Source organism: Eurosta solidaginis, chromosome 2 (genome assembly GCF_040869045.1).
Source record: "Eurosta solidaginis isolate ZX-2024a chromosome 2, ASM4086904v1, whole genome shotgun sequence".
Classification (NCBI taxonomy): Eukaryota; Metazoa; Arthropoda; class Insecta; order Diptera; family Tephritidae; genus Eurosta; species Eurosta solidaginis.
The window spans coordinates 282724768-282796491 of NC_090320.1; the positions used below are offsets into that span (position 1 = coordinate 282724768).

A 71724-nucleotide genomic window follows, 5' to 3' on the forward strand; every position below is an offset into this window, starting at 1 on the left:
GATGCGTTCAATATGTAATTTAAAGCTACAAACTGGTGATGATATTGAAAAACATATCGCTCAAATGAAGCTACTTTTCCCCCGGTTTCCAACCTTTAGGAGAAAACATTGCCGAAACTTGGATAATTTCAATGCTTTCGAGGTGTTTACCGAGCACATATGATTCATTGATCACGGCGCTAGAAGCGCGAGATGAAAAGGATTTCACAATGACTCTTGTCGAGAATAAGTTATTGGAAGAATCTGAATAACAAAATCAACGTTTTAAATATGAAGAATCAATATATTTATATTTATTTTTCCGGCTATATGTCAATTAAAATAAAAGAAAACATCAGTTTTCTTGAAAAAATCCGATATATTTCGGTAACTCAGCGGTAACCGTTCTGGGATATAAACTGCAAAATTTATATAAATAAATAACACTCTATAAACAATATATTGATAAAAACAAAATAATAAATAACATACTTTAATCTCGCGAGAAGTCGAGTTCTCGATTGCTCGGGTCTCCAAAATCTCGCTTGTGTTCGAGAAGAAATCGTAAGTTCTAACTACAAGTAAGGAGCATAAGCAGTCTTGAATATTTTCTGAAACGAATTAACCACTGTTTTCGTAATATTTTTAAAATTTTTACTTGGAGACGTCAGTTCGGAAAAAGTAGCGAAATGCTCGCTGGAAACCGACGAGACGTCAAACGTAATGTTTTTCGTCGGTGTATCGCTGATTCCTTTTCTCCCAAATTCTGACATTTTGCTACTCATTTTTATGGTAAATTCGCTCCGCGCCATGTTGGTTGAGCTCATAATTTAAGCTGCAAATATTTTCTTATTTCTGTGAATAAATTCAACGCTTTCTTCCTTCAATATATATTTTCTTTTATTCGCCCTCCACTTGTTGCCTTATTCCGGTGCTCGCTTATAGCCGCTGCTCTGATAATTTTATTTAAAATAACCTATCACTTCATATTTAGTTTCCCAGTAACAAAAGGTAATAGATAGGTAATAGCCAAAGTGAGGGCCTACTCCTGATTTCATCGCTGAATTTTAACACTGCAATGTCCTACGAAACTCGTACCTGCACAACTCGCTTACGCGTGGATATTAACTTGTAAATTATATGAATTACCAACTTACATACTTGGGTAAATGAATTGATCAGCTTTTCACCTTACCGACTCACATACATGGCAGTGAGTTGTTCAGTTGTGCGAATAACTTTTATATAAATACTTTTGTTGAAAATAACAACAACAATTTTAAAACGCAATTTGTTTCGTCTCTCACCCCGCAACCTATTACCAACTCGTTTACCTTTTTCAGTTCTGAATTCTTTTGGTACTGGGTTATATTAACATATCCACATTTGAACTTAGTGAATGCTTTGCATTGCAGTTTTCAAATGTATGAGGGTGTGTGTGTGTGCATCTTTAGCTACTTGGCTTGCATGTTAAAATGTTAGGCTAACTTTTTGATCGAGCGTAACCGCATCGCGCGACGCGACGAGAAACGCTCCATCGCTTGTTACATTTTCGCTAGCGTTATCGCTGAGACAGCAACAAGCATAGCAAGTGCATCCAATCGCGATTGTGGTAATCTGCATGACACAAATTCCACAAACACTGCTTGTCACGTACCTCTTCAATAAAAACATCCATATTGTTTCGCTAATTTCGCTCAACTGAATCAAAATATTTTGGTTGCAAATTTTCGTCGCTTTTGTCGCTTGTAATCGCTCAATTCGCTTTACGCTAAATCGCTTTGTCATAAACATCTCCATATGCATTAATATAATTTATCGCTACCAGCGATTCTCGTCGCATCGCGCGATGCGATTACGCTCGATCATAAACTTAGCCTTATTCTTTATTTATGTGGCGTACATGTCGTATGAGTAATATTCAATTCATTAAGGCAAATAATTATTGTTGGTGATGACGATATTTTAACACTTCGCAGTCTATATACTGTATAAAAGAAAGTGGTGTTAGTTAAACTACCCATAACTCAAGAAGGGATGAACCGATTTGGCTGGAAATTTGTGGGAGGTAGCTTAGAACCAGGGAACTGACGTTCTGGCTAGGGTCTTGAGATCAAAACGTGGACCTCGGTAATCCTGGGATGTGTTTGTACAATATGGGTATCAAATGGAAGCTGTTTATGAGTACTTTGATACTGGGTATTTTTAGTACCGCTGGCTGACTAGGGTCTCGAGATATAGGCCAAAACGTGGACCCGGGCATCCCTAGAATGTGTTTATACAATATGGATATCAAATGAAAGCTGTTGATGAGTACTTTAGTAGAGGGTAATTTTCATACCTCTGGGTGACCAGGGTCTCGAGATATAGGCCAAAACTTGGGCCCGGGCACCCCTAGAATGTGTTTATACAATATGGCTATTAAATGAATGCTGTTGATGAGTGCTTTAGTACAGGATAGTTTTCACACCTATTGGTGACTAGGGTCTCCAGATGTAGGCCAAAACGTGGACCCGGGCATCCCTAGAATGTGTTTATACAATATGGATATCAAATGAAAGCTGTTGATGAGTACTTTAGTAGAGGGTAATTTTCATACCTCTGGGTGACCAGGGTCTCGAGATATAGGCCAAAACTTGGGCCCGGGCACCCCTAGAATGTGTTTATACAATATGGATATCAAATGAAAGCTATGGATGAGTGCTTTAGTACAGGGTAGTTTTCATACCTATTGGTGACTAGGGTCGCGAGATATAAGCAAACACGTGGCTCAGGGTAACAATAGGGTGTGTTTTTACATTATGGGTATCAAATTGAAGCTGTTGATGTGTGCTTTACTACAGATTATTTTTTATACCGCTGGGTGACTTGGGTCTCGAGATATAGGCCAAAACGTGGACCTGGGTACCCCTAGAATATGTTTATAGAATATGGATAGCAAATGAAAGCTGTTGTTGAGTACTTTAGTAGAGGGTAATTTTCATACCTCTGGGTGACCAGGGTCTCGAGATATAGGCCAAAACATGGGCCCGTGAACGCCTAGATAGTGTTTTTACATTATGGATATCAAACTAAAGCTGTTGATGAGTGCTTTAGTACAGAGTAAGTTTTATGCCGCTGCGAGACTAGGATCTCGAGATATAGGCCAAAACGTGGACCCGAATACACCTAGAATGTGTTTTTACATTATGGATATCAAACTAAAGCTGTTGATGTGTGCTTTAGTACAGAGTAAGTTTTACACCACTGGGTGACTAGGGTCTCGAGATATAGGCCAAAACATGGACCCGGATGCCCCTAGAATGTGTGTGTATTATGGATATCAAATGAAAGCTGTTTTTGAGAGCTTCAAAGTTAGTTTCATTGTGATATTCGATTTAGTCGCATCAACCTGGCAAAACTGATAAATATGCATGCGAACCCGAAATAAAAAATAAAAAAATAAATGTAAGGCGCGATAACCTCCGAAGAGATCTAAGGCCGAGCTTCTCTTCCAATTTGCGTCGTGCTCCTCTTGATTTTTCCCTACAAATTGGCCGGACGGGACCTACATGTTTTATGCCGACCCCGAACGGCATCTGCAAGGCAGATGAGTTTTCACTGAGAGCTTTTCATGGCAGAAATACAATCGGAGCGCTTGCCAGACACTGCCGAGGGGCGACCCCGCTTAGAAAAATTTTCTTCTAATTGAAAAATCTTATTTCTAAAATTTTGATGTTGCTTTTCCCGGGAGTTGAACCCAGGGCATACGGTGTGATAGGCGGAGCACGCTACCATCACACCACGGTGGAAGCCGAAATAGAGACATGAATTAATAATACCCACATACCTATTTACATATTCGATTTGCCTGAAATTTGGTATGTAAATTTGCCTATATTAGTATTTACAATGCTTTTTTCCGGGAGGTAGACCAGAGACGGACTGGGACTGTGATTAGGACTAGGACTGGGACTGATACTGAGACTGAGACTCGGAGTGGGACTGGGACTGAGACTCGGAATGGGACTGGAACAAAACACATACCACCCTCTGGCACTGGCAATGAGATATGAAGAAGAATGAGAAAAACTTGAGAGAAGAGAAAAGAGAGAATGAGACGAAGATGGAGATAGATGAAGCGAAAAATACGGAGGGAGGAGTGAATACAAAGATTAGGAAAAAGTGTAGAGGAGCGAGAGCAGAGTTAGACGGAAAAAGCTTATTAAAATGTATGCAAGACCAAATTTGGGGCAGAACAACGTCTGCCAGGTCTGCTAGTTTATTAATAAATAAACAGTTACAAATATGCTTGCATGCAAATGAACTATTTTGCTTAAGTGTTTGAAGTATAAAGAAAAGTGAATAAACAGGCGCACTAAATTTAAACTTACGTAAGATCAAATATAACAAGTAAAGGTGTCTAACTTCGGGTGTAACCGAACATTATATACTCAGCGTGAGCTTCAATTGTACATTTCATTTCAGATAAATTACTTTACTACATAACACGTGGCACCGCCCGTTAAAAAAAAGGTGTCTCCCCATTTCCTCTTGCAATAAAACTTCATAAGTGAAATATCATTGATTCAAAACTATTTTTGCTAAGTTATAGCTTATTATTCTAGTCTACGACTAAACTTGTTTTATATCTAAGTTGCCGTGGTCTTTAACCGATCTCGTCCATTTTTACTAGCCATATTTTCTGCTATAAGGAAAATATGTGTACACAATTTGATTACGATATGTTAATTTTTCTTCGTGTTATGGCTCCCGAAAAATATAAAATTGCTTAGTCATAAAGGAGCGGTACCACTCCCATTTTTTTAAATTTGAAGCTTTTCCTATTTAATGTTATAAATCCACTTGGGAAATGAAATACTGTTACGAATATTAGCGACACTAAGGATACTGTCATCTCTAAGCCGATGCTAAGCAGTGACTTGTATGCACATAACCAAATTAATCATTATGTCTACACATATGTACGTACACGCAGCGGAGAAGCAACGTACAACAACATGCATATATCTGAGATACTCCTGAAAGTATGCAATAATTGTGCAAGTATTACTCACAAACACACGCGCATGAGCTATGAGAGAAGCTATACAAATTGTGCATCTGTAGTTATAGCTGAGAAATTTATAGCAGATAACCAACTAGTATATTCTGGAAATGGAAGCGCCTAGAAGATGCGAACGAGAAATCAAAGAGTATAATAGAGGGGCGACAACCAGTTTGATTTAAGCATTCCATCTGTCGAGCAGTAGCAGTGTTATTTTTGAAAGTACTTTAATAAAGGCCGTTTTGCATTATTGAATAGTGGTGTTATTTATTCAACAGTTTAGTGATTCGAACGTTAGCAGAAGATTGCAAATAAGGGGAATTGCAGGAAATTGGTTACCATAAATACCATTGATATAAAGCTCTTTTTTGCAAAGATATAGCACATTTTATTCGTCCACGACCCTTTTAAATAAATTTTATATAAAAGTGGGCGTGGTCCTTAACCGATTTCGTTAATTTTTCTTCAAAGCATTCCTTATAGTAAAACAACCTCACTGCTGAATTTTGTTATGATAGGTTTGACGATTTTTGATTTATGATTAATTATATTTGTAAAATTGATTTTATCACAAAGGGACCGTACCACACTCATTTTAAATAAATTTTTCATATTTTTATCATATAATAAATTGAAGTAAAGGAAATTAATTTTCCTGTCCCGTAAACTAATTCATAATTAACACTTGTCTACGTTACTACTTGAATCTGACCTAGCATGAACTTTTTTATGAATCAGCGTCATAGCTATAATGAACTCATCAAATCATAAAAATAAAAAATAAATGAATTCTATTAAAATATATAAACTAAAATGCGTTACAACCTTGAAAAAAACGGTTACAGGTACTAATAACTCAAACTTAAGATTTTGCTAAACAAAAAATATTTTTTTGTTAATTACTAAAGTTTACACGCAGAACACAGAACTTACAAATTGACCTCGGCATATTTGTTGCCAACTGGCGCATGGTATGTTCCGTTTACATTTCGTTTCTTTGTCCATTTCGAATATATACAAAATATTTGTTTAGTGACTTTGATTTGTCAAGCACAAAGGAAGGCAATGCGTAATTAGCCGCGTCCTTATTAATAGAATGCGCCATGCCATGAATTTATAAAACAAATTGTCATTGGGAAGCCGAACACTTGCCTTCGATATCAAAAAAAATTAGGTTCGAATATTAAATCGTTTCGAAGTTGAAAGCTAACCTTCGCAAATATTTAATTTTCAAAATATGTTAAGGGTTCGTAAGCGGAAGCACCTCCGGGAGTGAAATCGTAACAAAATCAAAAAGGAGCACAAACACACTAGAAGGAAAGTGAAACCGAAACTGTACAAACCTGAACGTGAAACTGAGATTGGAACAGGAACTGAAATTAAATCAGACATCTAATATAAATCAAAAGTGAAACGGCACTGAAGTCTAACGAAATTTGTACTTGAATCGGAACTAAAAATGGAACGATATGATGCATAAACTAAAACTTGAATAAAGACGAAACCGGAAAAGCAACCGAAACTTGAACGAATTTGGAAATTACCCATAAATCGATATTTGAATGAAATGTTAGCCGGAAATGAAACAAGAAGCAGAACATAATCAACTGAAATGGGCTCTGTAATTAAAGCTTAACAAAAATGGGGAATCAAACACAAAAAATACCTTTTCGAAGCTTAAAGCGGTAATTAGAAGCGGAACAAGAACGTAATCGTAAAACTAGTATGAAGGGGTACGAATTTGGAAAGGAAACAAAAATTTTAGCAAAAACGTAACTGAAACTGGCACTGTAACCAAAAAGCTACGTGAGAACATAATCAGAAAAGGGGCATAAATCAAAACTCGTACAAAGCTAAAACCGCACACGAATCTACAATTAAATTGAAAATATAACACAAACCATAACTGGAACTAAACTGCCGTTTACTGAAATTTAACGGAAATGTAACATACATAAATCCAAACTGGTTAGTAACTTGAAATGCCACAAAAACGGAGAACATATCTTCTGACCGAAACTGGAAAAAATCAGTAATCTTCCCTAATCCCGTACCGATTTTGGTTTGGGGAACTCCTAAATCAGCGGTATGCAATCTTCAGTGTCAATGATCATTCTCTATTTTGACACTGAAGATGGCACAGCGCTGAAAGCGTTTTGTTCAAAACCAAAATTTGAAGAGGCCTAAAAGTTAATCGATATGATTTGAAACAAGTGCAACAGAAGGCACAACGAAATCGAAAATGAAACCTTAAACTGAAGCGTGAATCGTGAGCTCAATCGAGCTCGAATCGAACCTTGAATCTATTTTCAATAGGCCGATAAAAACAAAAACAATTGTTAGTAAACCATGAGCACTTGGGAATGTCAAAACAAAGTAATTGACAATAAACAAATCCAGCATTATCAGTGATTTGCAACAGATGGCGCAACACTGAATAAATATAATTGGTAAGAAGGAATAGAAGTAGCGATTTGTCAGTCAAACAAACCACCGCTGTATAGCTAAATGGTTAGCGCAGCGTGCCTAAAGCGTACTGATGATGAAGGTTTAACACCCTTCGAAGTGGATCTATCTGCGCAGCTATTGCAGGTTGTCTGAAAAATTGTCTACTTACTATTCCAAAAACAAAATACAATTTTTCCAATTTAGAAAAATTAAAAAATAACAATAATTATCATTAGACAAAAATTATTGTTCTGGCCTTGAGCTCGAATCGAACCTTGAATCATTAATTGTTAAATAATAAATACAGACAGTGGTAGTTTAACATATTCTGCTGTAGTGAGTGGTGAATGTGACCTACTAGAGCTTTGTTTTGCTTGACACTACTTTTCGCGCATGCGAAAAATTTTTGTTCATACCCTCTGTGGCCTCGTTCTCATATTGCTTTATTGCTGTCTTCGCGAACAGCTGCTTATTTATCTCTCCTTTAGGTATCGGATATTCACGTTTGCCTTCTATTTATGTGCGTGTGTATGTGTGAAATATTCATCTATGTATGTGAAATATTCTCTTTGCTGTTAGCTTCGCTGTTTACATGTATTTGTGCTTGCTTGCTTCGATGTTTACATCAGACATCGGCAAAATAAAAATGCAGATGTGTTAGTGAGAGCGCTTTAATCGCGCACATCACTTGATGCATCGGTTTGCGTAGTTCATTCGCTTGTTAGGTAGCAGCAAGACAAGGTGGTTTGTTATTATATTTTTAATGCGCACAATGGAAAGAAATTATATATATTGTATTTGCGCAAAAGGGTTGGTCAACATTAACTATTTTTCGCTTGTGAGCATTGAGAAAACTAACAAACGATCTTTGCTTGTTGCTTGCTAATAATATTCGTCAGCATAGAGAGCGACGAACACAATCGATGTTACTGCGCCAAATGCTCAGCGACAACTAAACTAAAGAGAATAATGCGGCAGTTACCCACGAACGTACGTAGAAAAAACGTGTCAGCTGACACGACCTATCTTATGAGTGTGCAATGTAAACGAAAACTCACCGACGTGCAACGCCCGTACGTACGTAGCCCAGAACGTAGAAATCAAAACAATTTTGATTTTTTCCGTAAGAACGTGTCAGCTGATCGCTCTCTCACTAGACAGAGTTACCTAGTAAACTTTTGTGCGCTAATTTTTGACCGTTTCCAATTTTATGCAAAAACGCCTAATTAAAGTTTGAAAAATTGTGGAAATAATTCCAAATAATTATGTAAAAGTGCCGATTATAAATATTTAATCTATTTATACTTATTTAATATGTATTCCGGCCTTTTACAATATCAAAAATTAATTTGGAAAAAGTTGATGTTTCCATAAGCATACATGTAAAATGGTCAATGGCAACAGTGCTTATCTGTAAACAATACACACACAAATATGTTATGTACATGTACACAGACGCATACATTGATTCCTACGGGCTTGAAAGTTCGGTCAAACGTGCTTCGTACCACAAACGTCCTTACGTACGGCACACGTCGGTGGGTAACTGCCGCATAAGAATACGTGTGAATTGAGTTTGCACAATTGTGCCGTTGCCGATGTCTGGTTTACATGTACATATGTATGTATGGTTGCTTGATTTATTGTTGTTGTGCATTTATTAAGTAGCAGCATACTGAGGTATCGAAATGCTTATATTCACCACAATAGCATAGCGAAACAACGAGAACAAGTAAGGAAGGCTAAGTTCGGGTGTAACCGAACATTACATACTCAATTGAGAGCTATGGAGACAAAATAAGGGAAAATCACCATGTAGCAAAATGAACCTAGCGTAACCCTGGAATGTGTTTGTATGACATGTGTATCAAATGGAAGGTACAAAAGAGTATTTTAAGAGGGAGTGGGCCATAGTTCTATAGGTAGACGCCATTTAGGGACATCGCCATAAAGGGGGACCAGGGCTGACTATTTGTTTGTACGATATGGGTATCAAACGAAAGGTGTTAATGAGTATTTTAAAATGGAGTGGGCCTTAGTTCTGTAGGTGGACGCCTTTTCGAGATATCGCCGTAAAGTTGGACCAGAGGTGACTCTAGAATTTGTTTGTACGATATGGGTATCAAACGAAAGTTGTTAATGAGTATTTGAAAAGGGCGTGGGCCTTAGTTCTATAAGTGGACGCCCTTTCGAGATATGGCCATAAAGGTGGACCAGAGGGACTCTAGAACTTGTTTGTACGATATGGGTATCAAATGAAAGGTGTTAATGAGTATTTTAAAAGGGCGTGGGTCTTCGTTCTATAGGTGGACGCCTTTCGAGATATCGCCACAAAGGTGGACCAGAGGTGACTCTATAATATGTTTGTACGAGATGGGCATCAAATTAAAGGTATTAATGAGGGTTTTAAAATGCAGTGGTGGTAGTTGTATATGTGAAGGCGTTTTCGAAATATCGACCAAAATGTGGACCAGGGTGACCCAGACCATCATCTGTCGGGTACCGCTAATTTATTTATATATGTAATACCACGAACAGTATTCCTGCCAAGATTCCAAAGGCTTTTGATTCCGCCCTGCAGAACTTTTTCATTTTCTTCTACTTAATATGGTAGGTGGCACACCCATTTTACAAAGTTTTTTCTAAAGTTATATTTTGCATCAATAAACCAATCCAATTACCATGTTTCAGGCCTTTTTTCGTATTTGGTATAGAATTATGGCATTTTTTTAATTTTTCGTAATTTTCGATATCGAAAAAGTGGGCGCAGTCATAGTCGGATTTCGGCCATTTTTTATACCAATACAAAGTGAGTTCAGATAATTACGTGAACTGAGTTTAGTAAAGATATATCGATTTTTGCTCAAGTTATCGTGTTAACGGCCGAGCGGAAGGACAGACGGTCGACTGTGTATAAAAACTGGGTGTGGCTTTAACCGATTTCGCCATTTTTCACAGAAAACAGTTACCGTCCTAGAATCTAAGCACCTACAAAATTTCACAAGGATTAGTAAATTTTTGATCGCCCATTTTGAAATTTTCTTTTATTTTCGTATTTTGTTGCACCATATCATTACTGGAGTTGAATGTTGACATAATTTACTTATATACTGTAAAGATATTAACTTTTTTTTTTTTAATTTGACTTTAAAAAAAATTTTTTTAGTGGGCGTGGTCGGTCTCCGATTTTGCAAATTTTTATTAAGCATACATATAGTAACAGGAGTAACGTTCCTGCCAAATTTCATCATGATATCTTCAACGACTGCCAAATTACAGCTTGCAAGACTTCTAAATTACCTTCTTTTAAAAGTGGGCGTTGCCACGCCCATTGTCCAAAAATTTTACTAATTTTCTATTCTGCGTCACAAGGTTAACTCACCTACCAAATTTAATCGCTTTATCCGTCTTTAGTAATGAATTATCGCACTTTTTCGATTTTTCGAAATTTTCGATATCGAAAAAGTGGGCGTGGTTATAGTCCGATATCGTTCATTTTAAATAGCAATCTGAGATGAGAACCCAGGGACCTACATGCCAAATTTCATCGAGATACCTCAAAATTTACTCAAGTTATCGTGTTAACGGACGGACGGACGGACATGTCTCAATCAATTTTTTTTTTCGATACTGATGATTTTGATATATGGAAGTCTATATCTATCTCGATTCCTTTATACCTGTACAACCAACCGTTATCCAATCAAAGTTAATATACTCTGTGAGCTCTGCTCAACTGAGTATAGAAAGGAAATCAGCAAGCAGTCCAATTTCATCGGAGTTTGATTAAATTAAGTTATTGCTTTTAGTACATTACACTATTCATAAAAATAATATCATCAACAAGTGCAACACACTTTTAGTTTTTTCGTGCTCTTCTTGCAATTTCCCAAATAAAGCTGGCCGTATTGTTTTGATATATATGGGATATTCCATCCCATTTCGACCAATTTTGAACCCGACCCCTTTAGAATTGGCTGAAAGTTTTTCTTATTTTTCTAGCTTACGAAAGACGTTTTTCAGAAGTTTTTCAAATTTTTTCATCCAACTCAAAAAAAGTTATGAATTTTTAAAAAAAACATCGTTTTTGTTTTCAAAATGCTATAACTTTTTCAAAAATTGACCGTTTGGGATCTTTTTTTTTAAATTTGTTTTTAAATGTACTTTTCGGAAAAAATACAAAAAAAAATTTTTAAGTTTTTTTTTTCAATTAAATAAAAAAAAAAATTCTCGGCCCACTCCGGGATTAGTGGGGATGATTGCAGAATTGATTGAAGTTTTTTATGAGAAAAAAAGGGCGAAATTCGAAAAATTTCGAAAAACTGAAAAATTACAAAAAAAAAACTTTAAAAATTTTTTGAATTTTTTCCGAAAAGTACATTTAAAAACAAATTTAAAAAAAAAAAAGATCCCAAACGGTCAATTTTTGAAAAAGTCATAGCATTTTGAAAACAAAAACGGTGTTTTTTTTAAAATTCATAACTTTTTTTGAGTTGGATGAAAAAATTTGAAAAACTTCTGAAAAACGTCTTTCGTAAGCTAGAAAAATAAGAAAAACTTTCAGCCATTCTAAAGGGTTCGGGTTCAAAATTGGTCGAAATGGAATGGAATACCCCATATAAATAGTTTATATTATTCATTATTTATCTAACGATTGAGCAATTAAAAAATTTAACTTTTATATTATAGGATATAATATGTACGTATATAGTAGATATGTATGTATATATATTCAGAGATATTGAAGCTAAAATGTGTACATTTGCACTTACATTTTTATCTTATGTATTAACCTCTACTACCTTTAAGGCAGTGCCTCTCTAGCGTGCCAAAATGCACTCGTCATCATAAATTTCTATGAACATTTTTTGTAGGTACGGGGAACAATTGAGGTTTAATGTCACACACGACTAAATTGGCGCGCATACCACCATACGTTAAATATTTGCTTGCTTTAAAAACAAATTTTTTGATTTTTTTCAAAGGACACACACATATGTATGTATATGTATATGTGTAGTACAACTAACAATAGTATATGGGAAAAATTAACAAAGGATAATAAAAAGATAACACTGACATACATATGCACATACACTCATACAAACATATGTATGTTTATCCATATTGTGTGTATATGTATATTTGAATTGTATTGTAATATTATTTACGATGAAAACATGAAAGTCCTAAGCTCAATGAACCATTCGTGCCATTTGTTGAGTCAATATGCAGCCTTGAAAGTAAATGAATTTCATTCTGAAATCGACGGTCAAGCAAGCGATTCATTACAATTAACAAAACGTGTGCTGGTATTTCTGACAAAAAATTTAAATATATACTATATTTATAATTACAATAAGTGTGAAAAGATATAGCAAAAAGTGTAGAGAAGTACTAATACATATTTATGATATAAGTAAATACATACATACAACTATGCTATGTAAATATGCAGTGTGATAAAAACATAAGCTTGATTAAATAAACTATTTCAAAAAAGTATTCATTGCATACATCCACATACTACAAACTACAACAAACAAAGAACCTTAGAATAGTTTCAAAATTATTTTACCTGCTCCTAGTGTAACTGCAAATATTTTTCCAATATCGAGTTAAGCGTTATTGTCAAATATGAATATGTTCATTACATTTCTGTACAAATGATGGGATGTGGCGGTTCAACGATGGAAACGAATAGTGTAACTGATGAGCCCATACAGAGTTTGGAGCGTTGGCATCAGGGCGATATGGTAAATGAACCACAAAATTTAAAAAAAAAAAACAACAACAACAATATATTTCAGGTTAAAAAGACTTGCAGAAAGAAAAAACAGCAAACTGTAAAATAAAAATTAAAAACAAATAATACTAAACATAAACAAAACTACAAATATGGATATATATAAACATAAATATTAATTGAAAAAAAAAGAATATGAAATTGCAGAAAAATATTCCTTGAAAAATACAGACATTATAAAATAAGCGTAAAAATTTAAAAAAAATCAAAAAAGAGAAAACAAACTCGAAAAATGTAAAAAAATTATAAATCAAACAAAAAAATATTTTAGATTACATTACAAATTGATACGAACAAATTTTTTTTTTTTTAATTTGAATACATTTTTCGAACACTCTCCATTGAAACACGTAAACACACATATGGAGTTTAAGCAAAATGAGCTGATACCTTTGAATAAAATTTAAAAAATTTAACTAAAAATATGATGACAAATAATTTGTAACAAAATATGGAAAAAATTTAATAAAACATGTACGTTTTCAAGAAAACTAAATTTTAAAAATGTGATCACTTTTAAAGAAAAAATTATATATTTAATCACCAGACATCCAAAAATTAAAAAATGTCGAAAAAGTGAAAAACCAAAACACCAAAAATCCATAACTAAAGAAATTTAAAAAAGTGCAAGTGATTCCAAGTTCGAATTCGAGCTCAAGGCCTATAATAACAATTTCTATGATAAATATTGTTTCTTTTTTTTTTAATTTTTCTATAATTGAAAAATAATTATTTTATTTGTAATAGAAGATATCAATAGCCATAAAACAAAAACAATTATTAAAAAAGTGAAAGTCCAAAAAACATGTCTGAAAAAAGTGTTTGCATTTGGGTCATTATCTTTTTCGCTTAAACCCTTTGGCAACAACAAAAACATCAAAAAAGGTCGGAAATGCGTAAAAATGATTAGAAGTTACTTTAGATTGCATTAAAAATTATTAAAAAAATTATAATTTTTTAATTAAAACAAAAGCAATTTTTACAATAAATAATTCGTATAAACTTCAATCAAGTTAAAAAAAAAATTTAGTAAGTTCAAAAGTTGAGTATAATTTAAAAATTTTAACTAAAAATATGATAGTTTGTGACAAAATATGGAAACAATTAAAAAAAAACATGTACTTAAGAAAAAATTTGGATATTTCTAAAGAAAAATTAATATTTGAATCATACATTTTTCCCAATATTTCAGCAAAATAGCAAATAAAATAAGAAATCGAAATTACCAGTAATGCAAAAATAAAAAAATTTAAAAAATTTGGAAATTTAAAAAAATTTTGAATAAAACTTGTATGTTTAATTCATAGATTTTTTCAATTATTCCCGCTTTTGAGAACAATAAGTGGAACTAAAAAAAACAGAAACAAAAATCAAATTAATTTAAAAATATTTAAAATACGTCGAAATATAAAATTAAAATCAGAAAAACCCATAAATTTAATGTATTCACATTAAAAAATACAGAAAAAAAACATTCTAAATCAAAAAAAAATTCTAAAAACAAGTCAAATTATTAATCTATTATAAAAAAAATGTTAAATATTTTAAATAATATTTACTTTTTTGAAAAATTTCATTTTAAACGAAAAAAATTACTTATCTGTGAAATATTCGAAAAATAATGATTATAAATACCATTGTGAATACATACAAGTGAAAAATCTTTCTATTCCTCCATTGCCATACCTACCTGTCAAATAATAGCTGACAGGGAGAACGGCTGTCGCGAATGTTCAGAGAATGGAAGAAAGGTTTGTTTTTTGCTCCCGGTTATTAAATTTAAGTGCCGTGAATTGCACATTTGTGTTCCAAATCACCTTTTCTTCTAAATGTATATACAGAAAATCAGACTACATATTACTAATAATTTTGAAATCTAATTAATAGATTACAGCAGCCAGTTAAGCAAACATTTTAAAATATATAAATAATGTAATATACCAGTCGTCTACAAAAATGTTTGAAAAACACTATTGAGCAAATGATATAAGTAATCGAACAGCGATTGAACAGGTGATCGAGGCTGTTTACTATTGTGAACGTTTTTGTCAAACATTCGCCACTTGTATGAATTCACAATGATAAATACTTTCCGCAAGTTGTTTTAACAATTTTTTTTGAAATTAAAATTTAAAAAAGCTGGGTTTTGATCGTAAGCGGAAAAAGATTAAAACACTTTCAAGACAACTTAATATCTTCCGTCAAAAATGAAATAAAAAACAAATTAAAATTAAAATTGTTCAATACTTACTTACGTAATTAGCGATTAACCATTTAAACGGTTATATGGGCGCGTTCAAGAAGGTGCGCCAGTTGCTCTTTCGCTCTGCTAACGGCGCCAATTGATCACCACAAGGGAATCTGAATCGTTTTCCACCTGTCCTTCCAGCAGAGTGGTGGTCGCCCTCTTCTTCCTGCTGCTGTTCCGATAAAAAAATACTTTTTTAGCCGGAGTGTCATCTTTTATTCGCATAACATGGCCTAGCCAGCGTAGCCGATGCGTTTTCATTACTCTGGCCATCGGTTACAAGGTCGCCGTTTTCGTTCTTACAGGAGTTTGCCCCGGACTTAAATCCTTCCGTCTTACGCCGAATTTTTTGGCAAAATTTGCGGGCGTTATTCCTGGTGGCTATCAGCTCAAGCTCCTCGCATTCATGCCTTTCTGCCTTGGTTTTTTTTGTTCCTTTAAGAGCGTCTCGCCTCCCTTTTCAACTCTCGAAGTCGTGCACACACTCTTCTTGTTACGCTCGCTTTTAACATAGCTCTGTAGGTAGCGTCTTTTTTTCGGTTGCAACGCGTCATTTTTCATCGTATCAGTTGTGCCGCGTGCTGGATATGACCATGTTTCGAGCACCGGCGAAGTCGATCAGCTTCAGACCGTTAGGAGGGGTTTCATTGTGGAAGCTGGACTTTCCGGTCCAAAAACACTTTATTTGCTTTTATTCGAATAGCGGCGAGACGTTCGTCCACAACTGTGGACTTCAGTACTTGGCGACAAATTCTCTCTCCCACCACGAATCCAACTCTGAAACTGCGCTTATTTGCATGGGCTCCCCAGTAGAAACGAGTGTACTGAATTTTTCAGACGAAAAGGGGAAGTCTTAAAAACTAAGAAAAATTTAATACAACACTAATTTTAATTTGAAACGTAAAATTCTGAAAGCCAGTCAAATAATTGATTTTAATATATTTTCTTTCAAAAAATACTCAATCACCCTTGCAGGATCCCACCGCTGTCATAGGCGAATTTGTACGTTTGGATGAAGGCATTAGCAAATTGGAGGCCATGTGCCCGGGGCCCCGTATGGCTACAGCCGAAGCATGGGTTGAACATTTACAAACGCAACGCGATTCATTACTTGGCGTCGATGGTTTATCATTTAAACAGCATGAAATGTTGCAGCGTGAACAAGAACAACAAGCACAACAACAACAACCACAACAAATGAATAGTGAAGTATTAACGTTGAATGAGACCGATCCAGCTACTCCACCACCCATCCACCAACCACCATTACAACCATTAAGCCTTGCTGCAGCTACAGCTAGAATAACAACAAGAACAAAAACAATAACGCATAATAAATTAATGAATGGCGCATTGACTCGTATGAATGGTGCCACAACAAACGGAATAGGCGTGGCGGCACGACAAACTAATGTCAATAATCATAATAATGCTGTTGCAAATACACCCACACAGGATTTAGCAAATGTGAGTTGTTAGTGTTAAGTATAAGTAAGTATATGCATATAGGAAAAACGTTATGCTTAGGTAAATAACCTTTCAACCCTGGATGAGGTTTTACGAAAGAATTTTTGCGATATAACTCTTAATCGGAAAAGTTAGTATTTTCCGATTTTTACATCCCCATTGTCAATTTGTTCAGAAGTTTCATACCTGTTGTTGTTGTATTAATGATAAAGACACTCCCCGAAGGCTTTGGGGAGTGTTGTCGATGTTGATGGTCCTTTGCCGGATATAGATCCGGTACGTTCCCGTAACAAAGCGACTTAAGGTATGATTTATATGACCACATTACACTCTCTAGGCCATACCGCCCTTTCCACCCCCGTTCCATAAGGAACTTGGGGTCGCCAGAGCCTCGCCTGGTAAATATTCGTATGATACATTCATATTTATAAACGTATTCCCCTCGCGTAGGTGAGGTTGACAATTGGGTTGCGGAAGCTTTGAAGCTATAAAGCTTTGTATTGCGCTTATCAACCACTACAATCCCAAGCTTCATGGCTCAAAGAGATAAACGCATCTTTCTATATAAAACCTTCAGAGCCTTCAATATTTTATTGAGTTTAGGCTCACACTCAAAGGTGGTAGGGATAGAGAATGCTTCAGCGGGACCACTACAGCATACCCAGACGACTTAGACTTGCACCTGCTCTCCAAGAGGTCCAGTTGCAATCGACGTCATAAAATGCAATGCACGCACTCGACAGAGCCTTGGGAAGTCAAGGATATGGGTTTTGAAAAAAAATAGTGAATGTGAAAAATGTGTAATGGGATAGAGACTTTCAAACCACAACTATCGTTCACGCTTGTGATTATCTCCTCCCAGACACATCCGAAAAAGTCGGAAAAAAGGATAAAAATTGTCTCTTCATGGCATCTAAACGTAGCTCCAACTATGAAGAAGATCGTGCTTGGCGACTTCATGGCTAGAGAAAAATAGAAATACTTAACAAGAGGGAAAGTTGATTGACTTTCCGTGGCTTGACGTATAGCCAGCTGAACTTCCAGGTTTTAATGAAATCAATCACATTGTTGTTCACAAGTTTGACGGCCGTATCTCAATCTTACTGGTTGCGAAAATTGAAAAATCGACTTGAAAGCCAAAATACGCACTCACATCTGTGTGGAGAAGCAGGTGCGCAAAATATCTCCGACGCGAAACATGCAGCTATGAAAGTATGTGTGAACTCTGCGCTTCCACACTCACTATCAAAAGCAGCGATAGCCGACGTCTATTGGCAGCACTAGGGGAGATCAAGTCTTCCTCCACCTGTCTCTTTTAAGTCAGTGAAAGTTTTCTCCTTCCATCCAAATACAGGTGTCGATAATATTAATACTTTCTTGGCCCTGGGCCCTGGCCTCTTCGTCTATTCGCATAATATCCAGCCAGCAAAGCATTTAGACTATTATTCTTTGCACTTTCTTCTTATCTTCGTAAGTCTCATACAGCTCACCATTAAACCGTCTTCACTTAGGCGTTTAAGCGCCAATTAGCGATGATAGCTATCTAAAGCCTCTATGGACTTTATATGACTACCGAAAGAAAGGCGGCCTGGTAATTTTCATATAAAAAGTACTTAGACTATAAAGGGAACACTGATCTTAGTAGCTGAATGGCGAGAGGCATGATGAACAAAATACGGAATTTCCAAACGATGGAGCCCACGTGACCCAACGGGTATATGGACGTGGATGATTTGAGGTGTATAAATTGCCGTTTCCGTAGCAGTCGATCTAGTATCAGAAGAAGGTAGTACCAAAGCTTAACTGACTCACATCCGACAAAGGTTTTCCCATAATTTCACACTCCCCAAAACTTTCGGGGATTGCTTTTGCGTTCACAAGGACAATAAGATGGAATTTACTTACCATCACCCGACTAAGTCAAAATGGCTCCCAGCTCAAACAAATAAAGCACCGGTAAATGGCTGTTTAAACAAGCATTTAGAGAATAAGCTGGAGTGTAATTGCGGCTACAAGTGTAAGTTTGTCTAGCATCAAGCGGTACGCCATATAAATGTGTAAATATTTATTAATCCTGAGACCGGTTGTGTGCTGGGCTGGGATCCGCTACGTAAAAACTCCTTCCAATAAAAAATGTAGTATATACATATTTCATACTTCACTTATAAAATCTTAACCTTTGTTAATGTATGTAAGTATATAAAGATATACGTAGTACTTAATTTCGGGTTTGATTACTTTTGACCTATCACTTTATTGTAGGTCCGTGCTTTTGTATATAAGCCGATACCTGAGATCTAATTAGAGGTGGTTAGTCTTAAAAAGGCTGTCTAGTTTTTTATAAATGAAATTGTTTTTGTAAATAAGTACATACGTAACTAGCCAAAGCAATGTAGTTGTGCCGGCATTATTGCGTAAGACAAAGGCAGCAGTGTTTGAGTGACGATTCCTTTTTTTATCGTCCTCAAGACTACTTGCCGCGTAAGCGAAAGAGAACTGCGTACCTTCACATGCCTGTATGTAGCCTATAACTAAGTGGCTGGAGGAATCGTGCGCTACCTATTTGTATGTCCGTATGTCTCTGAGTGAATCTAAATCTATCATCAACTAGCTGCAACCTGTCTGTCGTTTCAGGGTTAGAGTGCAAATTGTTGTCGAAACACAAAACAACTTTTGGGAAGCTTTGGGTGGACCTTTGCACTTTCACATTTGTGGATTTGGACAGCTTCTTACAAAAGGAATGCTTAAGTCTCTTAACCCATTGGCTTGGAATGGTAAATTCAATCAGCGCGCAGAACGGAAACACTTTGGTACCATTTGACAATGGATGCCCTAGGTACCTTGGTAACGAGGCTTTTCTAGGGCGTTTCCTAACTAGCAATGTGGAGGGCACTTTAACGTCTCGTGGTTACATTCGCTAGATGTGGCATTGGTCTCATTAGATTAACTGTGTTGAAAAAAGGCTTGTAAAAGTATAAAATGAAGTTTGGTTTATATTTTTCTCAACACTGTACACTTTGCTTAAGTGCGTTAAATCCGTTTAGGTATCTCATTACTCACACGCCCCACAGTGATTGTTTACATGTTACAACACAATTATGGAGACCTTGCTATCGTGAGCCTATCAGCCAAGCAATTACTATGTTAACGATTTGATTTTGGATGGGTATAAAATGATTAATTAGAAGAAAAGAACGGGAAACCCTAAGTAAGTATATACAAAGATTTTACCCAACCAGGCAACTGGTGAAAGATAATGTGTTTTCCATTCCGGTAGCTCACATAATCAATCCGACAAATCAAATCCATGTCCGTGCGCTATAGCCAACAAAAGAATCTATACACAGGATGCACCCCCCCTCCCGCGTATAAGGGAGCTTAGAATATATGCGCGGCAGGTCTGCCTGCGACTAAAATACCAAATCGATTCAAGGGGTAGCCAACGAAATATATAGCTTCTCCAACCCAATTGTGAACTTCGACTACCCGTAGCGAATCCAGTTTAATTAACAGCCGAGGCTGTGGTGGCCCCAAGCTCCTCATGGATACAGGGGGTGGAGGAAGGGCGGGATGGCCTAGAAGGTTTCATGTGGTCATACTAAATCGTTCGCGAGATAGTCGGGCTAGTATTTTAATAGTACTTGTTTGCGGAACATACCGGATCTGCATCCGGCAAAGGACAACCAACATCGATAACACTCCCCAAGGCCTTCGGGAGTGTCCTTATAGCTACAACCACAACAACAACATACACAAAATACGGTAATCAACCCGAGTGATGCATAGGGTAGCGGCAGAAAAAGAGGCAGCCTCTAGGGTGCCACTCCTGTTGAAGAGCTGAGGGTTCAAGGTTTGCGGGTTTCAATGGGTTAGGTGCCTCTGGGACTGTTGCTTAGTAGGAGCGACGTTTCCTACGCCCGCATCACATACGATTTGCTAATCGATCGGCAGTGACTCTTTCATAATCTATTTTTTATTTCCTACTGTCTCCAGCTCGCAATGAATCTTGGTGTCGTTGGTGATGTAAATAAGGCTTCCACACATGAGGATTTTTTTGCCAACCTCAGCGAATCTGCACTTTATCTAACATCGATACGATACTATACAGAAATATTGGAACATACAAAAGTGCGACTGAAAAGCTTAACGCAAAGTTACAACGAACTGAATGAGCTTTATGTACAACACGACGGTATTATAGGTAAGCTTTCGAGGAGCACAGTCTGTAATGTTATTTACTAATCTAACTCTCGTTCCCCTCCCCTCCCTACAGCTTTCATTAGTGGTGGCACTTATATGACACGATTTGAAGAAAGTTTGGACACACAATTAGAAGCGGCGCGAGATGTGCGTGATAAATTAGGCAGCGCTTTGGAACAGTGGCGTATATGTGGGATGTTATTGCGAACAGGTGCAAGTTCGGCGACGCAGGCATTGCAGCAGTGGCAACAATTAGCTACAGGGGGGTAAATTAATAAACAAAAAATGTAACTCTGACTAGAGGTCGACTGACTGACAAATGACATACTTCCGGAAAGGCAAACATCGATCCTGAATGTAGCTTCTGGGGATTGGAGTATATGCGTACGTAGATATTTCCGCTTTGTGCTTGAGTTACCAATGAGCAGCGCCCTGTTAACACACCAATCACCATTGAGAGATGAGATTTAGTAAATCTTAGTAGTCCGGTTGAGCACTTGGCACTCGACCGGAAAGATATCGACACCTGCCAGGAGGTTATATCAGCCCAGCGCTTGTTTTGCTTACCCGAGGCCCACCTGATTAGCAGATTAGTAACCACTGCCAACGAGATGTTTGGGATGGGTTCCGAAATGGATGCAAGCTAGGCCGAAGCTATCCGCCGATAACCGGTAAGCAACAAAATAACTGTTGACCAACAGGGATAGCTAAGGTCTTAATGTTCTTACATCGTGCTTACCAGTTTATATCAAAATGTAGTTCGATGTGATGACGAGCGACGTCCGACAGTCGCCAACAACTTTCGATCGCTTCTATTAGCCAACATCTGAAACTGTTCGTGCTCACGTTTCTTTCCTCTAAGTTGACGTCGCTCTTCACTCTCAGCGTGACTACAACGATCCCATATAATTTGCTTTGGTGCGCCCGTTCGCAATGTGGCAGTTGACCATATTTTGAGCCGCTCAATCAATTTCAACCCTTTGGGAAATGTTATACCGTAAAGGCGGATTTTCTGACTGCAGAACCAACGACCCCGTTAAAGTCGCCAATAATAATTTTGATGTCATGGATGATATCCCTATAGTATCGTACGTTTCATAGTGAACAGATGTTATGCAAAATTTTAATTTTTCGAGCTTTTATGACACCTCAAAACGGCAGCTGGTGAGATTATGTTCACATACCTAGAATACTCCTGGGGGCAAAATGGCCGGAACATTGGTCTTTGAATTTAATTTTTGTAATGAAGCGGTAAGAAAAAATAGTCCTTTGTTTGCTTTACTCATGCGGCGGCCGCCTATGATGCGTAGGCGCTTATCTTATTTCCCGAAAGTTTTGGGGAGATTTATCGATGTTGATTGATGGTCCTTTGCTAGTTATTTACCTGATACATTCCGGAAAATACATCCATTGACTCTAGCCTGACCATGTGGGAACAATTTCATATGATCACAGTGAACCTTCCCGTTCATCCAAGTCCCTCCTTCCGAGAGCTTAGGGTCGAAGCAGGTTTCGCCAAGGAGAGATGAGGTTCACAAATTGGGCTTACAATCCCCGAGGAGGCTGCGCTACACAACTCCTTGAATATTGAAGATACTCGCCTTGATGCAGAGCTTCGCAGACATCAGCGACAGCACTTGGTGGCAAAATTTCTTTCACACCAAAAAAAACAAAACACTTTGCTCAGACTTGAGCTTTCTTCCTTATTGCCACTGTGGTGGACGTCGCAGGGTGTTATTGTCCTCCGAACTTGCCCCGGAGCTTTCCGTATGGCGGTAATATTAGAGAGAACATCAACAAGACGGATACCGGTACCTTCTCCCACCCCATTCCAAATCCCGTTTCATTAATCCCAAAACCTTCAAACGATTGCCGTGGGTGTTTCAGAGAAAATATATCTAATTGGGGGCTTCTTCGTGCGATTTATTAGCGTTTTGAACTTCTCTGCCTTCGAACTTTTCCGTTTTAAGGACGGAAGGTTAAAAAGACTTCATCCATCTCTTTTACAGAACGCTCTCCTGCTTAAATGCTGGTAGATAGATATATATCTATCTAAGTGTTGGTTACTTAAATGAGGCTCAAGACTGGAGTATTGATCTCCATTTCTTCCGCTTCCCAAGGCAGCCGGATCTATGTACCGGAGCGACTCGAGATTTTTCCCGACCAAAAGCTGTCACTTAAGTGTAACCCCATTTAATTTGTAACCCCGTCTTGTTAGATTAGTTAAGGCATTTCGATGGGTGTGATTCCCCATGTTTCAGTGGTTTTATTTTTGCGAGCTCGTCCTCTTACATTTCCCTAAGATGCACTTCCAAGATATAACAGAGAACAATTTTGCATCTCCCCTTCTACTTGTTCCGAGAATGAGAAACCCTGACGGCTAACAACCTTCGCTAGATGAAAGAAACCTTTCCCTCTTGGTAGACGTTCATTTTAACATCATAGATTTTCAAGAGAATACAAGATTAGTCATTAAAAAATTGTACTTGTTTTTTTAGCGAACCAAAATTAAAAATTCAACTGGCTTTGGAATGCCGTACCGCCATACAGGCATCCTTAATATCAGTGGAGTGTGCGCAATTGGCCTTACCACATGTGGAATTAAAGCATATAAGCAATAGGCAGCTGCTGGCAGTTAAACATTGTAATACTTATATGATAACAGATATTGCCAATATTTTGCGGTGAGTATGAAAGCTACACTTTTACATAGATGGATGTACTAAGAACCTCGCATTCCGCTTACAGATATGAACATACAACAAGAGTATTCAATAGCTATGAGAGTTGTGTGTCCAAGGCGTCAATGTGGCTTTATGAAATATTTAACCAAACTTTGCGTCAAGATTTCGATAAAGCTGAGGCGACAGTACGCAATCTGGCGAAGAACCTTAGAGATCATAGGGAGGAAATTTTTACCGCTGCAAGGAAATAGTAAAAATTTAACTACAGACTGTTATAAGTAGCGGAGTTTCCAGGGTTTAAGCATATAAAAATACCTCTCATTCTATTAAAAATTGGAATATTTATAGCGCATGTTTGTTCTGAGTCTATTGTTTCCTCTTGACGAGTATCATATTCTACTTAACCCAACAACAATCTTGTACATATGGATCTAACACATGAAGGGCATATGCCTGGAAAAAATCAGGTTCATATGCGGTCAAATACTTTGAATTAGGAAGCGTTCTTCAAAACTTTCGGGAACAATTTTCGCCGTTTCAAATGCATCTGAATAATCGCTGTTATGTAGTTAAAGAACGTAAATATATACGACATACAAAACTTTAAAGCATTTTTTGTAACATATGTAAATTGTAAATAGTTTCTATTTGTTATACAAATTACAATAGGGATTTATTACAATCATTATTTAAATTGTTAATACCAATAACTCTTTCTCGGTTTACGTTCTTCTACAATACCCATTTCGTCCATAATATCCATTTCAAATGTTGCTAGCTTAGGTTGAAATGTAATTTCACCAACAACGGCTCCTAAAAGAAAGAGAGATAAAATGATTTGTTCATTCATATATATATTTATTTAAGAGATAAAAAAGACCTACCAGGTGTATCCTTTTCACGCTCGATATACGCACTTGGTGTTTTATAATCATGTGTTTGATTATTTGATTCTGGAATAGGTATTATGCGGCTGGTACGCATGGATACACGCACTTTTTCACCCTCTTCAGTGTAACGCCACTCAAAGTCAGTGCCTTGTAAATCTGAGGGGTCTACTAAACGTATATCTTTTGTAACCTATAAAGAAACAATTGTGTGAAATTTTAATTTTGGTTTTTGTATTGAGACAGCATCACTTACATCAAGTGGGGCTTCAGATTGTATTAGTATGCCCGGAAAATCTTTTTCTTTGCCCACCGTACGCATGTGACAATTCAAACCATCTACAATCACCCAATTGCGTTCGGGTATAACCTGTGTCACAATGCCTTGTTTGCCCTTATCTTTGCCAACAAGCACTTCAACACGATCGCCACGGAAAAAACTCCATTCCTCTGTTATAAGCAAGCATTTATTGAATTATTTACTCATCTTACGTGTGCACATTCTGGTAAAAGTCTAGAACAGCGGTCGGGAGAAGGGTAATAGTCTAGCCCAGAGGTCGACTGCTAATGAGCGTCTTGATATCAGTATTAATAATCCAAAGGCAGAAACTATTAAATAAATTTTCACTCGTTCAAAAGATATAAAGGAAAAACCTAAAAATTACACTGGGTCACTCCGAAACCGGGGAGGGATCCATAGTATTTTTGCGCAGATATAAAAAATTACCCTGGCCGATCCGCCAATTGGGTGGAATGAAAACTAAATTCTTTCAAAATTGTTTTCAGTGCCAATCATCATTACAACAACCACATGGGATTCAAGGGCTTGTGTAGCGCAATATTTAGCTTCGCCAACCCAATTGTCAACCTCACCTTCGAGCGGCGAATCCCGTTTCACTAACAGACGAGACTCTGGCGACCCTAACCTCCTCATGGAACTTGGGGGTGGGGAGGGAGGGATGGCCTGAAGGTTTAATGTGGCCATATAAATCGTTCCCTAGATGGTCGGGCTAGCACCTTAATGGAGCTGTGTTACCGGAGCGTACCGGATCTGTATCGGGCAAGAGACCATCACACCGATAACACTCCCCAAAGTTTTCGGAGAGTAACCGTATCGCTACAACAACAAAAACAACCACATGAAAATTTCCAACTTCAAGTGCAAATACCTCCGGGCCGATAAAACTTTTTTTCCGTCTTCGGATTATTGTTGTCGAAATCAATGTCTTTTGTGACCTCTCTCTATATTTTTTGACCCGCGTTATCAGTCGACCCCTGTTCTAGACTTTTACCTTAACTTGACTTGACTGACCCACTGTTCTGTTATCACAGCAACTTACCCACTGGATTAAGGAAGACCTTCTTGCGTATAGTTCCAGGCATGTTTTGTTGTCTAAATTGCCCCGTCCATGAACGATTCGTTGTATATCGAAAACGTTTACGTTCCACGGTACGCTGCAGATAGTTTGGCACGCCAGATGGTGTTTTCCAATACACCTTTAATTAAATAATTGATTTGGATTTGAAAGCATAGATCAAGTGCCAATCTCATAGCGCTACCATTGAACGGCTCTGCGCTTCAACTAACCTGCCTTTTACTCCTATCGATGTATTCTTGAGGAAAGTTTGAGAAATTCTTTAATTTGCTGCGTAGAATTTGTGTGAGCCTCATTTTGGGATATTTTTTGTTATAAAATCAATTTGGTTGCAACGAAACCAGATACAAGCGTGAAGAAATTACATCAACAAAAAACAGCTGATACAATCAATTTGATGCGTTCGATAATTAATGCAACAAAATGCCTATGGCCTAATTAGCAAAGCTGTAAAAAGATTGAATGAATTGAGTGTGCATTCTCTCAGCCATTGTGAATGATAATTAAGTGTGATATCTTACACCCCTATTATGAATTTTCGTACGATAGACGATAAACGCTTCCTAGCGTATCGTAAAAAATCAGCTTTCATATTGCGATTTCCACACGCCCGATAGATGTGCTATTGTGAATGACAGCAGAGCTTTGTTTACAAATTTTTGTGAATCTATACGAAACAGATAGCAAAACAAAACGTAAATACTAACAATTCATTTGTCTTGTACGTAAAAGTGGCAAAAGTTTTTAAAAGCTGTTATAATAAAATGTTTTATGCAACCTCTGTTACCTTTTATCAAAGAGGATAGATATATCTATCCTCTTTGCTTAAAGTTTAAATTTATGGGTTTTCGAGTGGAAAAAATTTAAATATCGGATGCCCTAGTGCATATGACTGTAAAGGGCTCCGGCGATTAACAACGAGATTGAATGAATTTTTGTACGTGTGCGTGTCTGGTATTTGACGCTTACCCCGCTACTATCAAATAAAAAGCCATCAATCAACATTTGCATTGAGAAACCGTAGTGTTCGGACGTGAATATGTCATTATCGGATGATGAGTTTTTTTATTTACAACTACAGCAGTTTTATTAAATAATAAAAAAATTTATAAAAATGTTATTAAGTAATAATAAAAGCTTTAAATTCCATAATGTTAGTAAACATTGATAATTTTCAATAAATTTTAATATGAATTGCTGTTCTTCCGCGAACTTGTTCATTTTGAATGTCGACACCATGGCGGAAAGATTCAAGGTGGCGGCATGGTGACATACCTACAAACATAAATAAAAGTTACATGTACTTTGTTTTTGTAAATTCGATGGACAAATGTCAAACTCGTACTGCGCAGGAAGGTGATGTAACAATCAAATAAAAAAGTGTATAATCAGCTGTCCCGTGCTGCCACCTTGTATCGTTCCGCCATGGTCAGCACAAACTAAATACGGCACTGCTGCTTTGTCAATCACACCCCGTGACGATCAAATAATCTAGCGTCAAATGAAAAAATCAAAAATTTTTGATTTTCATCAACGTGTAGCCGGCAACAAATACATGTGTCACGAAACCATCCGACTGCACTAACACACACAAAATTCAGTAAATCTCGTTGTTAATAGCCGGAGCCCTTAAGTGCTACCAAAAACAAAGGGTATGCTGTCAAAAATTTTACCCAAAAAATTAAATCAATAGAGCCACCGTGTTGATCCGAAACTGATCCAGATAGATATCAGGATCACACCATTGTTGTTGCATTTGTATATTAAATTTATATCCGTATCTGGAACACGCTTCATTGGAACACAACTACTGTGTTGATCAGCTGACGGCATTTGAACATTGTAAACTTTACCAAGTAGCGCAACTAACAGCTGATCGCTCACAATTTGCACACACACACGAACATCACTAATGGCCATATTACGGAAATTTTAGGGAAATTGAAGTTAAATTTTTAAACAGACATAAAATGTTATAATTTTGGAATATATAGCACCTAGGACACCTTAATTGCAGTAATTGAAAAAAAATGTTTGCTTATACTCAAGTATTTAATTATTTTTTCTAAATTTATCTTTAATATTTATGCAATGATTGATCCAAAGCAACTCTGGTCTTCCTACCGTTCTTCATTCCACCCCATTCGAGTGCCTATTTTCACGGCCTGCGAGTGCCTTCCACTCTATTCGCAACATAACCTCGAATTAAGCTGCCAAACTATATAGTAAACAATGCATTTGAACTTGTCATTGCGCAAAGTAAATTGTTTGCTAATTTTATATATTTTCTACGAAACAGTTCAAGAGAAAAAATAATAAACAAGTAGCGAGCAAAATAAACAAACCATTAAATTAAAAAACTTTTAGTGAATAGCGTTGGCATATGTAACAGTGTATTGTGTGCAATCACAGGTAGTAAAAGTGTTTGGCTGCTGTAGCTTCTATCCATAAACCGCGGAGCATACGATTTTTATCAGTAAACCGCAATTAAACAAAAAAAATTAAGACCTATGCTGATAGCTTATTAGTTATTAATACAATACAAAACAAGAGGTGCAAACCAAATTTATACGGAATTGTTTGTATTCAAATGAACAGTGGTCAAACAGGAATTCAGTAATTAGTTGCACCAATTAGTAGTTAGATTGAACAAAAAGTGAAGGGAAAATGTCCCACGATACATTAACAATTGAAAGTGAAAAGCAGGAACCAGCTTTGCTACAAAAGCATGCCAAATTTTTTGTACGATTTTTAAATTTGTTACCAGCACGTCTTGCCTCACATGACTCAACAAGGTAAAGTTCAAATACATATCAGCTTACATATCTACACACATGTATTAACATTTAAATATATTTACAATTTTCAGGGGAACTATTGCTTTTTTTGCTGTATGCGGCCTGGATGTACTCAATTCCTTGCCACTATTAACGCCACAAATACAAAAGGATATTATCGAATGGATTTATGGTGGTTTAGTGACTTCAATAGAAGGTGAAACACAAGCAAGTGGGTTTCAGGTAATTAAAACATTGTTTTATCATGTACATGTTTTAGTAAATATTTAACTGTGTAGAAATGTTTGTTTTAAATCCAATATGATGACTTAATTTTGTTTGCATGTTAACTCATGGATTTACGTGCTGCCAAAGAAAAATAATATTTTAATATTAGTAGAAAAAGCTTCTGTTGTTGTTGTAGCGATAAGGTTTCTCCCCGAATGCTTTCGGGAGTGTTGCCGATGTGATGGTCCTTTGCCGGATACAGATCCGGTACGCTCCGGTAACACGGCACCATTAAGGTGCTAGCCCGACCATCTCGCGAACGATTTATATTGCCACATTAAACCTTCCCACCCCCAAGTTCCATGAGGAGCTTGGCGTCGCCAGAGCCTCGTCTGTTAGTGAAACAGGATTCGCCGCGGATAGGTGAGGTTGACAATTGGGTTTGGAGAAGCTATATATTGCGCTGGCAACCAGAAAGGGTTCCGCTACACAGCCCCTTGAATCTGGTATTTTAGTTGCCTCTTACGACAGGCATACCTACCGCGGGTATATTCTGACCCCCTAACCCGCTGGGGCAGATAAAGCTTCTAGTAGGTGAGGTTGTTGTTTTGTTGTTGTTGTAGGGATAAAGACACTTCCCGAAGGTTTTGGGGAGTGTTACTGATGTTGATGGTGCTTGGCTGGATATAGTTCCGATAAGTTCCTGTAACAAGCACCAAAGGTACAAGCCCGATCATCTCGGGATTGATAAAATGTGGAACATTGAACCATTGGGGTATCACTCTCCCCACCCCCTAGTTCCATGGAACTTGGGGTCGCCATACCATCGGCTGCTAAGGAAACAGGGTTCGCCACTGGTGGGTGAGGATGACAATTGGGTTGGAGAAGCTATGAATTGCGCTGGCAACCCCTTGAAAGGATTACACTACACAACCAATTGAATTATTTTGGTATTTTAGTGCCTCTTACGACAGGCATGCCTGCCGCGGGTATATTCTAAACCTCCTAACCCGCTGGAGTAGGTGCGGTGCTTATTTTCAGTAAATACATGCAAAAATTGCTTCTCAAACACAAACAAACGCAGAACCGATAAAATATATATCAGAACTTGTTATCTATTGAAATTTAAAAAACACAATTTTTATCTTAAAAGCATACTTTTTAGGCACAAATCACTTTTCACTAAAGTTAACTTGTTGCAGCTAGCGACAATCTTGATATTAGCAGTATAACGACTTGTGTTGCTCACGTATATAAGGTATGAAAGCGTGGCGATTTGCTCTCGCTCCAAGACTGCACTCTCACTTATGAACAGAAATGGTCTCATGTAACATGTACCTCATTTACTGAGGGCTATGCTTTGTTTTCGAATAACTGGTTTAAGTTTTAAGGCTTTGGGGAATTTTATCGATGGTGATGGTTTTTTGCCGGATATACATAGATTCGGTACGTTTCGGTAACTAAGCACCATTAATGTATGATCCCGACCATCTCGGGAACGTTTAATATGACCACATTAAACCTTCTAGGCCATCCAGACCCACCCCCTAGTTCCATGAGGAGCTTGGGGTGGCCAGAGAATCACAACAACGGTGAATAAAAAGCACTAAGTTTATTTGCCTCTTTTTCAGGGTACACGGTGTGTAAACATCCTTTCCAATGATGAGCAATTACTTGCCAATGTTAAATATTTTCAATGGGGTCATCTGGCCATGACATATACTGCCATTGGTATTTTAGCGACGCTTGGTGATGATTTAAGTCGTTTGGATCGAAAAAGTATTGTTGATGGTAAGAACGCAAAGTACGAAACAAAAATAGCAATAACATATAGTATGGATTTCTCAACAAGTAGGTGTTGCTGCAGTACAACGTCCTGATGGCAGTTTTAGTGCTTGTATAGATGGCAGTGAAAATGATATGCGTTTTGTATTTTGCGCTGCAGCTATTTGCCATATGCTAGACTATTGGGGCGATATTAATAAAGAAAAAATGTACGAGTTTATTATGAAAAGTCTTGTAAGTAATCAGTGATATATGCATTTCAAATTTGTTAATAAACCAATCTTTATTAACACTATATATAGCGTTATGATAACGGATTTAGCCAATATTTAGAAGGTGAAGCACACGGTGGTACAACATTCTGCGCCTTGGCAGCGCTTGACTTGAGTGGACAGTTGGCACACTTAGATGAGACGACGAAAGAAAATATACTACGTTGGCTAATTTTTAGACAGGTGAGTACGATATATTTTTCAAATTTTTTCAAGCATAATTAAAAATAAAACGCACTCACACAGGTAAATGGTTTTCAAGGACGTCCAAATAAAACAGTGGATACCTGCTATTCATTTTGGATTGGTGCTGCGCTACGTATATTAGATGCCTTTGAATATATTGATTATGATGCAAATCGTGCATATATTATGGAGACACAAGATAGCATTGTTGGTGGTTTTTCAAAATGGCCACAATCTACAACAGATCCATTTCATACATATTTTGGTTTATGTGGCCTAGCATTTATGCAGGAGCCGGGCTTAATGGAAGTTATGCCAAGTTTAAATATATCAATGCGCGCTTATAAGCGCCTCAAACAGTTACATTATCAGTGGCAAAATGGAGCAACTGATGATAGATTTGTGAATAAAGATACATCAAATAAAGTATCAACGTCCATAGGGAAACTTAATAGTAATGGTGGACTTACAACAAACGTTACCTCGCCGCTTATAATGCAAGCACAATGATAAGAATTTGTTTTCATTTTCTGTTCTAATGATCAAATAAGTAAATTAAGCTGATATGACTTTTTGTTACAAATGAGCTGTGCATGCGCATTCGTTTTTTTTTGTATGTATAAAAATCTTTAATATGTGTGCTTAAGAGTTTTTTTTTGAAATTCTTTGTATTTTAAAATTAATAGTTTATAGTTATGCATATAGCAATTTGACTTGTATAAGTGATGTTACGGAAGATCATTGTTTTATGCATTGAACGTGCATTAATGAGCAAAGCAAGTACTATTTCGTGTACGTCTAAAGTTGTCTTTACTCTAGTGGGTTTTCTGGTTGTTGTTGTTGTAGCTATAAAGACACTCCCCGAAAGCCTTGGGGAGTGTTATCGATGTTGATGGTCCTTTGCCGGATATAGATCCGGTACGTTCCGGTAACAAGCACAGTTAAGGCACCAGCTCGACCATCTCGGGAACGATTTTCTATGACCACAGGAAACTTTCAAGGCTATACCGCCTCCCACCCCGTAGATCCGTGAGGAACTTGGGGTCCCAGAGCCTCGGCTGTTAAAGTAACAGGACTCGCCGCTGGTAGGTGAGGTTGACAATTGGGTTGGAGAAGCTATATTTTGCGCTAGCAAAACCTTGAAAGGGTTGCGCTGCACAACCCGTTGAATCGGTTTTCTGGTCGATTCGACCAGTAAAGTAAACTTCACAAATTCTGCTCTAAACATGCAGCAATCGTATTTTGAGATAGGACTTTTTCGCACAGTCAGCTGAGATAGGGTGATCTTTCACTCAGCCGTCGTGTGGAATGGAAGATTTTTTAATTTACGATAATTTGCTTGAGTGATTTTGAAATTGAAAGAAAGCTATAACCAACTGGATTTTCGAAACTGTGTTTTTCACAGAATTGGATATGATATATTAAAATACGCCTACAGTATGTATTTGAAACTGTTAGAGCCAATAACTACAGAGTTATGCCACTTTGAAAATCCCATATCTGCTTGGTATGCATCTTGAAAAAATTTTTTTTGTCTGCCTTTGCTGTAAAATTGTTAATTTGTTGGTTGAAGCCTTTGTGAATTAAATGAGCATTTGCTGATATGCTAGTTTAATGAATAGCAATCCAATAGTCCCCCTTTCTTCGAAACAAAGGGTCATGATTAAAAAACATTTTGCATATTTCAAGGCGCAAATTACGTTTATTTATTCTCTTTATTTCTTCTCGGTCTTTTAAGCCAATTTTTCATTAGAACATTTCAACCCGCTATTAGCGTTCGAATTAATAATTTTATTCTTATTTCAGAAAAACTACTGTAAATTAAATATGGTCATAGAATGCAAAAAGATTTTTGTGTTTTATCAAATCTGTCTAGGTCTTTCCGCAGAATTGGAATCAATCCGCATTTTTACAACGACTTCCAAATTTTTGCAGTGTATTTTGCCAAGGAAATAACAATTAGGGCTGTGAAACTGCATCCGGATTTTTCAACTATCCGAATAAAACGGATATTCGAATAACTCAATAGCTAAGCCAAAAATCCGGCCATCCGGATATCCGGATTCATAAATGGGAAATCCGGATATCCGCTGTTCGGCTATCCGGATATGTAAACGGAAAATCCGGATATCCGTATGTCCGGATACTGGAATATAAAAATTAAATATCTGCATATCAGATGTGAACGAAGCAAACATCGAAAAATTATTCACAAAATATGTTTGTAGATTATTAAATTAACGCCAAAAATTAAAAAGCTACAATTTTACAAACAAGTGAAAATAAGAACAGTGCCATTTGTTTATATTGTGAAAAAACTATGTTAATTGATTTAAATGCCCCACGAATTTATTGTTATTAATGTTAAATAAACATATATGTTACATCAATTTGTTGCTTTTACTGGATATCCAAAAATACGGTTATTAACTGGATCTTCATAAACCCGGATAGTTTTACAAACGAATATTAACCGAATATCCATGCCGTCCGGATTTTATCCGTGTCAACGGATATCCGTATGGATATCCGAATATTCGAATATGCGGATAATCCCAGCCCTACTAACAATGTATTGCTAGTGAAACGAGTTTTTCCTACATAAATTTAAATTGTATTTTTAAATGCACGCATTGACGTAACTATTTGCATTATTTAAATTTAAAAAAATAAAAGAACAATATTAAAAAACTATTTTCACATTTCAACTAAGTAAGAGAAGGTATGTAATTAAGAAACAATATTTATTTATGTTTAATGCTAAACTATTGTGAAAAAATAAGCACAACTATTTTCTTTTATTTTTAAAGTATAGTATTAATTTATATTCAACGATATTTTGTATATATATAAACTAAAATAAAAATAAAACTAGCTTAAAATAAATAACTAAAGAGAATCACACAAATATTTGTCTAGTCTTAGTTAATTAATGTAAGATTTTTCAACTTTTTTTTAAACTTGTAAATATAAACAATTTACTAGTCCCGGCAATGCTGGTACGTGATAGCCCAACTGCGGTCGATCGATAAAGATGCGTCCACGTAATGGCGCCAACACACGCTCTGTCACGTTCGGACAACGATGCACCATCAGTGATTGCAGTTGTTGGCAAGCTGTGATTAGAGCGCTGCAATTATAAACGAAATAGCAACAAAATGCACACCGCTGTCTTTTAATTGTCTCGTGACTTAAAAAAAAAATTATTAATTCAAAAAATTATTAATTCAAAAAAATTAAATTATTAATAAATAAGAAAATCACTGGGATAGAAATCATTTAGGTACATGTCTATTTGACTCTGACGATCGATGTACGCGCGTTTTCGTAGCGGTGCTAGCGAACGCTCCGTAACACGCGGACAACGTTGTATTAGCAGTGAACGTAGCTGAGTGCAATGTGTCGCAATTGCACTGTAAGTAGAAACAAAAAAAGAGAAACAATTCATAAATGAGCAAGATTTCAGCGCATGTTTGGTGAACAAGGGGTTTTAGGGGTATTTGGTAAAAATACGACGCATTATTTGTAAATTCTTTTTTTAAGTGAAACTTCTTAGGGTATACTTTTCAAACAACCAAATTACAAGATGTTGTAAACGAGCACAAGGAAAGGAAGCAACTCTGTTTCTAAGCTGACAAAGAACGTTAGGTGTATGCAACCACATATGCCAAACTACAGAAAAGCCATAAGCGACATATGTACATCATGACTTCAGCAGTGCACCAGCCTTCATAACTAGGGCCAGTGAGGAAGCACTAGAAATCACTGATTGATGATCCGGTCCCGTTGGAGGTTTCCTCTAGACCAGGGATGGGCTTATTTTCGGCTCCTAAATCAGTTTCAGTGCCAGCGAGTGCTAGGTGAGACGTTTGTGTGTTTTGGGGTGTTAGGGGAATAAAAAAATATGTTGGAAATATCGTACGCTCCGTCTCAAACGATATTCATCGCAAGAAGCAAAGATAACTTGATACGAAACTCTCTCATTTTATGCGTCCTCACGACAGTAAACTTTAGTTTGACCTACAACTGTAGAAATGCGTTCAAAAATTATGGGAAAAGGGATAAAAATACTTGTTTAGTGTAAATATTATTAGTTCGAAGGCGGAGGGTAAATATTATTTTCCATTCAAAAGTTATAACTAAAACAGGTTTTGTATGAAGTCCCGACGCAACCAGTCCATTTTGAACACAGAACCTGGAACGTCAGACATGTAGGATAAGCCCTATCCATTAAATGATGTTAACTATTATATCATAGGTCCGATTTACTGAAATTTCAAAAGAATATATGGTTTTCACTGTGTTACAATATTTGACTAATTAATTTAATCAAAATGTAAATTTTACTTAGATTTGTTTATATTTGACTCTGACTAGTCGTATTATTGTAAAATAAGTTTAAAGAAATGAATATTTTACGACGATCATTTTATTAAATGATTGAAACTATAATCGCAGAAATGTATATCAAAAATCCCCATATTCAGATCTATTAATTTTTGTTTGGAGTGGCATCATTGACAAATTTTATAAAAAATGTGTATTTTGACAGCGCACTCTCGAAACAAAGAGTTGCAAATCCATTCATCTATAGGAAGAAGGTTGCGAAAACACTAAAAAAACTGAAATGCAAATATTTGCCGTCTTTCAGTGAGTTTTACAGCTCCGGCTCACGCTCAATTCTCCCGGGAGTGCTCTGGATCATTGAGAGACTTGAGAAGCAGATGGCGTGAAATTTTCGCACACGTGAAATGTGATAGGCAGATGTCGCTGCTGTTTTTCATTTAACTCATACGGCGAAAGGTTAAGCAGCGACATCTATTTTTGAAAAAGTAGGTATATTAAAGGCCGCGTTGCCAAGCACTTAAATGTGCAAAGCGTGCCCGTGTGAGGAAAAGGCCCATACGAGCCGTTTTGCCCATCGCTGCATCGGGCAATTTTCCTTCGAGACGATCAAGGCGAATTCAGTACAATGTGGTGTACCCCATCAGCTTATTGCTTCTTGATTATTTCCAAGCAACGCTTTGGTACAGCATGATGTCAGCTAATCGAATCTAATTTCATTTCTTTTTATACTCAGTTGAGCAGAGCTCACAGAGTATATTAAGTTTGATTGGATAACGGTTGGTTGTACATATATAAAGGAATCGAGATAGGTATAGACTTCCATATATCAAAATAATCAGGATCGAAAAAAAATTTGATTGAGCCATGTCCGTCCGTCCGTCCGTCCGTAAGTCCGTCCGTCCGTTAACACGATAACTTGAGTAAATTTTGAGGTATCCTGATGAAATTTGGTATGTAGGTTCCTGAGCACTCATCTCAGATCGCTATTTAAAACGAACGATATCGGACTATAACCACGCCCACTTTTTCGATATCGAAAATTTCGAAAAACCGAAAAAGTGCGATAATTCATTACAAAAGACAGCTAAAGCGACGAAACTTGGTAGATGAGTTGAACTTATGACGCAGAATAGAAAATTAATAAAATTTTGGACAATGGGCGTGGCACCGCCCACTTTTAAAAGAAGGTAATTTAAAAGTTTTGCAAGATGTAATTTGGCAGTCGTTGAAGATATCATGATGAAATTTGGCAGGAACGTTACTCCTATTACTATATGTATGCTTCATAAAAATTAGCAAAATCGGAGAAGGACCACGCCCACTTTAAAAAAAAAAAATTTTTTTAAAGTAAAATTTTAACAAAAAATTTAATATCTTTACAGTATATAAGTAAATTATGTCAACATTCAACTCCAGTAATGATATGGTGCAACAAAATACAAAAATAAAAGAAAATTTCAAAATGGGCGTGGCTCCGCCCTTTTTCATTTAATTTGTCTAGGATACTTTTAACGCCATAAGTCGAACAAAAATTAACCAATCCTTTTGACATTTGGTAGGGGCATAGATTTTATGACGTTAACTGTTTTCTGTGAAAATGGGCGAAATCGGTTGATGCCACGCCCAGTTTTTATACACAGTCGTCCGTCTGTCCTTCCGCATGGCCGTTAACACGATAACTTGAGCAAAAATCGACATATCTTTAATGAACTTAGTTCACGTGCTTACTTGAACTCACTTTATCTTGGTATGAAAAATGAACGAAATCCGACTATGACCACGCCCACTTTTTCGATATCGAAAATTACGAAAAATAAAAAAATGCCATAATTCTATACCAAATACGAAAAAAGGGATGAAACATGGTAAGGTAATTGGATTGTTTTATTGACGCGAAATATAAATTTAGAAAAAAACTTTATAAAATGGCTGTGACACCTACCATATTAAGTAGAAGAAAATGAAAAAGTTCTGCAGGGCGAAATAAAAAACCCTTAAAATCTTGGCAGGTATTACATATATAAATAAATTAGCGGTATCCAACAGATGATGTTCTGGGTCACCCTGGTCCACATTTTGGTCGATTTCTGGAAAACGCCTTCACACCACTCCCTTTTAAAACTCTCATTAATACCTTTAATTTGATACCCATATCGTACAAACTCATTCTAGAGTCACCCCTGGTCCACCTTTATGGCGATATCTCGAAAAGGCGTCCACCTATAGAACTAAGCCCCAACGCCCTTTTAAAATACTCATTAACACCTTTCATTTAATACCCATATCGTACAAACATATTCTAAAGTCACCCCTGGTCCACCTTTATGGCGATATCTCGAAAAGGCGAACACCTATAGAACGAAGGCCCACTTCCTTTTAAAAATACTCATTAATACCTTTCATTTGATACCCATATCGTACAAACAAAGTCTAGAGTCACCCCTGGTCCACCTTTATTGCGATACCTCGAAAAGGCGTCCACCTATAGAACTAAGGCCCACTCCCTTTTAAAATACTCATTAACTCCTTTCGTTTGATACCCATATTGCACAAACGAATTCTAGAGTCACCCCTGGCCCACCTTTATGGCGATATCTCGAAACGGCGTCCACCTATGGAACTAAGGATTACTCCCTTTTAAAATACTCATTAGCACCTTTCTTTTCATACCCATATTGTAGAAACAAATTCTAGGGTCACCCCTGCTCCACCTTTATGGCGATATCTCGAAACGGCGTCCACCAATGGAACTAAGGATTACTCCCTTTTAAAATACTCATTAACACCTTTATTTTGATACCCATATTGTACAAACAAATTCTAGGGTCACCCCTGGTCCACCGTTATGGCGATATCTCGAAAATGCGACCACCACTCCCTTTTAAAACCCTCATTAATACCTTTAATTTGATACCCATATCGTTCAAACACATTCGAGAGTCCCCCCTGGTCCACCTTTATGGCGATATTTCGAAATGGTGTCCACCTATAGAACTAAGGCCCACTCCCTTTTAAAATACTCATTTACACCTTTCGTTTGATGCCCATATTGTACAAACAAATTCTAGGGTCACTCCTGGTCCACCTTTATGGCGATATCTCGAAACGGCGTCCACCTATGGAACTAAGGATTACTCCCTTTTAAAATACTCATTAACACCTTTCTTTTGATACCCATATTGTACAAACAAATTCTAGGGTCACCCCTGGTCCACCTTTATGGCGATATCTAGAAACGGCGTCCACCTATGGAACTAAGGATTACTCCCTTTTAAAATACTCATTAACACCTTTCGTTTGATACCCATATCGTACAAACACATTCTAGAGTCACCCTGGCACCTTTATGGCGATATCTCGAAACGGCGTCCACCTATGGAACTAAGGATTACTCCCTTTTAAAATACTCATTAACAATTTTCTTTTGATACCCGTATTGTAGAAACAAATTCTAGGGTCACCCCTGCTCCACCTTTATGGCGATATCTCGAAACGGCGTCCACCTATGGAACTAAGGATTACTCCCCTTTAAAATACTCATTAACACCTTTCTTTTGATACCCATATTGTACAAACAAATTCTAGGGTCACCCCTGGTCCACCTTTATGGCGTTATCTCGAAACGGCGTGCACCTATGGAACTAAGGATTACTCCCTTTTAAAATACTTATTAACACCTTTCGTTTGATACCCATATCGTACAAACACATTCTAGAGTCACCCCTCGTCCACCTTTACGGCGATAATTCGAAACGGCATCCACCTATAGAACTAAGGCCCACTCCCTTTTAAAATACTCATTAACACCTTTCGTTTGATGCCCATATTGTACAAACAAATTCTAGGGTCACTCCTGGTCCACCTTTATGGCGATATCTTGAAACGGCGTCCACCTATGGAACTAAGGATTACTCCCTTTTAAAATACTCATTAACACCTTTCTTTTGATACCCATATTGTACAAACAAATTCTAGGGTCACCCCTGGTCCACCTTTGTGGCGATATCTCGCAACGGCGTCCACCTATGGAACTAAGGATTACTCCCTTTTAAAATACTCATTAACACCTTTCATTTGATACCCATATCGTACAAACGCATTCTAGAGTCAACCCTGATCCACCTTTATGTCTATATACCTAAATGGCGTCCACCTTTAGAACTATGGCCCACTCCCTCATAAAATACTCTTTAATGCCTTGCATTTGAAACACATTCCAGGGTTTCCCTCGGTTCATTTTCCTACATGGTTATTTTCCCTTATGTTGTCACCATAGCTCTCAACTGAGTATGTAATGTTCGGTTACACCCGAACTTAACCTTCCTTACTTGTTTTTGATCTGACATTCTGTTGTACGGCGAGTTTGGTTGAATTCGCTTTATCATCACCTTTTATAGATTCGCCTTTGCGAATATTTAGGCCAAGCCAAGGCGAATTCAGTATACATTCATCTTGGGCCGAGCTTCTATTCGAATTTGCGTCCTGCTCCTGTTTAGCTTTCTGTACAAATTGCCGGGACGGGAGTTTCATGTTCCATGCGAACTCCGAACGGCAGCTGTAAGGTAGATGAAATATGCCTCTATTGTTTTCTTATTCTTGTAGTAGATTGACATCAAAGAGACACGAGTGTTAGAGGCGTTGCTTACACATTGCAACTAGAACAATGGTTGGTGTCATGTGGAGACACATTACAGGCAGGACAATAATTGCTTATATCGAGGTTGATCCTAGATAAGTAAGGATTTAACCTATTATAGTATACAGATCAAAGTTGTGCCGTAGAGACGCGCGCCTCCCTGGGAGAGAGAATAGACACACAAGCTCTCAAGGGCTGGAAGGGCGAGTTAACGGCTTCAATCGCATGATTGTTGCTTACTGCTGCCTCGAATCAGAGGTTGTTGTTGTTGTTGTAGCAGTGCTTCGCCCCACCTAACAGACGCGACCGATCACAAACTGTCATCAATATCCTCTAACGGGAGTCCAAGGAAACTTGCTGTTTCAACAGGGGTGGACCATAGGGAAAGGGGTGTTAGAGGCGTTGGTTCCACATTACAATTAAAGAGATGGTTGGTGTCATGTGGGGACACATTGCAAGCGGGGCATACATTTTGTATGTCGGGGTTGATTCTGGATAGGTAAGAGTTTAACCTGTTACAGTATCCAGAACGAAGTTGAGTCAGAGTGACACGCGTTTCCCTGGGGAGTATGCGTTCCTCTTCCGCAAGTTTTGGATACTTTACTTTGAGTACTGGGTTCACCGGGCAATTCCCGGCATAAAGGTCCGACGCCTGTTTGTGGAGTTCACCAAGGACCTGCTTATGTTTTTTCGCTTCATACGGCTGTGTTCTCAGATGCCGTATTTCCTCAAAATGCTTACGGAGATGACTCCTTAAGCCCCTAGGCGGTGCTGGCTCGTCAATCAGATGTCTGTTGGGATGCCCAGGTTTCTGGGTATTCAACAGGAACTGTTTGGTCAGCATCTCGTTTCTTTCCCTGATGGGGAGTATTCTCGCCTCATTATGTAGATGGTGTTCTGGGGACATAAGAAGACAGCCCGTGACAATTCTGAGAGCAGTATTTTGGCAGGCCTGTAGCTTCTTCCAGTGGGTAATTTTTAGGCTTGGCGACCATATGGGAGACGCGTAGCACGTAATCGGCTGGCTAATTGCTTTGTATGTAGTCATGAGCGTTTCTTTATCTTTTCCCCAGGTACTGCCAGCAAGGGATTTGAGGATTTTGTTACGGCTCTGAATTCTCGGAACAATTGCGGCTGCGTGCTCACCAAAATGTAGATCCTGATCAAACGTCACACCCAAGATTTTGGGGTGTAGGACAGTCGGTAGCGTAGAGCCATCGACGTGGATGTTCAAACCCCATTTAATTTGTTTCGAATCAGAGGTCCTAGAAGGTTCTATGTGGGCATATCAAATTCTTCCTCAGATGGTCGAGCTAGTATCCTAATGTTACTTTTTTCCAAAACATACCAGATAAATATCCGGAAAATCGCCATCAACAAAGGGTTGATAAACGCAATACAAAGCATTATAGCATCACAGCTTCCCAACCCAACTGTCAACCGTTCATACCCAGCGTATTACACATATGAAGGTATCATGCACATACTTAGCAGGCAAGCCTCTGGCGAACCCAATTTCCTCACGGAACTAGGGGTAGAGGGCATGATTGCCTAGAATGTTCATATTAAATCGTTCCCAAGGTGGTCGGTCAAGCACCTCAATAGTGCTTGTTGCATAGGACTTTTAACATCGATAAAACTCCAAAATGGTGGGGCAGTCCCCTTATCACATTAAGAAGATATCAGAAAAGTTTTTTGGGGGGAAGAAGATAATTGTGGACTTAGCTCGGCTCGACCATTAAAATATCCTTTATAGACCACAATCTGCAGTGATATCATCAGCATATATCTACCCTACCGCTCAATGTATAATGTTGTGAAGAATCATACTGACGAAATGTGTATAATGTTGGTTGAAATCGCGCTATTGTAACATATCGGGCTTTCCTAAGAAGTTTCACTTCTTCGTGCATAAAAACGAAATAAATTTTTTTGCAGTAACACAAATCATTAACTTACTGTATACCATAATCCGAAATAGCTGCGCAGCCAACCAAATTGATATGCTCCAAACCGCGGCAGTAATTGGCAATTTGTATTAACACTTGATCAGTTACACTTGGTGTGTTGGCTAGTGATAAAACATTTAGTTTGTTCAATTTTCGGAAAAATATTATGAGGCATCGTTCCCCAATTGCAGTGCAATGTGATATATCAAATTCTACTAAATTGCTGTGATGCAGGGTTAACGCATCTACTGCACCCGTTGTTAGCCATTGGCATTTGGACAGCTTTAAAACACGTAATTCTTTACACTCAATAATAATCGGCTGCAGTGCTAATGGTGTTATATTGACGCATTCATTTAGATTCACCACACGTAACCGTGTGTTTTCAGCTAAAATAGGCAACAAATAATCATCTGTTAACCAATGGCAACGTGCTAAATGCAGACTCTCGACGCGACGGCAACACTTTCCAAGTACAGCGAATGCCAATTCAACATTATGACTGTTATTCCCAGCAAGATTAATGTCTTTGCGTAGCTCAAATGCAGATTCTACAAAACGTTTGGCAGTTTGTGAACAGCAACGTAAGTTGAATAAATCTTTGAGACTAAGGAACTCTGTTACCAGTGGTATGAGAACATCTTGCCAACTTATATCAAAAAGTGTGGTTTGCGTTGGTGTTATTTCGTCTGTTGGTAATGCAAATGCCATTGATGCTAGATGATTCTCCTCTGTCTGTAGGCTACACATCGTTTATATCTTTAACGTTTAAGTGTTTTGGTTACAGCAGCTGTGCGTTATAAAAAACGTTTGATTTTGTATCAAATTTTTACAATAAATAGCTGCGAATTCATGGAAATTTGCAAAATTTTACTTAAATGGTTTCTCTTTTGTGTAAATGTTGTTTTCATGTAGTTTTTTTATATTTTGATTAAGAATACCCAAAAATACAACAGCTGTTTGAGCGGGTGACACATATAACAAAGAATAAACGAAGAACTTTTATTAAGGCATCCAGTCCCGAAATGCTTTTCTATTTAAAAATTGATTTGACTGTATTAACAAACAACAACTAATGGTGTCTAAGTTCGGGTGTAGCCGAACATTATATACCCAGCGTGAACTTTAATTGTACATTTCATTTCAGATAAATTACTTTTCTACATAACATGTGGCACCGCCAGTTTAAAAAAAAAATGTCTCCCCATTTCCTCTTACAGTAAAACTTGATAAGTGAAATATCATTGATTCAGAACTACTTTTTGCTAAGTTATAGCTTATTATTCTAGTCTACGGCCCTTTTAAAACTCTTTTATATAAAAGTGGGCGTGATCTTTAACCGATCCAGTCCATTTTTACTGGAAATATTTTCTGCTATAAGGAAAATATGTGTACACAATTTCGATACAATCAGACCAATTCTAAATATTCTCGCGGAATTTTGTTCTCGCGGATTTTTTTATTCCCGCGGAAAAATTCCTCCAATTCTGTTCTCCTAGGGAGAACAATAATTGGGGAATAGGAATTTCGAATTTTCGAAGTCAGCTGTTTTGTCAATTGAAATTTCGTTGCACATTTCTTATTTTGTTTAAAAAATTGAAAAGTTTAATTATTGTTGCAAATTTGCTGGAAAGTAAGAAATAAAATATAAACATTGCACAGTATTTATTGCATTTCATGTGGTATTCACTGAAATGAGTAATGAATTGGTGCCACAGCAACATCAACAGCGGAACATAAGAAGAAGACGGCCGCATAACACAAATCTGCCGGAGTTGCCTGCTTTCATTCAGCAAAGCAATTTTCTGGCGGCCAAGTTGAGTTGAATTCGTCCTTCATCATATGCCAAAATCTATTTAAGCCTTATTAAAAAATCCTTGCGCAATTTCTGGATGGCTGCATCAAATTTGTATACCAAGAGCTCTACCGTTGCTTATGATATACTTTTCAACTTAAAATAAAGAATATTGTGGTTGTAGTTGTTGTTGTATTAGAAGTGAGAATATTGTGGTAGAATATAAATACATCTTTTAGCACAAATTTGTACAAATAAGTGTTCTTTCTTAAAATAACCAATTTCCTTTAACTATTTTGATGCATTCCCTTTAATTTAACAAGTGAAAAAACTCCTATGAAATGGCAGAGAAATCTCCCTCTCCCTCACATTCATAATACCTACTTTTCTCCCATAACCGGTTTCCGCTTTTTCGAACATTGTTCAGAATAGGAGGAAAGGGAGAAGTGAAAAAACTCACAAGGAATTTTTATTTAGAATACGAGGAATGGGAGAAGGGAGAAAAATCGCACGGAATTTTCGTTTAGAATTGGGCTGAATATGTTAATTTTTCTTCGAATTGTGGCTCAAGAAACATAGAAGATTGCTTAGTCATAAAAGGGGCAGTGCCGCACCCGTTTTCAAAAATTTTAGTGTTTTCCAATTTAATGTTATAATTAAATTTAGAAAGTAAAATTCCATTGATACAAAGCTCTTTTACGCTAAGATATAGTTTACTATTTTCGTCCACGACCCTTTTAAAAATCTTTTATATAAAAGTGGGCGTGGTCTTTAACCGATCTCTTCCATTTTTTCTAGATATATTTCCTGCTATAGGTAAAATTTGTGTACCCAATTTTATTACAATCCGTTAGTTTTTCTTAGAGTTATGGCTCCCGAAAATTGCTCAGTCATAAAATGGGCGGTGCTAAGCCCATTTTTAAAAATTTTAAGTTTTTCCTATTTATTGTTATAAATCCACTTGGGAAATGAAATACCATTGATTAAAGGCCTTTTTTGCAAAGATATAGTTTATTTTATTCGTCCACGACCCTTTAAAAATCTTTTATATAAAAGTGGGCGTGGTTCTTAACCGATTACGTTAATTTTTCTTGAAACCATTTCTTATAGTAAAGGCAACATCTTTGCCGAATTTTGTTAAGATAGGTTTAACGATTTTTGATTAATAATATTTGTAAAATTGATTTTATCACAAGGGGGCGGTGCCACGCCCATTTAAAAAAATCTAATTTTTATCAAGACTCTCAATATCAGTCCACACGTCAAATTTCAACATTCTAGGTGTATTTTTTACTAAGTAATCAAGTTTTTGTGTTTTCCAAAATGTTATATATATAAAAAGTGGGCGTGGTTATCATCCGATTTCTCTCATTTTCAATACCAATCTATTCCGGGTCCTGATAAGCTCGTGTACCAAATTTGGTGAAGATATCTCAATATTTACTTATGTTATCGTGTTAACAGACAGACGGACGGACGGACATGGCTCAATAAAATTTTTTCTCGATATTGATGATTTTGATATATGGAAGTCTATATCTATCTCGATTCCTTTATACTTGTACAACCAACCGTTATCCAATCAAAGTTAATATACTCTGTGTACAAAGCACGCTGAGTATAAAAAGTTTTGTCGCTTCTGTCTCTTCTGTCTTTTGGAATCTAGCAAAAACTCCTTCTCATTGTGTACAAATTCTCTGTCATTGTGTTTAAATTCTCTGATTTTACGTACGCTAAGTATGCGAAACAGTCTGTCAATTGATTGTATGGAAATTTTGTTAGCGTATTAATATATAGATAAATAAATTAGTTAGTTTCAACTAAAGTTAACTCATTATTTGCGATTTCATGTTTTTTTGAAAACAACTAAATTAAAAACAAGTAAGGAAGGTTAAGTTCGGGTGTAACCGAACATTACATACTCAGTTGAGAGCTATGGTGAGAACATAACGAATGGTGTTAATGAGTATTTTAAAAGGGAGTCGGCCTTAGTTCTATATGTGGATGCCGTTTCGAAATATCGCCATAAAGGTGGACCAGGGGTGACTCTAGAATGTGTTTGTACGATATGGGTATCAAATTAAAAATTAATTCTATTTAAGATTTTTTGGTACGGTACAAATTATTTTGGAACAATTTTTTAGGATTTTGGTAGAGGCTATTATAGGTAAGTGGCAACAATGGGAAACCATATTTGTATGTAGGTGAAACATTTTTGTTTTCGAATTTAGCGGGGATACATAAAATTTGAAATTCACATTAGAACACTTAGATAATTGTTCCCAAAGGTGGCGCGCTTGTGCATAAAGGTTTAGGTCTTTGAAATTCGCATTAGAACACTTAGATAATTGTTCCCAAAGATGGCGCGCTTGTGCACGAAAATGAATTACGATATTTGTATGAATTGTTCGAATTTACAAAAAAATGTTCTATTAATTATAAACAAATAGAGTAATATTTGTTAACAAAAATAGACCTATGCACTGCGGCTGATCAATACGAACCGATTCATATAACTTTTATATGATTTTACGTATGCTAAGTATTCGAAAGAGCCTGTCAATTGATTGTATAGACATTTTGTTAGCGTATTAATATATAAATTTTGAATGGGGTTAATTCAAAAATCTAATATAAGTTCGTTAAACTAAATGTAAATAGAAAAAGTTCGGTTTTCCGTATCCGGAACGAACTCACCATGTTTCAAACGTCGTTGTTGTTGTAGCTGGTGCGGTTGCAGCAGGCCTATATTTGGCGGCCCTGCTGGTGTTGTTACTAAAGCTGGTGGTGCAGCAGCAGGCCTATATTCGGCGGCCCTGCTGGTGTTGTTACTAAAGCTGGTGGTGTGCAGCAGGCCTATATTCGGCGGCCCGGCTGGTGTTGTTACTAAGGCTGGTGGTGTTGCAGCAGGCCTATATTCGGCGGCCCTGCTGGTGTTGTTACTAATGCTGGTGGTGTTGCAGCAGGCCTATATTCGGCGGCCCTGCTGGTGTTGTTGTAGGTGGGTGGTTGTCATTGCGCGGGGTTGGCGCTGCCAGCGGTGGTTGCGCGTTTGGTTGGCGCCGCCGATATGGTTGTTGTTGCGCTCGTGGTTGGCGCAGTTGGTGGTGGTTGCGTTCGTAATTGGTGCTGTTGTTGGTATTAGCCCTCAGGGTAGTGTGCGGTTGTGGCGCGCGGTTTTGTTGCCGCTATTGTTGAGAGTAGCACGCGGTATTGCGCTGAGAACGGTGGTAGAGGAAGCGCGCGATGTTGGCGCTGCTGGTGGTATTAGCGCCCGTGGTTGTGGCGGGCGGTTTTGGCGTGCGATGTTGTTATCGTGACCGCCTGTTTCGTGGTTGCGCGCGATTAATGGTGGTAACGCGCGGTGTTGGCACTATTGATGGTGATGGCGCGTGGCGTTGATATTCTCCCCGTCGGCCGCGCACTGAATCCCAAATTAACCTTAAGTGCTAAAGGGGAACGCCAATCACATGCAAGATTCGTCAGAAAATAACGTTCAAAACAATGGCATTTGATCAATGGCATCATTAGTTACTACAACTGAATAATATTCACTCAATACATGACTATGCCCTACGGAGCGTCATACAATGAAATAAATTGCTATTTCAAACTTTCCAGACGTGCCGTCGTTACCCCTTTCACAATCGCTATCAGCGCGAGAGCCAAGGCCTTCCTGCATCTTGTTAAACAAAATCAAATCGAATGGGTGGCCGTTGTCACCATCATAAAATTTGTATGTACCCTATCAAATTTTGCGAAAGGCGATTTTCTCCAATGAAGCGAGCGTAAGCAGCGAGGCAACGCCCAGCCGAAGTAGTACACACTAGATTTTCTATTTTCGAACAATTGGAATTTCACTTTAAACGAAAATTAATTATAAACACATTGGAGTGTACGTCCGTCGTCACCTCAGCTAATCTTCTCGTGCACAAGTTCTAAGCTAATTTACTTTTTCCAGTTTTGTTTTTAGTTTGTATTGACATTCAAAATAAACAAGTGCGCGGAAGAACAGCACTTCATATGAACATGACATTTTTAATTTGTTTAATTCGATTCGGGGCCATTTTTCGGTTTTTTGGAAATATCTTTTGACAGAAACAAATTTTTTAATTTCCGCTTTAGGATTCGTGGTCCTGGGTTCATAAGGCGTCTTTTGACATCTCTTCCGATATTTTTGAATGAGTTTTAGCAGTCAAAGGTCCGACGAGGATATTAAACCACCGCCCAAAAGGCACCGGAGGCAGGGGAGTCTGAGCAAGCTCATGCTGAGGTTGCTCCAGATAAACCTGGACAAAAGTAAGGCAGCCTCGGCTGTTCTCAATTAACGCTAGCCTCCGTTTATATGCCGTACGACGCAGAGGAATCTCCTCCGCAAAAGACGGTAAAGGATCTGGTGGCCGACTCAAGCCAAAGCCATCTGCTAATCGGGACAGACGCAAACGCCCACCACATGCAGTGGGGTAGTTCCAACATAAACACTCGTGGTGAGTCACTTTTTGATTACCTTTTAACAACTAACCTGGTAGTTTGCAATGTAGGTAATGAACCAACTTTTATTACTAAAAACCGCAAAGAGGTTATTGACCTCACTATTTGCAGCGAAAGCGTTTTTGGGTGAGTTAAAAAATGGCGCGTTCTCGCGGAACATTCCTTCTCAGAGCACCGGTATATTGAAGTAATATTACAGTTCTTCGTCGATCAGCCCATTGCGAGACGTAACCCACGTAATACAAACTGGGAACTACATAATGAGCTGTTAGCAAGATAACTACCAGCACTACCTCCACAAAGCCCTCATCAACGGCGGAGCTAGGGGGTCTGGTAGAAACCTTCACATCGGCATTCTCAAATGCCTTAGAACAGGCTTGTCCAATGCCAAAACTTCGCGGTAAGCGTAAACCTCACAGGTGGTCCCATGATCTGGACATACTTCGTAAATCCTGTAGAGAACAGTTTAACAAAGCCAAATTCCTTGATAACGGGTCACAATGGCTAGAATACAAGGACAAACTAAGGACTTACAAAAAAGTCCTGAGATAAGCGAAGAGAACTTCATGGAGAAATTTCTGCACTGGCGTCGAAAGTGTCGTTGACACATTTCATTTCATTTATTTATTACGGCAAAAAAGCCTAATTCATAAATTAAATCAAGGCTGCGGTGCGTGCTTTCTAAGATGCAAAGAGCTATTAGCTTTCTGCGGAGACCGAATGGTACCGGGACCAGCACAGAAGGGGGAACCCTAGAACTGCTCCTGGACACACATTTCCCGGGAAATATGACCAACGCACCGGAAGTACCTGTAGCAAACCAAGCTGTGAATATACCCATTACTGAGGAGAGGGTGAGGTGGGCAGTTAAAAGTTTCAAACCTTTTAAGCTTGCTGGACCAGACGGGATTGTCCCCGCTCAACTTATCTACTCTTTGGAGTTAACAGCCAACTGCCTGCGGCACATATATACCGCTTGTTTGGCTCTGAATTATATTCCGTGTGCATGGAGGAGTATTAAGGTCATATTCATTTCTAAAGCTGACAAAGCCTCTCACTACGAGCCGAAGGACTACAAACCTATCAGTCTTTCATCCTTCGTACTCAAGACCCTAGAGAGAATAGTTAGCGATTTTCTCAATACAAACATTGATAGGAACCTCATTTCGGGCTATCAACACGCGTAGACCAAAGGTAAATCTGAGGAGACTGCGCTAAACAGCCTAGTCTCTACCATAGAAACATCCTTGTTCGAAAAGGATTATTGTCTTGTGGCCTTCCTAGACATTGAAGGAGCATTCAACAATATAAGTCCAGACGCCCTTAAAAATGCTTTAACTGGTCTTGACGTAAATATACCTCTAGTGGGACTGATTGATCAACTGCTCAGGGGAAGGAAAGTGCTTTCCTCACTGGCGAAGGTTGATATAACACGATTTGTCGCAAGGGGCACGGCACAGGGTGGTGTCCTTTCCCCTCTACTATGGAACCTAACGGTAAACTCGCTATTAAGAGATACGAGTTGGGGGAGCGGGAAGGTTGTGGCATATGCTGATGACCTAGCGATTGTCTACAGAGGCAAGTTCCCTCAAACTTTATGCGACTTGATGCAGGTAGCATTGTGAGAGGTTTCCCCGTGGGCTTCCCGATGTGGACTCATCGTCAATTCCGATAAAGTTGAGCTTGTCTTATATACCAAACGATACAAAATACCATCGCTAAACCTACCAGAACTAAATGGGGTGCGCCTGGCAGATAAAGCCACATTTCTATGCGTAGTTTTAGACAAAAAGCTGAACTGGAAGGACAACGTTATTCAGCGACAAAAGAAAGCATACATTGCATTATATACGTGTAAAAGAGCCATTGGCAAAAAATGGGGACTCACCCCCAACATATGCAGATGGATTTATACCGCGATTATCAGACCCATACTGCTGTATGGAGTAGTCGTATGGTGGCCAGCTTTGAGCAAGGCGTAAAACCTAAACTTGTTGCGTAAAGTCCACACATCCAGCATAATAAGCATAAGCGGGGCTCTAAGAACAACGCCTAGCGAAGCTCTTCAGGTCATTCTTGACATCCTTCCATTAGATCTAGGTGGTCATCGAGCAGCGGCAACGTCAGCCCTGCGTCTAAGGGAGTTGTCGTGTTGGAACAACAAGACCACCGGACACTCAAGTATACTAAACAAATACAGTTTTCTTCCTCCTAGCACGGATCGCTGTGCGACCACAACTGTTGCGGAAACCAACTTTAAGATAAACATACCCAGCAGGGATGCCTGGACAGAGTCGGATAAGTGCCTTGCTATGGGCAACAGCATTTCCATATACACGGACGGCTCCAAGCTAAACGGGAGAGTTGGGGGTGGAGTATACTCAAGGGGCCTTGATCTCCAGCTCTCATTCATACTACCCGATCACCGCAGTGTGTTCCAGGCAGAAGTTGCAGCCATAATGGAAGCCGCAGCTAGGATAGGGACATACAATGTCCGCAAAGAAATTTTTATCTTCAGCGACAGCCAAGCTGCCATAAAATCTCTTGGCTCGTTCAATTCTGAACTAACACTAAGCTGTCGCCGATCTCTTCAAGAGATGGCTCAACAGAACCGTGTACACCTCACATTGGTCCCTGGCCATAAGGATATCGAGGGAAACTGCATTGCAGATGAACTCGCTAGACAGGGTACAACCAGGCAGGTTCTTCCTGAACAAGAACGCTTAGGTATGCCCCTGTCCACATGCAAGCTAATGCTAAAAGAACACATCTACCGTCAAGCCGACGAAGGATGGCTACAAACACCGGGGTGTCGAACATCGAAAGAAACCTGGCCTAAATGGGATCTTAAGGGATCCCGTCACGTGTACAATCTAAGAAGGGATACAATTTCCACACTTTTGGGGCACTAACTGGTTATTGCCTCATAGATAGGCATGTATAAAGGTTAGGAGCGGCTTATCGTCGTTGCTGTAGGAGTTGTAAAGAGGATGAGGAGGAAACGGTGGTTCACCTCATTTGCAACTGCCCAGCACTAAGCGCAGCACGGCAGCGCTTTTTGGAAGCCCCATTTCTTGATAATCTGAACCAGGTTGTGGAGCATGACGTCAAGGACCTGGTAGCTTTCATCAGGTCCTCAAAATGGTTCTCAGAGGAAAGGTAACGGTGTTTCTCGTGGTATCACAACGGGCCTAATACTACTGGCCTAAGTGTGCCCTCGGGCAGCCACCCTAATCTAATCTAACCTAACCAAGCAGTTGTAAGCTAAAGTAAAGAATTACCGGCTCTTTTTTGGTAGTCGCGGGGAAACCGTCAACCATCCGACACGCACGCATACAAAAATTCAGTCAATGTCGTTGTTAGTCGCCGGAGCCCTTAACTGCTGTACATGTGTTTTGGTCTTAACAATATTTGTTTGCTAGTGAAAACGGGGCATAGTGAATGGTCATGAGCAGTCAGCTGTCATATTTGAACAGCTGTAAATTCGATTTTGTTTTTTTTTTGGCGCCCGGGGAGATTGCAATTATACTCTAGCCCTTTTATTTTTTTATTTTTTATGGATTTAAAAACAAGTAGAAATTAAAAGAATGTCCGTTTGTAGTGCAGAAGAAATCGCAGAAAAACGGCGCATAGCTTTGGAAAAACTCGCTGTTAAAAAACAACGTTTGGCCAACTCTCTGTCAACCGAAATACAAAAAGGGCCAACAGTGCACCAACAGCAGGGTACCGGCACAGGCGCAATATCAACTAGTAGCTTCTTCAATAAACAACAAAGCTACATGCCGTCTAGTACAAGTGAAGCCTCAACAGTCAATGCACAAAAAAAACCAATGCCTTCAGCGGCTGCTATAAGTTTCCTAAATGATTTAAAACGCTCCAATATTGGTAGCTATGCGAGGAGCGCACGCGAATCTACACATCCTTATCAACGTAATGAATACAATAAACAAAATGCTACTGGAGCGGCTTCAAAACCACAAAATGCTCAACAGCCGCCTGCACCTGTATTTGTCATTAAAGTAAATTGTAGACTCTATATGATTACGAAGACGCGTTTTGTTGTGCAACCTTCATGCTATCATGCCAAATTGATTGATGTTTTTAAGAGAATACCATCGAAGTATTATGGTTTGTGCTTTAAATTGAAATTTGAATGTTGATTTAAATCTTGCTTCTTTTTTGTTTTCTTAAGATCAAGCCAAAACACTTTGGAGCTTTGGTTTAGTCGATTACGAACGCCTGCAGGATATTATAGAGGGTATGAAACCGGAAATCGTTATTGGCACATTACCGAGGAGTGTTATTTCATTGTGTCGTGCGCCAACCGTTGAACTTGAACGCTCATGTCTCTCTTCTATAGAGCCTAAGTTGGCGCAAAAACTTTTACCTTTTCAGCGGGAAGGAGTTTGGTAATAAACACAAAATAGTAATCGTTCACTTTCAATAGTATAATGTGTGTTTTTAGTTTTGCTATAGCGCAGCATGGTCGTCTCATGATTTGCGATGAGATGGGTCTTGGTAAAACATATCAAGCCTTAGCTGTTGCAGACTTTTATAAGGAATCGTGGCCACTACTAATCTGCACCACCGCCGCCATTAGGCAAATACAAATATGTTTTCACATAATATCTTTTAGCTTAAATAAACCGCTTTCCTTCCTTTTTTGCAGAGAGTCTTGGGCAACCCATGTACGTGAACTTTTACCAAGCATACCAATACATTATGTACAAGTTCTCACCAGCGCTCAACAGTATTTTGATGATGCCAAAGTTCTTATTACTAGTTATAATATGATGGATCGCCATGTAGAGCAATTAATGCAACGTAAATTTGGTTTTGTTATATTCGATGAATCACATACTTTAAAAAATTCTAAAAGTAAATGTGCTATTGTTGCTGAACGCTTAACACGTCAAGCGCGGCATGTGATTTTATTATCTGGCACTCCAGCATTATCACGTCCCTTGGAGTTATTTACACAACTGCACATGATTGATCGCAAATTCATGAGCTTTATGGAATTTAGTATGTGTTTGTAGAATAATGGCAATACCCATTCCATTTTTATAATTTTGCTTATTTCCATATATTTTGTTCTTGTTTACAGCTTCCAGATACTGTGATGGCAAGCAAACGAATTTTGGCTGGGATGCTTCTGGTCAATCTAATTTGGAGGAACTGAGAGTAGTGTTGGAATTAAAATTTATGATAAGGCGTACCAAAGATGCAGTTCTGCCACAATTAGCTGAAAAATATCGGTAAGCTGATAATAAAAGGCTTGGCAAACCGACACTGTAATAACGCCCTGTGTCCTTAAATTGTTCTACATTTATTCGAAGGTGTCTTGTCTTTCTATATAGCTTCCAATTAAAAATTATGTCAATTGTGTCTGATGGTCATTATCTAATCGTAAAGGGGACAGGTTCTGCCTAATTCTATAAAATTTTAGTAGATCGCATAGACACCTTGGATACAATCCCCGGTAAGGTGCTGCCAAGTCATAAGCTCTCAAGCATAAATAATCGTAGGAAATTTGTTTATAATTAACCTTTGGGAGTATTTTTGCCATCACATTACGGTCACTGCCTTCTTATATACGTCCATCAATCGCAAGAAATGTTTATAATTTTCCAAACTCTGCAATCACTCTTTATCTTTTATAGAGAAACTGTTGTCCTAGATCCTGCGCTCGTCACATCAAATGACGATACGAGTGAAAGTTTAGCAGCGCTTAGTAAAGATTTTTCATCCAGTAAGGGACGTGAACGTGAGGAAATCCTTTTGAAATATTATTCAACAACCGCAGAGGTGAAAACTCGTGCAGTATGGTCAGTTGCGCTCTTTATTATATTTTGAAATAATTTATTAATATATTCTAATAAACTTTTAGTGCCTATTTAAAAAATTTAGTGAAAGAAAATATAAAATTTATTGTATTTGCACATCATCGCATTATGATGGATGCCATTACAGAAAATTTGACTAAATTGAATGTTAATTTTGTACGTATTGATGGCAGCACGAGAAATGAAACCAGGGGGGTAAGAAAGTACTTTTGTTATATTATGTTCATGTATAAAAATTATAACTCTTAATACAGGAATACATAAATACTTTTCAAACAAAATCGTCATGCAAAGTTGCTGTACTATCATTGCGCGCTTGTAATGCAGGCATTACGCTAACGGCTGCTGAAATGATTGTATTTGCCGAACTGGACTGGAACCCTAGTGTATGTTTAATAAAGTTAAATTGTGACATAAGATTATACTTAATTATTTAACTTTGTGCTATCTCGATTTTTCAGACCTTAGCACAGGCTGAAAGTCGCGCACATCGAATTGGCCAAAATAAACCGATTACATGTCGTTATTTAATGGCTGCTAAAACGGCTGATGATGTAATATGGAATATGTTAAAAAATAAGCAAGATGTTTTAAATAAAGCTGGTCTCTTTTGTGAAAATTTACAAGACGCAACGCATACCGCGGCACCAACAGGGGTGAGTCAACACGTGCCTTATTATGGGTAAAATAAAATTATTTTTAACTTATACATATGTTCATATACTTTCAGTCACACAAAATCGAAAATTATTACACTCCATCAAAAAAGGAGAATCAATCGGAGCCAGAGTCCAATACCAAAGCAAACGTAATTCAAAATACCTCTGTCCTCAACTTAGATTTAAGCAAGGAGCTTGAAAATATTGAAAACTTTTTTCAAGAAGACGATGATGATGCTTTCAAAGACTTGATGTGCTGACTATTTCTTTCACTATTATAATTAAATGTAATCTATCTCTAAATAAGTTATTAGGCTAGCTGCTGAAAAAATGCATGTAATTTGTTATTGGCAATTTTAATGCTTAAAGAGATATATTTGTTTTGTGTCACGAATAAATTAAAAACTTATGTCGACAACTTCAACTTATTAATTAAGACTTAAACGCCTATAAGATTTTGGTCAAATCTAATAAGGCGTAGTCTTTGAAAGAACTCACACTAAATGAAATCAGTTCACTTAAGATAGGCCCGACACAGTTGCCTATAGCACCCGATGTCCTCGTAACTTTTATAAATCTTTTGTGGCTCCTTGCTGTTCATGCCCAAGGGCGTCCCGTAGTCTACGCCTCGCTGCGATTCATGAAACTTAACTCACAGCAATAATGTCGACAGAAAAGATCGCGAGAGCGGAAATGGAGGCGGTCTCGCGTTTATCATATACCACTCAGTGCAATATCCTATATTTGAACCCGACATCGGCCGCAGGGACAGTGTCTTAGAACGTTACGGCTTATCTGTCCGGTCAGGCGATGTAAACCTAGATATCATCAACATCAACATCCCTCCCTTCACCTGTTGCCCCAGTGGATACCGCTCTAATATGAGAGCCCTACTGACTGGCGATAATCGCATTATCTTAGGCGATTTCAATGCCCATCACGATCTATGTCGTAAGAGGCGACTAAAATACCAAATAGATTCAAGGGGTTGTGTAGCGCAACCCTTTCTTGTTGCCAGCGCAATATATAGCTTCTCCAAACCCAATTGTCAACCTCACCTATCCAAGGCGAATCCTGTTTTATTAACAACAGAGTCTCTGCCGAACTCCTCATTGATCTGGGGCGGGAGGGCCTGGAAGGTCGCCGGAACGTAGCGGACTTGCATCCGGCGAAGGACCATCAACGTCGATAACACTCCCCAAGGCCTTCGGGGAGTGTCCTTATCGCTACAACAACAACAACATCTATGGCATTCAAACCTGCAGGCGGACAGCAGGGGTGAGATGCTGGCGGATCAAATAGAAGAAACGACGTTCCGCACAATAAACGGAGACGCCCCCACTCGTATGGTAGAAAGCTTTCACAGTTCGCCAGATATATCAATCGTGAGCGCAGGACTCGTACACTGCGTCAACTGGCAGCCGATGGTAACATTGGCATCCGATCACCTGCCCATACTTATTTCGCTCAAGCGAACCGCCGACTTCATCGTCACCGAAAAAAGCACTTTCATAAACTTAAAAAAGGAAAGTGGGATGAATACAAATCCTTTACAGACAGCCGCTTTGCTGCCCTCCCTATTCCGACTGATGCTTGCTAAGGGGAGCGTGCTTTCCGCGAGGTCATTGAATCCGCCTTGGCTCGCTTTCTCCCGCCGGAAGAATTCCCGAAATTCGGCTTCATTTTCCTGCGGAGGCCGCAAATTTAGCGAGAGAACGTGATCTTAAAAGGCAGCTCGATCCCGGCGACCCCCAAATAAGGGATATAAACCAACGCATCAGATTGGTTGTCGATGAACACAAACGGGCGAAATGGGAGGAGCATCTAAGTGGTTGTAACCTCTCTGCCGGCGTTGGTAAGCTTTGGACCACCGTAAAGTCCCTATCGAATCCGTCTAAGCACAATGACAAAATTTCCATCGCCTTTGACGATAAAGTGCTGTCGGATGCGAAACAATGCGCGAACGCTTTTTGCCGACAATATATAATGCATTCTACGGTTGACAAAGTTAGACGGTGGACCAACAGATGCGCACATAAACATAAATTCAGCGTATCCCCAATTACCATCACGGCCAAAGAGGTTGAGGATGGTATCGGTTATGCTAAACCAGGCATGCTTAACGAACGAAACGATATCAAAGTGACTTCGTTTCGTTTATTAGCGTTGATTATCGTAACGAAATGATATCGTTTCGTTCGTTAAGCATGCCTGTGCTAAACCATCTAAAGCAGTGGGCCCAGACGGCATAGCCATGCCGATGCTTAAAAGCCTAGGGAAAGAGGGTTTCAAATATTTAGCACATGTCTTCAACCTGTCCCTTTCGACCTTTGTCATTCCCAAAAAATGGAAAATGGCCAAGGTGGTCCCGCTACTAAAGGCTGGAAAACCAGCTAACATAGGAGATTCTGTTCAAGTTAGTTTAGCATTGTAAATTTTACCAAGTAGCGCAACTAACAGCTGATCGGTGAAAATTCGCACATTCACACGCACAGTTCTCGACTCAGTTTCAAAACAAAACTTTAGATTATTTAATTCAAATTTTAAAGTGAGATAATCCTTACAAATTTATGTATACAGAATATATATGGCGTTTTTGTTGTTATTAAAACAATAGTTTTGTTTATATTAAAGCTTTTATCATTTTTTTTTTTAACTTTGAAAAATCTCCGAACACCATTCCTTCATTATATGACATTCGACTGCCTAGTCCACTGCCTTACACTCTATTCGCAACATAACCTCTACTTAAGCTGCCAGACTATATAGTAAACAATGTAGTTTAGTTTACGCAACACTGTCACTCGTCTATATCTGCTAGAGATAGGTTTGCACAACACTGTCACTTGCTCATCTCTATATTGTAATATCATTGAAATAAATTTTGTACACTTCCCTTAATACAACAAATCGCCAAAGAATACACACGTGTTTTATTCAATATCTCCCAACAGGTTATGGGCCTTTTATTTGCATTAATTTTGTATTAAGCATCATCGGGATATTGAATCGGAATTCATTTGAAAGCATTAGTTGCTATATTTAAAGGTAAAAGCATAAATTATTGTGTAATATGGCCCATACATGACACAAAAACCTTGCGCAAATATAAAACGACGAAATTTGTGCAAATGAAAATTTTTACATACACGGCTCAAAAACACTGCGCAATATTCATTTTTTAAAGCAGCGCAACAAATGAAACATGTATTTTAATTGTATAAAAAGGCATTAATTTTATAAAAATTCACTATTTATTTTCCACAGTGCTGGTAATTCACGGTATTAGTCGAAAAACTCGCACAGAAGCATTTATTTTCCATTGTATTTATAAAATATATACTTTAATTGCAAGACCAGCTCAACTCATTGCAGCACTGCGCAATATTCATTTTTCAACTAGCGCAACAAATGAAACGTGTTCTAATTGTATAAAAAATTATTATTTATTATTGAATTTGTGTGAATTCCTGTTACAAGCTAGAGATGGTCCTTGCGCCTTCGATATTAACATTTTTAAGCAATAATTACTGATTTTATATTATCAGGAACCACAGGTAAACTGTGTAAGATTCACCACACACGAAGAAAAAAGCATGTACAATATTTGCAGACATCCGTAAATATCAAAATCGTTTTAATTTTAGCGCAGTTTTCTGCGCAAATAGCGCAACCAGTGCACACACCGGGCAAATCCTTGTGCAAATTGGTAATTGGCACGAGGATACTTGAGCCGTGTAATTGGCGTATAAGGCATTTGTTGCAAGAAAAAAAAAAACCTTGGTTAAACACGATGGCGAAACTACATAGGGAATTTGTATTTGAAAAGTTGTCTGGCGGCGATAATTACCACGATTGGTCATTTGCAATGGAAAACTTATTGGAATCGAAGGGGCTCACCAATTGCATTACCATAAACACTGAAACCTCGGTTGCTATTGAAAAAATGTCTCTAAACTTGGGGAGGCAAAAGCTACACTAGTGCTGTTTGTGGAGAAATCTATATATGCGCATATTAGATCAGGTAAAACTGCACTAGAGATATGGGAGAAACTTAAAAATCTATATGAAGATACAGGGTTTCTACGAACAGTCAGTCTGTTAATCAAATTTGTTTCGATCAAATTCGAAAACTGTCAATCTATGGAATCGTACATGGATTCCATTACTTCTGTTTACCACAAATTAAATAGCGCAGGATGGGAAGTTGACGATCGCTGGTTGGCTGGAATTTACTGTCTGGGCTTTCCAGAGCAGGGGCCCTATTCAGTAACTATGAGTTTTGAAACGTACGTTTTTCTTTCATACAAATTATATGAAGAAAAAGTGTACATTTTAAAACTCACAGTTACTGAATAGGGCCCCAGTTCTTGCCACTATTAGTGGGTTTCGAAGGAAGACAATCGTATCCGTCATCCGAAGAAGTTAAAATGAAATTATTTGATCTAAAAGTAAAGCCTTCGCCGCTGACAGTCAGTGCATTTTTATCAAAAAGTAAAATAAAACATTTCAAGAAGAATGTAAATCGCGGTATAAAATGTTATGCGTGCGGTGATAAAAATCACAAAGCGAGTGATTGCACTGCAAAGACAATGGAAAAATCTACGTTTTCAGCAAAAAGAGCCTTCTCTTGCCGAACAGCCACAGGTTCAAGTCATGGATGGTTCGTTGACAGTGGGGCATCAAGTCACATGACACCCAATGCAAATCTTTTGAGTGAAGTTAAACCGTCGTCGATTAAAGACATCGTCGCGGCAAATGACGCAAAAATGGATGTAAAATGTGCTGGGAAGACAACCCTTACAATAAATATAAAAGAAATTTACGTAAATAATGTTTTGCATATACCAGACTTGTCAGCCAACTTACTGTCAGTCCACAAAATGATAGAAGCAGGTAACAAAGTTTTATTTGATAAGCGTGGGTGCACTGTATACGATAATAAAGGAATTCCATACGCTAATTGCAAAGCAAAAGATGGTGTATACAAATCTACATCTGGTTCGTCGTTAATGTGCAGAAGTTTTGAAACTAATGCAATAACTTGGCATCGCAGATTAGGTTATATAGATTTTCAAAGTTTGAAACAAATGAAGCATATTGTTGATGGATTAATATTTGATGACAAAACAATCGACACTAATTGCACAGTATGTGCACAGGGCAAACATTCAAGAAACCCCTTTCAGCATAGTAATACGGCCCATACATGACATAAAAACCATGCGCAAATATAAAACGACGAAATTTGTGCAAATGACAATTTTGACATACACGGCTCAAAAACACTGCGCAATATTCATTTTTAAAGTAGCGCAACAAATGAAACATGTATTTTAATTGTATAAAAAAGGCACTAATTGTATAAAAAATCACTATTTCCGCAGTGCTGGTAATTCACGCGCACAGAAGCGTTTATTTTCCATTGTATTTATAAAATATATATTTTAATTGCAAGACCAGCTCAACTCATTGCAGCACTGCGCAATATTCATTTTTCAACTAGCGCAACAAATGAAACATGTGTTCTAATTGTATAAAAAATTATTATTTATTATTTAATTTATGAGAATTCCTGTTACAAGCTAGAGATGGTCCTTGCGCCTTCGATATTAACATTTTTAAGCAATAATTACTGATGTTATATTATCAGGAACCACAGGTAAACTGTGTAAGATTCACCACACACGAAGAAAAAAGCATGTTCAATATTTGCAGACATGCGTAAATATCAAAATCGTTTTGATTTTAGCGCAGTTGTCTGCGCAAATAGCGCAACCAGTGCACACACCGGGAAAATCCTTGTGCAAATTGGTAATTGGCACAAGGATACTTGAGCCGTGTAATTGGCGTATAAGTCGAAATCAAGAGAACTTTTGGAGATCATACATTCTGACCTGGTAGGGCCAATGGAAACGCATTCCATTGGTGGAGCTAGATATTTCATCACGTTTATAGATGACTATAGTCACAAAGTAATTTTATACTTCTTAAAGTAAAAATCCGAGGCTATAGAAGCGTTCATAGATTTTAAAGCGTATGTTGAGAACCAGACACAACGCAAAATCAAAATTTTCCGCACAGTTGGAGGGTCTGAGTATTGTAGTAAACAATTTTTGCAAATTTTTAAATCGTCAGGTATCCAAAATTAAATGACAAATTCGTATAGCCCACAACAAAACGGTATTGCAGAGCGTATGAATCGCACTTGAGTAGAACGGGCTAGGTGCATGATTTTTGATGCAAATTTAGACGATTCATATTGGGCTGAAGCATGTGCGATGGCAGCGTATATTGTGAACAGGTCACTTTCTTCAGCATTAGTTAAAAAACACCAGAAGAAGTATGCTTTGGAACAAAGGTAGACATATCGCATTTGAGAATCTTTCGATCCACAGTGATGGTTCATATTCCAAAACAACTTAGAACAAAATGGAATGCGAAGTCAATAAAAATGATATTTATCGGTTTTGATGGTGATAAGAAAGGTTATCGCTGCATTGAACCCAACACTAAAAAACTCACAGTAAGTCGTGATGTAATTTTTCATGAGAGCCCTCCAAAAACGAACATGAAAGTGGATATTAGTACAACGATTGTTGATTCGGATAAAGTGAGGGACGTGGACTTGTCGTATGAAGATTATCCGAACCAACAAATTGAAAGCATGCAAAATGCGAAAGATAGTTCAGACTCAGGGAGGGATGACGCATTAGAAACTTTTGTTGGCGCGCATCCAATTGATAATACAGTAAGCAGTTTATCAGAAGTCGGTATAGATAATGAAACTAACCAATATGATAGCGATTATGTACAAAGTGACCCAAGTTATAAAGATTTGTTGATGCAAGAACCAAGAAGGTCTTCGCGTAAGCCAAACCCCAAAGTTTTAGATGGGTATGTTTCATATATATCACGTAGTGAAAAATTTTCAGACCCGGCTACGCTAACTGAAGCCTTGTATAGCAAAGATAATAAAAGATGACAGAAAGCCATGGAGGAAGAAAATAATTCGCACAACGAGAACAATACGTGGACTTTAGCTGAGCTACCTAAAGGTCGAAAAGCCATAAAAGGCAAATGGGTATTCAAAACTAGCGCGATGACAACAGAGATATATTGCGTTACAAAGCTCGATTTGCTGCGAAAGGTTGCGCTCAAAAGTTTGGTATAGATTACCAAGAAACATTTTCCCCTGTCGTTCGTTACACGATGTAGGGTTATATTTATATTCAACTTTAAATGTACCTACTTTAAATAAATTGAATTTTTTTTGTTCTTCTTTCAAAAATTTTCATTCGGTTGAAATATATAAAAACGTTTTGTAACATACTTTTAGGAGCGGTTAAATAAAATATTTTATAAAAATAAATAGTGCTTATTAAATAGTGATTTATATATTAAATACCACATTGGCGATCTAGCCAGCCAAACATAAAAACCGTCCTTCAAAAACAACGAATCAAATTTTAATTCTTATATGCTTTATATATTATACGAGTGGAAACCATATTGACTTCCGAAAACGATACCATAGTTCTGTTTACTATATCCAACTTATTACGTTTTTATCAGCAAATTCTTAAACAAATTGTTAAAGGTGGTGCACTTGAACAAACTTTAATTGATTTACAAAAGACCAGCGAAGAGATTTATTTAAATTCACTTTCAAATAAAGTGCGTAACATCTTGCAACGTCCAGCTCTAACTCGCTAAAAGTTTTGTAATTCGTACCTTTAAACTAGTGTGAAGTGTCCTCACTACTCGAAGAATTATCTGAAAAACAAGTTGAAAATATATACCAAATATATCGTGAACATCACAAGAGCCCTCTCTAACGCGTATTTGACGTAGATGTGGTGGTCCAAAAACTAGATTCACTTCTATAAAATTAGTTTATTTTCAACTGCACGACGTCGTCTTCGTCGTATTTTTGGATTGTCATTATTTCAGACGTTACCGCTGCATCATCAACATCAGCCTTTCAATCAAACATTGCAAGAACAACAACAACAAAAGCTACAAATACAAAACAATTAAAGCCATTACACAATACATTGTCTAATTTCATCAATCAATTTTAAAGCCATTGCACAATACATTGTCCAATTTCATCAATCAATTTTAAAGCCATTGAACAATACATTGTCTAAATTCATCAATCAATTTTAAAACCATTGCGACAAATATTTGGTGAGCTGTATCTAGTATTAATATTATTTATATGTATCTGTATATGTATCAAAAAAAATTTATAATTTGGGTTTTGTAAACGCTCCTTTCCGGACATTTTTTTATTTCTTCCTATAATATAATTTTTGTAGTTATTTCTATTAACAATGCTTCATTCACCATCAAATAATATACGTACATCTACACCACGAAATCAAGTAAACGATTCACTTATTGATTTGGATAATGAAAATTATCAAAATGATTTACCAAATCCATATGTGAATCAAAATAATGAAATTTTTGCTACATCGGTAAAACTTCCCCAATTTTGGACTAATTGCCCTGAAGCATGGTTCATCCATGCTGAAATGCAATTTAGTCGAAAGAACATTACTCAGGAAGGGACAAAATATGAATATGTCATAACTGCACTTCCACAGGATGTAATTATGACAATTCTTGATTTTATTCAAAATCCTCCTGAAAATGACAAATTTTCTGCATTAAAGAAAATTTTAATTGAACGGCACAAATTAAGTGAGAATGCCAAATTAGATCGAGTGTTATCCGATTCAGAAATGGGAGATCGTAAACCTTCTGAGTTTTATCGGTCTCTAGTGCTACTCTCTGGAAACAATTTTAGCAAAGAAATTCTTAAAAAGCTTTGGATAAGGAAGTTGCCCAAAAATTTAAGTATTATTCTTACTAGTTCGAATTTGAATGAAATAAGTGAATTAGTTAAATTAGCCGATAATATTTGGGAAGTTTATAATAAAAATGAAATAGCCTCAGTTAGTAATTTTCCAAATTCTAAAAGCGAAAATGCAATTATTTCAAATTTGGTTCAAACAACTAACATGATGTGCAAAAATTTTGAAAAATTGTCATTAGAGATCAGTGAAATTAAAAATCAGATGAGTCAAAATTATTCAAGGTCCCGATCTTTTAGTAGGAATCGTTTTAGAAGTCCTTCTAGATATCGATAAAAGTCTCGTGACAACCCAAATTGGCTCTGTAGGTATCATTATAAGTTTGGTAATCAGGCTTTGAAGTGCGAACAACCATGCGCTTTTAAAAATAATAGTTCGTCAAACTAAAGTTATCCGTTGTTACGGCGACAAACAACGGACATTTAGACACCTTTACACGTCGCTTATTTATTTTTGATAAAACAAACAAACTTAATTTTTTAATAGATAGTGGAGCAGAAATTTCAGTGCTTCCGGTTTCAAAATCTTCAAGTTCAAAAAAGTCATCAGATATTATTTTAACTGCAGCTAACGGTTCAACGATTTCGACATACGGTAAAAAACTTTTAAATATTAATTTAGGACTGCGTCGCGAATTTCCGTTCACGTTTTTAATAGCGGATATAGCTAAACCAATTATCGGTGCTTATTTTTTGTGTAAATATGGTCTCTTAGTTGATGTTAAACGCAAATGCTTAGTAGATCCGATAACAAGTCTTTCAGTTAACACAATTTCATGTGTTTGTAATGTTTCGCTACCAAAAGTTTTCGCTGTTGATAACAAATTTACAAAGTTACTAAAATAATTTCCTTCTTTATTTTCTGAACCAGATTATTCACAACCAGTTAGACATACAACAGTTCACAGATTAGTCACTGAAGGAAATTTGCCATTTTCTAAACCAAGACGTTTAGACCCCATTAAATTCAAAGTAGCTAAAACTGAATTCGATTTTTTAGTAAAGACAGGGATATGTAGACCTTCTAATTCAGCAGTAGCATCTCCTTTACATCTCGTACCCAAGAAGGAGTTAAATGACTGGCGTCCTTGTGGAGATTTTAGAAGATTAAATGTCGTAACAGTTCCTGATCGTTATCCTTTGCCCCATGTTCACGACTTCAACATGAATCTAAGAAATAAGAAAATATTTTCAAAATTAGATTTGGTAAGAGCTTATCACCAAATTCCAATGGCAGAAGAGGATATCTATAAAACTGAAATCACTACGCCTTTTGGCATGTTTGAATTTGTACGAATGCCTTTCGGGCTTAGGAACTCCGCGCAAACTTTTCAACGATTTATTAATGAAGTAGTTAATGACTTAGACTTTGTTTTTACATTTATTGATGATCTCTTAGTGGCAAGCGAAAATGAGGAACAACATTTCAAAGATCTTCGCGTACTATTTCAGCGCCTAACGGAGTACGGTTTAAATATAAAACCAAGTAAATGTACTTTTGGCGTAACAAATGTTGACTTTTTAGGACATAATATTTCTGAAACGGGAATTAGACCCTCAGAAGAAAAAGTTTTAGCCATTCGAAATTTTGATCGTCCAAAATCTATTAAGCAGGCACAAAAATTTATTGGTATGGTTAATTATTACCATCGATATATACCAAAATTAGCAGAGTTTACGACAGTTATCTATGATTTAATTAACAGAACAAATAAGAAGCGAGACAAGATTTTAATTTGGGACGATACATCTAATAAAGCTTTCGAATGCATTAAAGAAAAGTTTGCATCTGCGATATTGTTAAATCATTTTAACAAAGATGCAAAACTTTCTTTAAATGTAGATGCATCCAATACGGCAATAGGTTGTGTTATACATCAATCGTTTAATAATAAGTCAGAACCACTTGCATTCTTTTGAAAGAAATGGCCCCATCCGAAATTAAATATAGTGCATTTGATAGGAAACTATTAGCTATTTATTTGAACATTAAACATTTTCGTTACCTTCTAGAAGGAGGTGAATTTACAGTTTTCACAGATCACAAGCCTCTTGTATTTGCTTTAAATTCAAAAACAGAACGCAGTCCAAGACAGACTAGATATATGGAATTCATTGCTCAGTTTACGAATGACATTAGGTATATTAAAGGACAAGAAAATGTTGTAGCTGATACATTATCTCGTGCGTTTGAAGTAGAAGCGATTAATAATTCGGACATTAATTTAAAAATTTTACAAAGTGAACAACAACAAGACAGTGAATTAAGCAAACTTACCTCAGAGCAAACATTTTTAAATTTGAAACTAATAAAAATTCCTGTTCTTAACTTTAATATATGGTGCGAAGTGTCAGGAGAAAATCCTAGGCCTTTCATTCCAAACAATTTAAGAAAAATAATATTTGATATGTTACATGGGATTTCACATCCTGGTAGTAGAGCTACACGTCGTTTGATAGTTAAGAAATATTTTTGCCCTAAAATGAATAAAGATATTAATACTTGGTCTAAAGAATGTATAAGTTGTCAAAAATCGAAAGTACATCGTCATACAAAATCTCCAGTTATGAAAATTCCAATTCCAAAATCTAGACTTGAACACATTCACTTAGATATTGTTGGACCCTTACCTGTTTCAAAAGGATATCCTTACATATTAACTATAATTGATAGATTTACACGTTGGCCAGAGGCATTCGCACTAAGAGATACTTCTGCAGTTACGGTTGTAAATAAATTTTTTAAATAATATATTTCACGTTTTGGAGTTCCATTAGAAATAACAACAGATCAGGGATCTCAATTTACTTCAAACTTGTTTTCAGAATTAACGAAACTTCTTGGAAGTCATCAAATAACAACTTCTCCTTATCATCCCCAAGCTAATGGAATGATAGAACGTTTTCATAGACAGCTTAAATCTTCAATAATGGCTAGGAATGGATCCAGAGATTGGTATGAAGAGTTACCAATAGTACTTATGGGTTTGCGATCGATTTTTAAAGAAGATATTTCAGCAACACCGGCTGAAATGGTTTATGGACAAAATTTAAGATTACCTGGTGAATTATTTGTTTCAACTACAGAGAATATAACTTCAACGGATGTTTTAAGTAGTTTGCGTGAACATTTTAAAAATTTTAAATCAAATTTGGAACATCATCAAAATTCTAGTGGTATTTTTGTTCCAAAAGCTTTAAAAGATTGTCATTTTGTTTTTGTACGTGTAATAAACAAGCATTCCTTGCAACATCCGTATGAAGGTCCTTATAGAGTTATTGAAAAAGATATTAAAAACTTTAAAATTGAAATAAACAATGAAATTAAATCTATTCCTATTGATCGTTTAAAACCAGCAATGATTGATAAAATACAGATACCTAACACAAAAACAAAAAAGAAAGTTACTTTTAATTTATTTAACATTAAATCTCCGGAAGGGGGAGTATTGTAGGGTTATATTTATATTCAACTTTAAATGTACCTACTTTAAATAAATTGAATTTTTTTTGTTCTTGTTAATTTTTATTTTTCAATTGTAAAATATTGTCTTTCAAAAATTTTCATTCGGTTGAAATATTTAAAAACGTTTTGTAACATACTTTTAGGAGCGGTTAAATAAAATATTTTATAAAAATAAATAGTGCTTATTATTAAATAGTGATTTATATATTAAATACCACACACGACAATTCGTTTTTTAAATGCGTTAGCTGCAAAAAGGGGAATGAAAATCGATCAAATGGGCGCTGTATCCGCATTTCTTCAAGGAGATTTAGCAGAAGAAATATATATAGAGCAACCAGAAGGTTTTAGCGATAGTACTAGTAAAGTGGGCAAGTTGAATAGAGCCATGTATGGTTTGAAACAAGCTCGTATGCAGTGGAATCATAAGCTTATTACAGCTTTAAAGTCCTTCGGATTGATTCAGTCGAAACTTGACCCATGTGTATTTTTTAATACAGAACTAAATCTCATGTTAGCAATATATGTGGACGATATATTAATATTTTGGAGTGATCCGACAGTGCTAGTCAAATTGAAATCAGCACTTAGTACATGTTTTAAGATGAAAGACATGGGATCAGCTACGCATTGTTTAGGTATTCGAATAAATCAAACAAAAGATTTTATAGAATTAGGTCAGTCGAATTATATCAATGAAATACTCGAGCGTTTTCATATGGATAACTGTAAGCCGATATCTACGCCAAGTGATCCGAATGTTAAGCTATCTAAAAATCTTGGATCAAACACAGACTCACTCAAAGATCTTAATCGCATCCCGTACCAAGAATCAGTGGGTTGTTTGCTATATTTAGCACAAGGCACTCGCCCCAATATCGCCTTTCCAGTCAACGACGTGAGCCGATTCAACGCGAACTACAATTCATCTCACTGGTCGGCGGTGAAACGTATATTTCGATACATAAAAGGGAGCATACATTTAAAACTACGATATATCAAACAAATCGACGATGGCATCTCAGGCTTTTGTGATGCAGACTATGCATCAGATGTTGATAGCCGACGATCATGCAGTGGTTACGTGTTCAAGTGGTCCAACGCGGCAATTACCTGGAACAGCAAGCGTCAACCAACAGCGGCGTTATCGACAACTGAGGCAGAGTATTTGGCAATGTCAGCTGCAGTGAGGGAAGCCATGTGGTTGAAACAATTTGTTAATGAAATCGATCCCATGCCTCAGAAGGATATTTCCTTAAATTGCGACAACCAAAGCTCAATTGAATTAGCTGAATCCGACAATTTTAGGAATCGGACGAAGCAAATCATATCAGAGACATGATTCATGAAGGTGTAATTAAAATAAACTACATTCCGTCCGAAGAAATGGCAGCTGATAACTTAACCAAGCAGTACCAAAAGACAAGCACTCTTTATGCGTCAAACTTTGCGGATCATGCTGAACTTAAAAATTGCATATGAAATATATTCATTAAATATATTCTATTGTAAATTGAAATATTTATTACATACATATTGTGAATTTTTCGATTTAATACTTTGATGAATATTCTTTCATAAATTGAATTAGTATATTAATTTAATACATTTGTCAATTCACCAAGTGATGGTGTTGAAGTTAGTTTAGTTTACGCAACACTGTCACTCGTCTATATCTGCTAGAGATAGGTTTGCACAACACTGTCACTCGTCTATATCTGCTAGAGATAGGTTTGCACAACACTGTCACATGCTCATCTCTATCTTGTAATGTCATTAAAATAAATTTTGCACTCTTCCCTTAATACAACAAATCGCCGAAAAATACACACGTGTTTTATTCAATATCTTCCAACAGATTCATATCGCCCGATATCTCTCCTATCGCCAGTAGCAAAATTTGCAACTAGCCTGTCATCAGCATGGATTTAGACCCAGCGGGTTAGGGGGTCAGAATATTCCCGCGGTAGGTATTCCTGTCGTAAGAGGCGACTAAAATACCAGATTCAAGGGGCTGTGTTCTTATGTCTCCATAACACGATCTACATAATGAGACGAGAGTACTCCCCATTTGGGAGAGAAACGTAATCCTAACCAAACAGTTCCTGTTGAATACCCAGAAACCTGGGCATCCCAACAGACATTGGATTGATGAACAAACACCGCCCACGAGCTTAAGGAGTTATCTCCATAAGCATTATGAGGAAATACAGCACCTGAGAACACAGCCGTATGAAGCCAAAAAACACAAGCAGGTCCTCAGTGAACTCCACAAACAGGAGGCGGACCTCTATGTCAGGTATTGCCACGTGAATCCTGTACTCAAAGAACAATACCCTAAACTTGCAGAAGAGGAACGCACACTCCCTAGGGAAACGCGATTCAGTCGCAGCTATTGGACAACAACAACATAAGACGCAGCATCACACAGTATATGCCCTACCCTAAAACCCGCATGACGAAAGGTTTCAAGAGCGGAGCAAAGTCCTATAGGAATGATATTAAAACCGGGCTTCTGACGTCCAGGTGGACAACGATTTAAATTCCCTTAGTGTGACCAATTGGCGCCAGTTAACCCAGCGAAGAAACGACTGGCGCGATTTATTGGAAGGCCATAATCGTTTAAACGGTTAGCGCTTAGTAAGTAAAGTAAGCTCCAGAGCGAGCTTAAGCTATGCAGGGAGTACTTCTCACTTCTGGATAGCGAGGGAGATGACGAGGCCCCAGCGGGTTAGGGGCTTAGAACATATTCGCGGGGGGTATGGCTCTCGTAAGAGGCGATTTAAATACCAATTGACCAACCCAAATGTCAACCTCACCTACCGTGGCGAATCCTGTTTCTTTAATAGCCGGGGCTCTGGCGTCAACAAGTTCCTTATGGATCTAGGGGATAGGACGGCGGAATGGCCTAGAAGATTTCATGTGGTCATACCAAATCGTTCCCAAGATGGTCGGGCTAGTACCTTAATGGTGCTTGGATCTGCATCCGGCAAAGGACCATCAACATCGATAACATTTCCCAAGGCCTTCGGGGAGTATCCTTATCGCTATAACAACAACAATAACATGGATTTTGTCTGTGCTTCCAAATAATTTACTTAAAAATGGAAATAAGAAAAACATATAAAAACTGCTTGGCAACGCATAAACAAAATATCCCTGCTCCATATTCGGAGTTTCTTTTCACCTTTGTGCTACTTTCATTCGTAAGTATCAAACAAAAAACTAGTTTTTTAAATATTTTTCATTAAGAAATATCATTGAGAAAATATTGAAAAAATAGTTGGATTAACGAATATAAAAGAAGTCTTCGAACATGTCTGAGGGAGAAGCAAATTACGAGGACTCTGAAACTGGGACAATAAAGGAAATCGAGCCCACATTCGGGCCTGATATCTTAAAATTGAGGTAAGCAATGTGAAGAAGATTTATAAATTTGTTTTTAAAACCCGGCTGATTTCAAAAATTAAAAACCGTAGACATTCTTTCGGTTACGATTGCAAGCGCTTCTTTAATTTGGTTCTCATCGATGAGAAGACCTTGGTTTTCGCATCAGGCGATTTCTTGCATTATTTTAACATACCGACGCGTACAGTGACATTTCGAAAGACGCACTTTGGTGGCGGTATAGGATTTATAACGGTATTATTTAATATAACATATTCAAAATGAGGGCACACCTCAAATAACGAAGTCTGATTTCAGCGTAATGAACATCCCGACTTCACTGGTTTACTTACGGTTGCCGAGAATGGACCAACACCAACAATCTTTATTTATGAATATCCATCGCATAGAATACGTATTAAGCTAGAGAAAGCGGCCAAAACTTGCTTCACGTGCGGTTCATATAATTCCACTGGTGATCTCTTTGCATCACAAGCCGGCTATCCGGATTTTATGCTAACAATTTGGCGTTGGCAAGACGGTCATGTCGTACTACGCTCCAAGTCCTTTCAAAATAATGTACTACATGTACATTTTTCGAACTATAATCCGATACTTCTGTCCTCTTGCGGTTTGAGTCATATCAAGTTTTGGAAAATGGCCAACACATTTACGGGCTTGAAGTTGAAAGGTGATTTGGGGCGTTTTGGCAAAACTGATTTTAGTGACATCTATGCAATATATATGTTGTCCGATGAAAATGTTATATCGGGTTGTGAATGGGGTAATATGCTGTTGTGGGAGGCCGGTTTGATTAAGTTCGAGATTACGCGTAAGGGCCGTAAGCCATGTCACACTAAACCGATTACACGCA

General features: G+C 37.5%; 6 protein-coding genes across 8 annotated transcripts in view; 4 read left to right on the top strand and 2 right to left on the bottom strand.

Moving 5' to 3' along the window:
- Positions 1-12754: 12754 nt before the first annotated feature.
- On the top strand, positions 12755-24475 carry synr (sayonara). Its single transcript, XM_067768261.1, has 6 exons — positions 12755-13230; positions 16504-16995; positions 20989-21196; positions 21269-21461; positions 23694-23879; positions 23944-24475. Exons 1-6 carry the CDS (start codon positions 13141-13143, stop codon positions 24128-24130), a joined length of 1356 nt encoding a protein of 451 aa, XP_067624362.1. The 5' UTR covers positions 12755-13140; the 3' UTR covers positions 24131-24475.
- Positions 24476-24564: 89 nt separating this feature from the next.
- mRpL24 (mitochondrial ribosomal protein L24) lies at positions 24565-26529 on the bottom strand. Its single transcript, XM_067768266.1, has 5 exons — positions 26355-26529; positions 26107-26263; positions 25023-25216; positions 24764-24959; positions 24565-24692 (listed from the first exon to the last, which is right to left on the bottom strand). The coding sequence occupies exons 1-5, from the start codon at positions 26436-26438 to the stop codon at positions 24577-24579; spliced, it is 747 nt and encodes a 248-aa protein (XP_067624367.1). The 5' UTR covers positions 26439-26529; the 3' UTR covers positions 24565-24576.
- Positions 26530-28376: 1847 nt separating this feature from the next.
- Positions 28377-34298, top strand: betaggt-I (geranylgeranyl transferase type-1 subunit beta). 2 transcript variants are annotated; one of them, XM_067768262.1, is made up of 6 exons: positions 28377-28937; positions 29012-29162; positions 30779-30938; positions 31000-31166; positions 31235-31387; positions 31451-34298. In XM_067768262.1, exons 1-6 carry the CDS (start codon positions 28810-28812, stop codon positions 31898-31900), a joined length of 1209 nt encoding a protein of 402 aa, XP_067624363.1. In that variant the 5' UTR covers positions 28377-28809; the 3' UTR covers positions 31901-34298. The 2 variants fall into 2 exon arrangements, with proteins under 2 accessions (XP_067624363.1, XP_067624364.1); XM_067768263.1 differs by having other exon boundaries at positions 28379-28937; positions 31003-31166.
- On the bottom strand, positions 34170-43238 carry jet (jetlag). Of its 2 annotated transcripts, XM_067768264.1 has the most exons (3): positions 42333-43238; positions 34655-34803; positions 34380-34580 (listed from the first exon to the last, which is right to left on the bottom strand). In XM_067768264.1, exons 1-3 carry the CDS (start codon positions 43070-43072, stop codon positions 34513-34515), a joined length of 957 nt encoding a protein of 318 aa, XP_067624365.1. In that variant the 5' UTR covers positions 43073-43238; the 3' UTR covers positions 34380-34512. The 2 variants fall into 2 exon arrangements, with proteins under 2 accessions (XP_067624366.1, XP_067624365.1); XM_067768265.1 differs by lacking the exon at positions 34655-34803 and having other exon boundaries at positions 34170-34520.
- Positions 43239-52092: 8854 nt separating this feature from the next.
- On the top strand, positions 52093-55525 carry Marcal1 (SWI/SNF-related matrix-associated actin-dependent regulator of chromatin subfamily A-like protein 1). Its single transcript, XM_067770088.1, has 10 exons — positions 52093-52736; positions 52801-53017; positions 53074-53208; positions 53278-53633; positions 53716-53866; positions 54272-54436; positions 54499-54649; positions 54709-54840; positions 54916-55110; positions 55185-55525. The coding sequence occupies exons 1-10, from the start codon at positions 52196-52198 to the stop codon at positions 55371-55373; spliced, it is 2232 nt and encodes a 743-aa protein (XP_067626189.1). The 5' UTR covers positions 52093-52195; the 3' UTR covers positions 55374-55525.
- Positions 55526-70779: 15254 nt separating this feature from the next.
- The window catches only part of LOC137241878 (cilia- and flagella-associated protein 44-like), an 18403-nt gene continuing 17458 nt past the window's right edge, over positions 70780-71724 (top strand). The window contains 3 exon segments of the mRNA XM_067769238.1: positions 70780-70871; positions 70943-71105; positions 71169-71724. The exon segment at positions 71169-71724 is cut by the window's right edge and continues 212 nt beyond it. Coding sequence (XP_067625339.1) covers positions 70780-70871; positions 70943-71105; positions 71169-71724 — 811 coding nt within the window.

What these genes read in the sequence shown, in the direction of transcription:
- mRpL24 (XM_067768266.1), bottom strand. Translation starts at nt 26,438, where the DNA reads ATGAGGCTCACACAAATTCTACGCAGCAAATTAAAGAATTTCTCAAAC. An exon ending in TCGATAGGAGTAAAAGGCAG is followed by an intron (nt 26,264 to 26,354) that starts GTTAGTTGAAGC and finishes ATTTAATTAAAG; the next exon opens with GTGTATTGGAAAACACCATC. An exon ending in AATCTGAAGCCCCACTTGAT is followed by an intron (nt 24,960 to 25,022) that starts GTAAGTGATGCT and finishes GTTTCTTTATAG; the next exon opens with GTTACAAAAGATATACGTTT.
- betaggt-I (XM_067768262.1), top strand. Translation starts at nt 28,810, where the DNA reads ATGTCCCACGATACATTAACAATTGAAAGTGAAAAGCAGGAACCAGCT. An exon ending in CACAAGCAAGTGGGTTTCAG is followed by an intron (nt 29,163 to 30,778) that starts GTAATTAAAACA and finishes CCTCTTTTTCAG; the next exon opens with GGTACACGGTGTGTAAACAT. An exon ending in GTTGGCTAATTTTTAGACAG is followed by an intron (nt 31,388 to 31,450) that starts GTGAGTACGATA and finishes GCACTCACACAG; the next exon opens with GTAAATGGTTTTCAAGGACG.
- synr (XM_067768261.1), top strand. Translation starts at nt 13,141, where the DNA reads ATGATGGGATGTGGCGGTTCAACGATGGAAACGAATAGTGTAACTGAT. An exon ending in CCACACAGGATTTAGCAAAT is followed by an intron (nt 16,996 to 20,988) that starts GTGAGTTGTTAG and finishes TACTGTCTCCAG; the next exon opens with CTCGCAATGAATCTTGGTGT. An exon ending in CAACAATTAGCTACAGGGGG is followed by an intron (nt 21,462 to 23,693) that starts GTAAATTAATAA and finishes TTGTTTTTTTAG; the next exon opens with CGAACCAAAATTAAAAATTC.
- Marcal1 (XM_067770088.1), top strand. Translation starts at nt 52,196, where the DNA reads ATGTCCGTTTGTAGTGCAGAAGAAATCGCAGAAAAACGGCGCATAGCT. An exon ending in GTGAAAACTCGTGCAGTATG is followed by an intron (nt 54,437 to 54,498) that starts GTCAGTTGCGCT and finishes ATAAACTTTTAG; the next exon opens with TGCCTATTTAAAAAATTTAG. An exon ending in CGAGAAATGAAACCAGGGGG is followed by an intron (nt 54,650 to 54,708) that starts GTAAGAAAGTAC and finishes CTCTTAATACAG; the next exon opens with GAATACATAAATACTTTTCA.
- jet (XM_067768264.1), bottom strand. Translation starts at nt 43,072, where the DNA reads ATGTGTAGCCTACAGACAGAGGAGAATCATCTAGCATCAATGGCATTT. An exon ending in ATTTCGGATTATGGTATACA is followed by an intron (nt 34,804 to 42,332) that starts GTAAGTTAATGA and finishes TTCTACTTACAG; the next exon opens with TGCAATTGCGACACATTGCA. An exon ending in CCTAAATGATTTCTATCCCA is followed by an intron (nt 34,581 to 34,654) that starts GTGATTTTCTTA and finishes TTTTTTTTTAAG; the next exon opens with TCACGAGACAATTAAAAGAC.